The sequence below is a fragment of the Ammospiza nelsoni genome, chromosome Z (genome assembly GCF_027579445.1).
Source record: "Ammospiza nelsoni isolate bAmmNel1 chromosome Z, bAmmNel1.pri, whole genome shotgun sequence".
Lineage (NCBI taxonomy): Eukaryota > Metazoa > Chordata > Aves > Passeriformes > Passerellidae > Ammospiza > Ammospiza nelsoni.
The window spans coordinates 32014267-32086355 of NC_080669.1; the positions used below are offsets into that span (position 1 = coordinate 32014267).

Consider the following 72089-nt stretch of genomic DNA (forward strand, 5'->3'; position numbering starts at 1 on the left):
TAGCCAAACGCTAACATTATTCTATTTCGCCCACATACTGCTGGAAGCCAGAAAATGAGGCAGCTGCCAGCTGCTGCTGTAAGTTTGCCAGGTTGGCACTACAGAACTTGCAGCCTGCCATCAGCTCCAACCAGCTCACAGGTAGCAACAGGCACATAATTCACATTTATGTCTCAAGAACAAATTGAGCTCAGCAGTTGTGAGGCTTTCAGCAAAATTCCCATACAGTCTTTTGTTTATTTGCTGAACTAGGAAAACACTTGTAGAAAGAGCATCAATTTAGGATGAAATGTGTACGCATTTCAGGATGAAAATCTCTTATTAAAGCTGAAAAATCACTAAGTGGGATGACCTCCCTTTTTACCAAATAAAATTTATATGTATGTTTCTCTTCTGCTTTTAGTCTAGCCAGGTGTTTTGGGCTGTCAAGATTACATGGGATTTAGTACCCTTGAGACAGCCATATTTCCAAATTGAGCAATTTACTTGGAGCACCTAGAGATTCCAGCTTTTTTTTTATTATTCTTACCAAAAAATGTTTGAATAACAAATAAACAAAGCCATTTCCCCACTATTGCTGATGCACGTGGCTCACCTGGTATTTGCATTTCTGACATGATTCTATTGTTGTGCCTCTTCTGGGCAGGATATTTTCAAAAATTAGACAACAGGAAGCAATCTAGCGAGGTTTCTCCCAAGATCTCAAAGACTGGAACACAGCTTTTTAATGACTTTGAAACGAGAATTTCTAGATATCAATCATGCTGACAGTTCTTTCTGCCAGAGAGTTTTAATAGTCCATAAGGTTCCAATTTGTCTTTTTTTTTTATCCTTCTTTAAAAAACAAACTTTGTCATTTTGGAAATAGTTGTGGGTAGTACTGAAAAACATTTCCAAGAGAACATCTTACCTAAGAAAACCAACCAAAAATGTGAACAGAAGGAGAAATCATTTCAGTCTTTAGTTCCTTAATAGCACATTTTGGAAAGCAAAAAAGCATAAGCCCAAAACTGCTGTCACTACCGAAAGGGGTAAGAAACAGCTGAACAGCATATTTTGAGACAGAATTTTCTGCACATTTTTACAGCCATGGGCCAAGCTCTGAGCAGACACAGTCAACCAGAGCCTTCATTCCTATAAATCAGTGCAGCTGCAGACAAATCACCAGAACTGTCCCATGGCACACAAGAAGAGGTCTGGAGCCTCAGTATTTCATAAACATGTATTTCAAGTGTGAGATTATTGTGTGCTCTGAAATCTGAAGGACAGGGAGGAGTATTTGGGGGAAAGACAGAAGGAAGGAGTGATTGTAAAATAGAATAGCAACATCTTCCAAATTCTCAGATTCAACTGTCTTTCATTCAGATTAAACTTCCACCTCTTGAGTCTGTCCCATGCAACTGCAGTGAAGGTTAACTCTTGATGCTCCTTCCTTAGAAACCTTCTGGGGCCACCTGACTACCTCTGCATGATGAATTACAGCTAGCTGTTCCCTACAGCACTGTAGTAACAGCAACATAAATCTGCTGACTTTCAAAGAGCCACTTCAGCTTTACACAGCCCTATGGTGGTAGGGAGGGAGAGATTCAATGAGTGATTTATTTTATTTAAATTCACCCTTTTCTGCACTGAAACAGTGCTCCAGGATAAAGCATCTTCAAACATCATCAAGTTTTTCTTCATGCATCTCTTCTCTTCATGAAGAGATGCACAGGACATGGAGGTTGGAAGCAGGGGGGAAACAAAAGAAACGTCCTCCAAAAGGAAATATCCCCAGACAGGTGCACACAGACCTAAACTTGAGGACTGTGCTTCTCTCCTGCACACTGCAGCCAGCAGCTGAAGAAGCACAGTGGCCTTCCAGATTTGCTCCCAGCAATTTAAAAATAAAGGTGAAACCTAGCAACTTTATTTATTCTTTTAAGTGCCGAAAACTTTCTTCCTTTAGCAAAATCAGTTCTTAAGCCATTTTTACATTTTCATTTAGATATTGATCTATCCTATTCTCAAGACCTTGGAAAGATTTCTCTTGGCTTGACTAAGAGTTAGATCATGCCTTTAAAAATGCATCAGTGAGAAAAAATTCAGGGGAAAAGAAAGCAGAGACAGACAGGAAGTAATTTCACATTTTGTTGAGTTTTGAATTTAAGAAAAAAAAATTATCTTCAAGAGCAGACAGCTTTCCAGCAGATTCCCTTTTCAAAGAAGGCTTGGCACAAGCTTGGAGAAGGGAGCACAGGGGGAGGGCAATCACAATACTGATGCCAAAGGCCCTACATAAGGTGGTGCTGCATTTCAAAATCCTTCTCCAGATGATAGGACACCAAAGAACACTCCTGTATTCCTTGTTTGGGCAGCTATTGGTAAAAACAGCATATATTGTGACTGGACAGTCATTCACAGAGTTATGGAATCACAGAACCATCTAGACTGGAAAATACCCTTAAGATCATTGAGTCCTACTGTAAACCTAACACTGCCAAGTGCGCACTAAACCATATCCCCAAGTGCCATATCTACAGGTTTTAAATACCTGCAGAGATGGCGAATCAATCACTTCCCTGTTCCAATGCTCAATCACCCTTTCGGTGAAGAAATTTTCCCTAATATCTGATATAAACCTCCATTGGCACAACTTGAAGCTGTGAATATAGATATATATAATTTCAATTCTCAGTGACAACTAAAAACTGGTAATGATAAAGGGCTGGAAGATGGTGTTCACCTGTCTACACTATTCCTACACCACTCATGCTTAGTAGGGCACATTTTCCATTGATAACAAATCAAGAGAAGTTTGAGGAGGACTTGCTTTCTTTTCCACTACAAGCAAAACATATGACTTTGTGTGCCTTTAATCCCACACCTTAGAGCAATGGGATACTCTGGAGCAAGTTAGCTGCTTGAGCTTCTCATTTTCTGGACAGTGGTGTAAAGGCAGCATGAGCTTTTAGATGGATGTGAATACCACATGCAGCCTTGACAAAAGAAACAGGACAAGCAGTCATATGGACACCAGACTCAGAGAAGCTATAGTAATTCATAGTTTACAAAGCTATTTCCATTTACAGGATGAACAAAAGGCCTGAGTGTCTTTGTGTGATTTACTGGTTAAATAATACCTGTAAAGTACCTGTTTGCTAGAGTAAGTAGCCAGTGTGATCCTCAAAAACCAGAAGTGCCCTAGTTCTAAAAATCTGAAAACTAACCACATTTACACTATTTTTAGTACAAGAAATGCCATTGTGTCTAAATCCACTTAACTACCTAAGTAATATTCTTGAACTTGAAAATCTAATTCATTTTACACTTAAATAGGTAGATGCAGTGAAAAATTCAGATATAGAAGCAGACATGGCATTTGTAGCTAATTAAGGAAAACTGGATTGAGCCCAGATGTGGATTATGCAAAGTGATTACTGGTGTTCTTTAGAAGCTGATAATTTTGAAAGCATTTCCTTGTGTTTGTTCACTTTTTCCAGTAAACCAAGACAAAAAAGATTCTGAAGGGAGGAAAATAGGTTTCTACAAAGTAAAACTGTCAGTGGCAATTATTTCCATCATTTCAAATTGACATGTATGGTAGTTAACGATTGGGTCACAGCCATTCTTTCAATCAAAACTTGTTGTTTAGCTGTAATCCAAAGTAAGAACTGCATATAGCTTTCAAAAACGGAGTAACATTAAATGTGGAAGTCCACACAATAATTACCACTGGAAATGTCTGTGAAATAGTAATATTTCTTTTGTGTTGAGAAAAAACAGGCAAGATAATAAGCACTAATTGTTAATGCTTAGAATGTACTATGTTTAATTCCAAAAGTATTGAGTGAAGATGTTTGTCAAGTAAGAGGCCAGTCAACCTGAGGAAAAGAGACAGAAACAGAATTCCTAAAAGAAAGAGTGCCAGTGCTGTGCCAGGACCTTTGATACAGCATTAAGAAATACAAAAAATGTGTTGCACAAATAAGCAGCAAAATACTTGTAAATCTCCTTTTGAAAGAGAATTTATTATAATATTTTCTCATGGCTCATCAAATTTCCATAAGAATATTGGGGTGGAAACTGCAAAAAAAAAATTTTAAATAATTTGGAAATCAATTCATGCTGATTTTTCCCATGTGCTTCATTTTACAAAGCTGAGAAGTGGTTTGGCAGTATCCATAGTAGCTTCTGCTTTCTTTCTTTTTCTCCCTGTTTTTAAGGTCTACTGATCTTATTGTTAAATACTAGCAATTTGGCATAAATGAGCCTTAGAATTGAGTAAAAAAGTTTCCAAAGATAAAAACTACCATTCTGCAATGCAATCATTACAAATTAACATGATTTTTAAAACATTCTCGGTTTTTGCAATCATTGGTTGAATTACTATCCTCTATTTGTTGTAGTTATGTTGACAAATATTGCGGCATAAGTATGAAATATACTTTGATTACAAAATAGATGGAATTTTCCATTTCCATTCTGCCATGGTGAACTAAATTGGACTCTCTTATATTTTCTGCTTCTGTTCCTAAAGACATGTAAGATGATTATTGTCCTATAAACAGAAGGAGTTTTAATGCTGCTCAATTTTCTCAGGCTACTGTCCCTAGTAGCAGAAAATAATTTGCAATTCTCATTCCCACCAGTCACCTCCATCCTGTTAAAGCCCCAGGACACCCGTGCAGCACTTTGCTCACATTGTATCTGAGACTCTGATAAAGGATGGCATAACCAGATGTGCACCTGGTTCATGCCATGTATAGAACCAACCCCATGGGCCTGGGCAGCGTGAAGACAAGCAAGACAAGGGAGCAGACTTCCATGAGCCAGTAGATGCTCCTTCACTTCCCACTGCAGTGGGAAAAGCAGCCTCTGAGTTTGCAGCCAAGCAAACAGGTTAGAAGCAGATGCAGACAGTCTGTGAGTGCAGTGCAGCAAAAACTCACTAGTAGTCTCAATATCCCAAAGCTCAACTGCTGTCTTCTTCTTGGAGGAACTACAGAAAAAGATAGTTTTAAAGAAAACAAGTCTGTTTGGGGAGTGTTTCCCACAAGTTCTTTCTGAACAAGAGAAGAGCATCATGACAAAAACCACAAAGGCACTTGTTTGCCCCTTAGGGAAGTGATGAAAACCCAGTCATCTGGGGGATTTTCAGCTAGTTCTGGACAAGATGAATGTAAGGGCAACTGGGCCTTGGGGAAGCAGGTTGGTGGATGACAGTGCCTACTTCCTTTGGTATTCTTATTAAGAGCAACAACCACAGGCATGAATTATGAAAAATTGCACACTGTGGACATTTGTTAAGATTCAGAGCAGAGCTATAGTGTATTAAAAGACTTGTTAGGGAAAGGGACCTTATCATGTTATATAAAGCCAAAACACAGACATCTGGGGAAAAAAAAAAAAAGTAGTGACAGAGTCATAAATAATTATCTCACACAGGACTGACCTGTGCTTAATCAAAGTGAGTGTGGATGGAAGAACTGGAGCTTTAACGAGCCATATTTCATTTGTGAGCATAACTATTGTCCTCACAGTGCTGGATTCACAGAACTGCACATATAAATTACCATTAGGGAAAACAGGAAAACTATACTCTATACTCATTAGTCTGATATAGAGCTCTTTCCTAATTCACAGACATATGCTGTTTTTCCATGTACTCATAAACCATCTGCTCTGTTCTTTGCTTACATTTTGGCTTCAGCACAAAACAGCTTTTATTTTCACAGTTAAATATTCCCATACAGAGCAATATATGTGGGAGAATGGTAGCTGTGTAGAATATCTGTTTATGAGATCAAGAAATAAACTTGTCTGTATAGATAATATTGCATTTTAATAATATTATTAAAACATTGACTATAACTTTCCTAGCCTATTTTCACTTCTCGCAGGGACAGAAACTTTTAAAGTGATAGCAGGAGAGAAAGCTAAAGGTAAGGTTTTAACATTATTTCACATGATTTAAAAGTCTTACAGTTTCAATAATTTACAGTAGTATTAGTATCAGATAAAGACATTTCTAGGAATGCACAAGAAAAAATTTTGCCCTGATATCTATCCTTGCAATACCAGAATTTAGTTCATAACTTTTACCTTGATAACATCTTAGAGACTGAGGCTGCAGCGTCAACTACTGACTCATTCCTATACAGAGCTCTTTAAAAAGTGCACAGTTTCATCATAGGTGCCAAGTATTTCTTCACAGTCTTTCATTTGCTTAGTCAGAGAGATTTCTGTAACTAAAATAAAGATGTGTTTTTGATGTGGATGCAGTGATATCCACATAAATCCTACAAATTGCAGTGTAGTGATGAACACAGTCTCAAAGTATTCAGGGTCCCTTAATCTTTATTCTGGGAGTACATGAGAAGGCACAGCAAAGTGTCCTTTGAGGGGTGTGCACGATATCTCCAGGATCTCCTGCCCTAGATGTGAGCCACATGACTTTCTCACAACCATTCCTGACTACAGTTCACTACCTCAGGAGACCCACCTATACTGTGTTTGTTTCCTCAGCCCCAAAGCCCCTGACAGTGCCCTTGCCCCACTCCCCCAGCTGAGACCTCACGTCCCCTCCACTTAAGTCCCATCCACAGCAAGTCTCCCTTGAAGCATCAGTGAGATCAGGCCTCAAGACTTCTACCGAGAACTTGCCAAATGCCAAATTTCAGATGGTTTCAACTCAAAACCAGGAATCTGACCAGATTTTCTTGAAAACAGGCCCAGTTTCATTTAAAACGTGTTACAGACTTCAACAAACAGAGTCTGGGTTTTTACTTTCTTGTGAAACTTGAAACCACATGTGTTCTGCATGGTTTAGGTTTTTGTTGTGAATATCTTACACAGCTCTATGGGAATAGCCTTTTCTTGTGGGCTTTTAGCATTTCCTATCCCAGCCAGAACCATAAAAAGCAAAGGCTGGAAAATATGAAAACTTCAATTATGTGGAAAAAAGGGGACTTAACTTTTTAAACCTCAGACAGTGTTTGTGTTCATTTAGAGTGGAGAGTGAAGTTTTGAATTAATTCATGTTTTATTTTAGCTGTTAGCCTTAATTAGGTACATTCAGGGGAAATCACTTCCCCTCTAATATAAAATCATGGAGCCTGTGACACATGGAAATTATAAACACTTTGAGTGACTTGGGAGATGGGTGTTGGTTTTGTAGCAGCCAAAGAGCAAATATTTATAGTACATTATGCTTCACTTCTAAATTATTATCCTCCCCTTTGGAATAATCAATTTGCCAAAGACAGATTTCTACTAATGTTAGTGCCCTCTTCATCCATTTTGTTGCAGACAATTATTTTTCCCACATTTATATATTGAAATTTCTTGCCCTAGTTCTCTGCAGAGTAAAATGAAAACTGAGGAAATTCTTAATTTGTCATCTCTTTTGTCCCTGATTCACACCATGGCTTCTGACAAGCTCTTCCACTTCTGTGAGTCTGTCTTTCTTTTTTCACAATAAAAACACAAATATTTAATTTCTCAACAGAGATAATAATTAATTCATCTCCATAATAGGATCTTAAAATAAAAATTTATATGTAATGTTAATTAGTAGTATCATAATTACTTATTCCAAAAGCCCAAAGAAGCTGTTACTTTACAGATTACTTAAATTAATGCTAAAATATCCCCATCTTTGGTCTCACAGGGTTCACTTATGGGAAGTTGTATACAAGAAAAGTAATACTATGACATAAAGGAGAAGAAATAATTACATATGCCATTTTTATTCCCCTGATATAACTTCTGCAGAGCATGATGAGCTATTAGGCTTTGCAATAAAAGTGCAGCAACCTGGCTTGGCGCTTACAATAGCTAAAACCATCTGCGTACGTGTAAAACCTTTGCTGGCAGGTTTCCATGTGCGGTTCATGCATTCCTTCGCCTATGCAATTTGAAGCTGTCAAAAACTAATTAAATAATTATGTGGTTGTTACTGCAGCTGTGTGTATTCTTCATTACGTTATAAGGCTGTGGTTTGAGGCACTCTCCTGCTCTAGGTTTCAAAATATTAGTAATGGAAGGTGTGTTGTCACTGCATGTTCAGCTGCTGCCAGAAAAAGCAGAGGGAAGGGAACAGCCTTTCATGTCAGTCTATCATTACACTTCATACTGTATGTTCCCTTCATACAGCACAGAGGTGAAAATACAAATTGACTTCTTGCAGCCCCTTCTTGTTGGTCAGAATTTGGCATGGCCTGTCCTGAGTAGAGGACAGAGAAAAGCCTTTGCAGTTCTACCACAGGGGGTGGGTGCATATCTGTAGCCTGTAGGTTGTTCTGTAGTGCCCCTCAGCCTGGCAAGGTGATCTGGAGGCTGACAGCAGAAGGAGAAGAGAGAGGTTGTGGAGAAGAGCACTTCATCACCTCCTTGGCCAAGAAGGACATTGCTGTCAGTTATGCTCTTGACTCACTCCCGGACCCCAAGGAAAACATTCCATTGGCCCAACTGCCCTAACAGTAAATCATGGATAACTTTGTATTACCTCCTCCAAGAACACAGCAGAGCTTGTTAATGACAGTGATTCAGCTTGATCTAAGACTGAGATTGCTACCTAGATGCAACATGGTATAACAATATTCTGCCATTGTCAATGATGCTAGATTACCACATCACCACTCAATAGCACTAAATTTTTAGTTGAAGAATAAAGAGCTGTCACTGCAATAAAATAATCACCAGTCATTCCCCCACCTTCTGTCAGAAATTATTCTTGTACACATGGCTACTATTTACATTGAAAAGAATAGGGTATATGAGTACTGAGAGCCAGCCCTGCCTCATGTCTCCTGCTCACAGGGAGAAAGAGGACGGTAGCAGTCCCAGTGAAGAAGGGATCAAATCTCTTCACAGAGGAAGACATTTCTCAAGACTGCTTGATGAGTCCACTGTGGCAGCTAAATCCAGGTAACACTGCTCTTTCCAGACGAAACCAGCCCATATCAAAGATGTTTTCCACTGCTACAAAAGATATGCCCTGTTTGCACATGCACTGTATAATTTACATTCATCTTTTGGAGGAACAGTGGGTTACTGCAGCAGCAAAGCTGCAGCAGTAAAATATGATAAATTGGAGACATTCTGCAGCAAAGTAGGATGCCTCAAATTTATCATATTTTTGGAGCTACTTTACTTTTGGTAAGTTTTTCCTCTAATTTATGGAAAGGTCTCATCATCTGCAGTTGTTTGCTTGGCTGAATGTTCAAAATACTAATAATGTTCAAAATACTAATAAAGGGAAAATCCAGATGCTAATTTTCTTAGTATTATACCTGCAGTATAATACATGAGTGAAGATCCCTTCCTTCTAACGTCTTCAGACAATTTATTACTATCAGTGCAGATGCTACATTGCCTTCCCCAGTGCACTTGGCAGCCATGACAAGGTGGCTTAAAATCATCTGTTATCTCTAGCAGCCTTTTTTCTACAGCCTTTCTCATACTTTCCTTCAGAAAGCTTATAGGTGAGTCATAGTAAAATTCCTGAAAGCTAAAATTAAAAGAAAATAAGCTACTTTTTCTGAAAACCAAGCTGGAAGCTAATGACCCTTCCAGTTTTCAAGGGATACCAGGCAGCAATGCATGTCTTTGGGTCCCTCTTGTGGTCTGGCAGCAACTAGCTGCCATCATCAGCATGATCCCAAACACACAGACACACAGAGACACCATGATCCCAAACACACAGCACACATGCTCCCAGAAACATGGCCAGATCCAGCACAGATAAAGAAAGTGAAAAGGTGCCAGTAATCTGTGATCCATGCCCGTTCGTTATCATTACCAAAACTATTGAAATTCCAGGGAAATATATGTACTACAGAGCTACTCCCTTTTTTGTTGAAGCCTTCTTGATTAATAAATAATAATTATTATTTATGAAACTATTGTAGATTACAACACAACATGCATAAAGGGTATCAGGATATGACTGTGTTTCAGATAACTTCCAGATGTACATCCAAGATAGTATATTTGAGATTTTGAATAGATGTACACTCCAGATTTTGTGCATTCAAGATCTGTACATGGTATATTTCTATACTCAAGATTTTGTAGGCACTCTTCATCTGAAGCATAGCCTTTGGGATTACTACAAAGAAAAGTCTGTTTGGGGCAATATAAATTTAGTTTTGGGGGCATCTTTTCAATTATTAAAACATGAAAAATAAACTTACCCACTTTTCGGAGCTCCAGTATGTTGGTAGGATAACAACATCAAAACCAGCTTCAACATCTAGGCTATAGCTTGAAATCACAAACTTGGGAAAGACAAGAGAAAGATGGAGTGAGAAAATTTTCTTTAAAATGGGTGGCCCTGGCCAAAGCAGCAACCCCATTTTGGTACCTGGCTCTATCCAAGCACTAAGAGGCAACCAAGCACCAAGAAAGGCAAATAACATCAAGTCCTGGGGATAAGATGCTCCAAAGGAGCTTCAGTAGCATTGGCTCCTCCCTTCACTGCTCTTGCTACTACTACAGTTACTCAGAAGGCATAAAAGGGTCACAGAGACATAAAGCAGCATCTGGGCAAAGAAACCAGTGCAACATCTGAAGTCATAAAGCACAGCAAAATGTAGGATCAAAGGAAAGTGTGCTTATGAAGGAGGCTAATCCCAGACAAAAGGCTGCTTGTTGCACCCTTGTTTTCTTCATCATCCAGCTGCCTGCTCTGGCCATACCAATGTTCAACCTTGCTAACTAACGGGAAATGTGACAACTTCACATCCTCTTTACTGCCCAAATCCCCACCACCTCAGGGCCTCAGAGGTCTCCCACACCCCCCAGATATAAGTGCACAGTTTTGCCCATATTCCTAAAAAAAAAATAAATATATGATATGCCACTCTTCCCTCCTTGACTCTGAACAGCTCCCCAGAACTGCCAGACACTCCTCTGAGCCTCCTTCTCCTAACTCCCACTGACCCCTCCCAAATTTCTTCACCTACCTGCACCATCATACCCACCATCAGGTCTAACACTACCACAAAACCACACTTGTCTGCCCACAAAGAGTTATCTTGCTTTCATCCCCAGGGAAGTAAAATTCAATTTTGCCTATGCCACACAGAAGCCTTTAACTACTCAGCGTTTATTTGTAATGTTGGCTCACTGTTACTTGCCGCAAAGGAAACTTTAAAGAAAAAAACTATTTTCTCCAGACTTAGGGCAAATGTACTAGTACATATATCAAACATCCATCAGTGTAGTGTGGAACAACTTGCATCTCCAATTTTGCCAACCAAACTCCCTACACACTTTCTTGGGAACTATAAATAGCAATATACATCAATATGCTCAGACAAAACCTCATTGTTTCTTTGCCAATAATCCTCTAATCCACATATCTAGTGACCCAACATTAGAAAGACAATCTTAAAGCTTTTGGCTTAAGACTGTCCACTTTCCCAGATTCCCCATTTCAGAAATATTTACATCTTCTTACATTCCTCATGTACTCAAGGGGCTTTTTAAACTTGCCTAAATACAAATATCCTGATGCATGTGAAAAGATAATACAATATATTTCTAACACTGGACAGTCTGTAACATTGGACAATGCATATTTTGAAAGGAATAAAAACAAAAAAGCAGAATTAGTCTTTTATGCATTATTGTTGTCCTGCTTCCTTTTAGAGGAAAGGCAGACCTTTCTCACATAAAGATAATGTGCCTCCACTGCTTGGAAAACCACACCATAATAATGCTAACAATTCCTGAAATGCCAGAATTATGTGGTCAAGGCTGACTGGAACTAAACCTGAATTTCCTTATGTCCACTGCCCTCTTAAGAATACATATGCTTGGAAGAGGAAACTAGTCCAAAAATGTTACCTTATTTCTCTTTATTCGTTGACATACTGCTTGTCAAGAGAGTGGATCTCATAAGTGAAGTGAAGACTGGCAAACACCTTGGCCACAGACACCACAAAGTGATTGAGTTTAAAATCTCTGTTGACAGGATGAAGAGTGCCAGCAAACCCTTGTGGGATCTCAGCACCTCAGGATGGAGGTGCGGAGTGGCCGAGAACACCCTTGGGGGGCTCGGGAGTCCTGGAATGTTGCCAGAAGTGTCTGGTGGCTGGACTTTGATCCGACACAGGAGACGACACCTGTATGAGGACTGGGAAGGTTTCACTGGGTGTATGGTGAAGGGATAAGTTAATTAGAGTGTAAGACACAGGGTTTAGGATTTTGGTACAGGGGGGTCTAAAGAAGTAAGATGGAGGAATTGGGGCGTGTCCTCTTCTTCTTCTTCTTCTTCTTGGCCTCCATCTTCTGTGGTGATGGTGGCACTTTGGGATTGGTTATTACTAAAAGTGCACCGGTTAATAAGGGTAGAAGGTATTGGGGAAAAATGATAAATATTGTGTACGTAACTTCGGGTATAAAGATAAGTGACCGCCCCGGGGGCTTGCAGTGTGTGCCCATGGCTGGCTTGCTGTGCAGACCTCTGTCGGGCTGAAAGAAAATCTTTTAGATAAACAATTAATAAACACCGAGACCGAGACAAGATCAGAAGTCTCTCCTCGTCCTTTGAAGCGCCGGGCTCTTCAAGGCCATCCCTGGGCCTTTCCAGGCCACCTAGACAGCACAGAAAACTTACAAACCCTCAACTCTGGACATGAGGAGAACAGACTTCAGGCTGCTCAGGCAATTAGTAATCAGGTCCCAGGGGAAAATGTTTTTGAAGTGTTGACATTCATCAGTACTGGCCACTTAAACATTGCCTCTTTTAAGAGCCATTCCCAACAGTCACCGGTCAAGCTGGAGAGGCAGAAAACCAGCTTGGCTAAACAAGAACATTCTCTTGGAAATAAGGCAAAAAAGGAAGGTGTATGCCCAGTGGAAGCAAGGTCAAGTGACATAGGAAGAACAGAGAGGTGCTGCTTGCCACTGCAGGGAGAAAATTCATGTGGCCAAAACTCAGCTGGAGTTGCAGCTGCCAAAACTGTGGGGAACAGTAGAAAGAGTTTTTTTCAAACACATTAGTGGCAATAGGCAGTATAAAATAGCATCAGCCCATTGCAGGATGAGGATGGTCACCTCACAAACAGGGGCATGGACAATGCAGGGGTATGTAATGCACTCTTTGCCTCCTGTCTTCAACACAGATGGACTGTTCTGGCTAAGGTTTCTCAGGGAATTTCTTCCCATTTGTTGCCAGAGAAATGGTGACACACTACTGAAATGATTCTGTGGAGGGAAGGAATGGGGGTTTGGCAGTTCTCTGCTGGGGGTAGGCAGTCTTTGCCAGCTTGGTGAGGAGACGGTTGTGGTTCTGGGTGCTTGACTGTTCCTGCTCAGGGGCTCGGTGCTGCTGCAGCATTCTCCTTGCTGCCTGTCCGTGAGCCCGCTGCTTACAGGAGCTGCTGGCTGACTGGGACCTGCCATTCCTAGGAGGTGCTCACCATCAGTGTGAGTGTTTCAGGGGAAGATTGGGCCCGCCCCTTCCTCTCTCTGTCCAAAGAGAGGGTCCCTGCTGTTCGTTGACTGGAATGTCAGCAGCTGCCTTTGCTAGGATACTCACAGTGTACACATGGAAATTACTCTTACTGCTTTGTTGTTGTTGCTTGCTCTGTCTTCTTACATACATATATATTTTCTAGTAAAGAACTATTGTTCCTTTTCCCATATTTTTATCTCAAAGCTCCATAATTTTGAAATTATAATAATAATTTGGAGGGAGGGGATCATCTTTCCATTCGAAGAAGGTTCCTGCCTTCCTTGGCAGACACCTGTCTTTTAAATCAAGACATAGACAAGGAGGGTCTCAGTGACCTGAGATGGAGGACCATAACTGCAGGAATGATGAACTCCCAGTCAACCCTGAAATTGTGCAGGATGTCCTGCTCCAGTTGTATCCCTACAAATCTATGGGGCCTGTTGAAATTCATTCAAGAGTCCTCAAAGAGCTGGCTCATGCAATTACAAAATCACTCTGGATGATTTTTGAGTGGTCTTGGGAAACCAGAGAAGTCCCAAATGATCGCAAGCTGGAGAACACTGACATGATTTTCAGGAAGGGCAAAGAGGACCCAGGAAACAACGGGCCTGTCAGTCTCACTCCAGTGCCTGGTAAAGTTATGGAGAAGCTTATTCTGGGGCTACTGAAAAACACCTGAAAGACAACGCAGTTATCAGTCACAGCCAGCACAGCTCATGAGAGGGAAGTCCTGCTAATCAACCTGGTTTCCTTTCATGACTGGGTAACCCACCCAGCTGACCAAGGGAAGACAGTGAAGTTTTTGATACTGTCTCTCACAGGATCCCTCTGGACCTACTGTGCAGCCTCAGCTGGATAAACACATCATGGCGTGGATGAGCAGCTGGGTCACGGGTCAGGCACAAAGGGTGACAGTGAATGGGGTGACATCAGACTGGGGACCTGTCACTACTGGGGTTCCACAGGGCCCCATCCTCAGCCCTCTGCTCTTCAACATCTTCATAAATGACCTGGACACGGAACTGGAAGGGATACTGTGCAAGTTTGCAGATGATACAAAACTGGGAGGAGCTGTTGACTCCTCCAGGGCAGGGAGAGGCCCTGCAGAGAGATCTCCACAAACTGGGGGTCTGGGCAATCACCAGCCATATCAAGCTCAGCAGAGGAAAGTGCTGGATTCTGCATCTGGGATGGGGCAGCCCTGGATGTATGGACAGACTGGGAATGAGGTGCTGTAAGCAGTGCCATGGAAAGGGACCTGGGGGTCCTGGCAAGTTGAACGTGGGTCAGCAGTGCCCTGGCAGCCAGGAGGGACAACCCTGTCCTGGGGTGCATCAGGCACAGCATCACAGCTGGGCAAGGGAGGGGATTGTCCTGCCCTGCTCTGAGCTGGGGCAGCCTCACCTCCAGTGCTGGGAAGAGTTCTGGGCAACAGCAAACTATTAGAGAGTAGTATCCAAACATGGTGAAAGGCCTTGAAAGGTAGCCAAGGCCACTTGATCTGTTCAGCCTGGAGGAGACTGAGGACAGACCTCACTGCAGTTACAACTTCCTCAGGAAGGAAGGAGGAGGGGCAGGATCTGATCTCTCTTCTGTGTTGATCAGTGACAGGACCAATGAGAGTGGCCTGAAACTGTATCTGGGGAGGTTTAGGTTGGATATTAGAAAAAAAGTTCTTCACCCAGAATGAAGGGTGGTTGGGTGCTGGAACAGGATCCCCAGGGAAGTGGTCAGAGCACTAGCCTGATGGAGTTCAAGAAGCATTCAGAAAATGTAATCAGGCACATGGTGTGACTTGGGGATGGTGCTGTGCAGGGCCAGTAGCTGGACTTGATGATTCTTGTGGGACTCTTCCAATTCAGCTTATTCTGTAATTCTGTGGACTTGTGACCTCCAAAACAGGCTTTCTTCAATTTTCTTAGCTATGTCCTCTTGCCCAATCTGAAGTCTTTTTGGGGAAGAGTTGGGGGACTTTGCATATTTACATTAGATTTTCAGGCATCCAACAGCCTCAGCAGAAAGCAGTGCTGGTTCACACCAGACACTACTGAAAATCCTCCACATTCCACTCGGGCACAAGAACAGCATCCATCCTCCAGGAGGTCTGCAGCAAAAATCCCATCTTTCCTTGTTTATCCAGATTGGCCAGAGACAGAAGCTACAGCTGTAGGGGCACAGGGAGTGTGCTGTCCCACCACAGAGGCTGAGCGCAACAGGTCTTCTGTGATCCCACAGGCACCACTTCCAACACAGCTCTGTTCATATGTACCTGCACTGTGCAGCTACACAACATACTAAAGATACTGTCCAGAACCGAGTAATTTTCTGGGTCTTGTCCTACTGTGTAACTGTTATTGTCAGTGCTTCAAAAGAGACTTTTGGAGGTAAAACATGGGAAACTTTTCCCCAGAAAAAACAATATTACAAAGTCATATTCTCTCTCATCTGCATGTGGCTTTTCACTTTTAACAACTCATATTACAAAATCACAACTATAACTAGTTTACCTTAAAACTTAAACAAACATTTTCAGTTTAAATACATAAAGATAACACATGGGTCCAAAGATAACACATAGGCAGCCTGATTTTAGAGAAACTAAGGACCATCACTGAATCCCAGAAGTACTGAATTGAAGGAAGATCAATATTTCTGAGTACACAGAGTGCACAACTTGGAGTTTTACTGCCCAGTTGTTACAGGCAAGCAACTTGAGAAAATCTTGGTGTAAAAGGGACTTTGGCCCATGCTGTTTGCCTAATTATGGCTGTTTTATATTTTTAAAGTCAATAGAAACATATCTGTTCTAAAGAACTGAGTATCTGACTCCTCATGTTTACACATTCATATATATACACATATATGTAAGTACATGTACTTAGGCTATATTTACTGAAAGCATTTAATTCTTTTTACAAAGCAATGCTTCCTATAAACAGTAAATTAGAGAAACCAATACTATCTATACAACAAGAAATTTGCACAATAAGCAATTTGTCATGTTCTGTACCTAAAATTTATTATAATATGCAAAAAATCCATTAACCTGGGAACTAAAAAATATGTGGAGGTCGTAAAACTATCCACTTAATAAAAGACTTACAATGTTTTTAGCTAACTGAGGAACTGGGATTTTGGTTAATGGAAAGGATTATTACTTAATATTTTCCGTTACGTCAGCAACCTTGTCAAAATCCCCTGGTTGCTCTGAGAGTAAGAGACATCTGTTTTACAGGGTGAGCACATATCCTGGAATGTCTGCCATCAGGCAGCATCACAAACAGGATTCATTATACCTTCACATGTTGAGCATGGTTTACACTTCACAGTGGCATGGAAAAATCCCATAGTTAACTTATTCCAGTAGAAGCTTTGTTGTAGACACAGTCTTACAAAGTCCCCCTGCCAGCATCCTTTAACTTATATGGTGAAAAACTGCAGGCTGTATCAGCATGCAAACCATTTTGCCTTTTTCACTGCACCACATGTTTGACATGTAACTTCCATCAGGAGGATTTGCCTGTGTAGCTGTCTCTCTTGCTCTAGCCTGAAGGTTGTGATCAGTGGTGCAGTCCAGTTGAAGGTTATTTTCTGGTGGCGAGCCCCATGGTTTCATACTGGAGCCCCTACTGTTTGATATTGTCATGAATGGTACACAGTGTGCCTTCACCAAGTCTGCAGACAGTACAAAACTGTGAGGAAAGGCCAATATGCCAGAAGGTCCTGGACAGCCCTAGAGAAAGTGAGTCACAGGAACCTCATGAAGTTCAACAAACAAAGTGCAAAGTCTTAACCCTGGGGAGAAACAACATCAGGGGCAGGTAAATGCTGGGTTCTAAACTGGCTGAAAACCATCTCTGCAGAGAAGTGACTGGTGGTCTTATGCACACCAAATTTACTACAAACCAAACATTTGAAGAAAAACATGTCAGAAGCTTCTGGAAAGGAAATTACAGGCAGGCTGAGGGATGTGATCCTTTCCCTCTACTCAGGCTTCATGAGTTAAATAGACGTTTGGCCCAGTTCTGGGCTCCTCAAATCAAAAAGAAGCATGGTCAGATTGAAGCCAGTCCTACAGAGGGACATAGAGATGATGAAGGGACTTCAGCATCTTTCATACAGGAAGAGGGTGAGAGAGCTGGCCTCTTCATCTGTGGAAGACTCAAGGGTATTTCAACAGTGTACACATGTACACAATGTGATAGTGCAGAGATGACAGAGCCAGGCTCTACTCAGTGATGTCCCCGAGAGGACAAGGACATGAGGACAAATCAAAATACTGATTTCCATCTGAAAGTATTTTTTACTGTGAAGACAGTTAAAGTCTGACAGGACTGCCCAGAGAGGCCACAGCATCTCAATTCTTTGAAATACTCAGAATCCAAGTGGATGTGTTCCTCTGTAACTTGTTCCAGGTTACTCTGCTTGACAGAGATTTATAGACTAGGGAATCTCAAGATGTCCCCTCCAAATTCAGCCCTTCTGCAATTCTGCGACAGTAGTATTGACAAACCTTTGAAACTACACTGAAGTTTACAGATCCATGTTACTGACCAGACATGTATTCTAACTCTATCTATATGAACAGAAGGTGTTACCCTTTCAATTTATGAGACTTTTTCATCAGGACTTTTATTTCTCAAATTCTTAATTTTATAACAGATATAGGCATGTTTTCTTTCTGAGGGAAGTGACTCACTTCTGAGGAAAAATCAGATATAGAGGTCTTCTAGAGCTTTTTAAGAACATGATAGTAAGCTAAATATGTTTCATCTGCCTCTCATACAGTCTCTGTACTTCAGAGTAAAGAAATTATTCAGGTGAAATCATTAGAATAAGAAACTCTTTCACAGAATGGTAAACTATTCTAATATATTCTGTTAGATGCTACTGACACAGAGGTCTTGGAAGTGGTACATGCTAGCTGTAATCTAGTGATCCAGAGGAATGGCAGAAATCTCAGCCTGGGAGGGCAGGCAAAGCAGAGATTGCACAGAAATTGTGGCAAAAGGCTCTACTTACTGGACCAGTCTGAAGCTTGTGCTCCCATTTCCCCCTGACCATGTACTGTCCTTATCCAGACCAGCTAAGTTTGTAACTATGTTTTATTATTTTAACCATGTTTTACTGTACTTTTATTTCACTGCAAAAGCATGTCTTTACATCACATATTCATGGGTGGTTTGAGCTGTAATTTTTCAGCAATGTTTTTGAATCTGCTGCCATCTAGTGAGCAGATAATCAATTTGAAATGTGTGGGCTTTGCGGACAGCAGTGGTTTTAACTTCAAGAACATGCAGGATTTTGTTCTGCTCTCCCTTCATATTAAGGTGTAGCTTGACCAAACTGATCTCCTTCTATGAAGAGGTGATGCACTTAGGATGAGGGAAGAGCTGTGGCTATCTATGCGCCTTACTAAAGACTTTAACACCATTTCCCAAGGAATTCTAGCTGATGTCTTCGGTAAGTATACTGTTCATTGCATTAAAAACTGGCTGGGCCCATAGGGTGTTTGTGACTAGAGTCATATCCAGCTGGCATCCTGTCACTACTGGGCTCCCAAAGCTCAGGGTCAGGGTCAGTCCCATTTAATGTCTTTGTCAATTATTTGGATGAGGAGATTAGGTGCACCCTCAGTCATTTCCCAGATGACACCAAGCTGGTTAGGACAGCTGACCTGCTGAACGGCTGGAAGGCTCTACAGAAGGATGTGGACAGGCTGGATCATGGGCTGAGGTAAACTGTATGAGGCTCAAATAATGTAAACTACCAGGTCCTGCCCTTGGGTCACAACAACCCTATTCACTGCTACAGGCTTGGGGCAGAAAGGCTGGAAAGCTGCCTGGTGGAAAAGAATCTGGGGCTCCTGGTCAACAGCTGGCTAAAACACAGGCCAGCCCACACCCAGGTGGCCAAGAAGGCCAATGGCAACACGGCTTGCATCAGAAATGTTGTGGCCAACAAGGCCAAGGCAGTGATTGTCCCTCTGTACTGACACTGGTGGTGCTGCACCTCGAGTACTGTGTTCACTTTTGGGCCCCTCACTGCAAGAAAGATATTGAGGTGCTGGAACTTTCCAGAGAAGGTCAAAGGAGCTGGTGAAGGGTCCTAGCACAAATCCTATGAGGACTTGAGCAGCTGAGGGAACTGGAGGTCTTTAGTCTGGAGAAAAGGAGGGTCAGAGTACATCTTATGGCTCTCTACAGCTGTCTGAAAGGCGTATGCAGCCAGATAAAGGTTGGTCTCCTTTCCCAGGTAACAATAGGATAAGACAAGAGGAAATGGACTCAAGTTGCACCAGGAGAGGTTTAGATTGGACAGCAGGAAAAATTGCTTCACTGAAAGGGCAGTCAAGCATTGGAATGGGCTGCCCAGGGAAGTGGTGGAGTGACCATCCCCAGAAGTATCTAAAACACATGTAGATGGGACATTATTTAGTCGTGAGCACGGTGGTATGGGTTAACAATTAGACTTGATGATCTGAAAGGTCTTTACAAAATACAAGGATTCTAAGACTCGTTTCTCATTAAAGGGAGAAGGTACCAGTCTACTCACACCACCACACACAGTGTGCAACCCTGTAGTTCTTCCTGCATGATAAATAGAGAGAACATGTGGAAGTGGGACACTAAACCTACTTGGAGACTAGGGGTACTGGAAGGAAAAGCAACAGCCAGAAAGCATTCACCCAGAACAATTACTGTATCTCTGTCTGTTGAGCCAAGTAGAAGGGTTGATTGTACTTTTGACCTTGATTAAGGGACTTCCATTTTGCAGTTCCAAAAATCAAGCAATAAAGACCCCAACCAGGAATAGAGGGGCCTTGTCTTCAGCCAGGCAGAGGACTGGTTTTACTGGACTGTATGCATTCGATGGCCTGTAACATCAGCCCCACAGGAGTCTAAAGATCTATTGGACACTGGTGCACAGTATACACCAAAACCACCAGTTACAAAGAGGCAGAATCTGTCTCTGCATCTGGAGTAATGCAAGTATCCTGAGAGCTGTCCATGTTGGAGGCTGAGGTAACCCTATCTTACAAGCAGCAATTGCGACCAGCCCAGAGATCCATGCGTCCTTGCCATAGAATACCTCAGGAGAGAGTATTTCAAGTACCCAAAAAGGTACCAGTGAGCTTTTGGTATAGCTGCCATGAGTACAGAGAGGATTAAACAGCTGTCTAGTTTGCCTGGTCATTCAGATGATCTTTCCATTGTGGGGTTGCTGTAGGTAAGAGAACAGCAAGTGTTAGGACAATGCATCAGCTGCATACTGAACCAACAGAGACTCTGCGGTTCCCATACGTAACCCAATCCAGTGACTGGAGAGTCAACGAATCATCAGTAAGACTCATTCACCTTTTAATAAGTCCCTCTAAGTTAGAGCAAAAATGTAACAGAAAGTAGAGGCTAACAGTGGACTGCCACGTCTTGAATGATGCCACACTGCCACTGTATCAGACATACTAGAATTCCAATGGGAACTGGGGGCAAAGGCAGCCAAATGGTATGCAAACACTGATATCACTAATCCCTTTTTCTTGATCCTTTTGACAGCAGAGTGCAGGCCATAGTTTGTTTTCATATGGAGGGTTATCCAATACATTTGGAATCAACTGCTCCAAGGGTAGATACACAGGCCTACCAGTTGACGCAGAGAGATCCAGCCTGGACTCAAACAAAGTGAGACTCCTGAAGACTTGCAATATATTAGTGACATTATTATGTGGCGCAACACAGACAAGGAAAAGTATGAGAAGGGGAGAACATTATTGCCAATTCTCTTGAAAGTGGGTTTTGCCATGAAACAAGGTACGGTCAATGTACTTGCACAGAAAATCCAGTTTGCAGGAATGAAATGGCAAGATAGGCATAATCATGTCTCAGTGGATGTGATCAATAAAATAACAGCTATGTTTTCACCAACTAACAAAAAAGAAACACAAGCTCATGGGTGTTGGAGGTTTCTGGAGAATGCATATTCTAGGTTACAGTCTGATTGCAAGCCCTCTCTATCACATGACCCATAAGAAAAACAACTTTGAATGGGGTCCTGAGCAGCAGTAAGCCTTTGAACAAATCCAGTAGGAGACAGTTCATGCATTAGCACTTGGGCCAGTCTGAAGAGGACAAGATGTTAAAAATGTGCTTTATACTTCAGCCATGGTTAATGGCCGTACGTGGAGGCTCTGGCAGAAAACTCTCAGAGGGACTCAAAGTTGACCCCTAGGGTTTTGAAGCCAGGGATATAGAGGATGTGAAAGCCATTGCACTCCAGCTGAAAAAGAAATACTAGCAGTCTGTAAAGCAATTTTAGCCACCAGTTGCTAATGAAGCACAGTTCCTTCTGTGCAATTTTGATTGCCCATGCTCTTCTGAATGTTCAAAAGGAGACTTTCCTCTACATGCAACTGATGTGACATGACTAAGTGGGTCACACTGATAATCCAATGAGTTCACATGGGAAGCCTTAACCAGCCAGGAATCCTGGAAGTGATCATGGAGTGCACAGAGGGACAAAATTTTGGAGAGTCACTAGAGGAGGTGGCCCATGCTTAAGAGACCCCACTGTGTAAGAAGTTATCAGAAAATGAACCAATATGCCTTGTTTACAGACAGATCCTGTCATGTTATAGGAAAATATTAAAGGTAGAAAGCTGCTGTGCTATATATTAAGTTGAAGAAACTGCTGATGGACAAGGTAAACTGAGTCAGTCTGCAGAAGATAAAGCACTCCAGATGGCTTTAGACACTGCTGAAAGAGAAAAATGACCAGTATTTTATCTCTGGATTGTGGCAAATGCCCCAGGGGTGGCTATAGCAATGAAAGCAGAGCAGGTGGCAGAGCAGAATTAAACCCATCTGGGCTGTTGAATTTCAGTGAGTTATTGCTGCTCATGTGGTGAACCTGGTTGTAAAAGCACATCACATAAGGGTTTACGTAGCAAAGAGTCTGCCACTGAAGAATATCAAAACAATGAGCAGGCGGACCAAGCTGCTAAAATGAAAGTGACTCAGATGTATCTGGACTGCGAATATAAGGGTGAACTACGACATATATCTGATATGATATATCAAAACATGTACAAAGAGAAGAAACATACAAATGGGCCAGGATCAAGGCATGGATTTGATCACAGATGCCATTGCAGAGGCTACCCATGAATGCAAAGAATGTGCCACAATTAAACAAGCCAGGAGCTAAACCTGTTTGATATTGAAGATATCATGAACTAGCCATGGAAAGCACCATCTGCTTACAGTGATGGAAGTGACTATTGAATGGTTAGAAACATACCCTGTGATCCATGCCACTGCCGGGATTATTGTTTTGGGCCTTAAAGAGCAACTTTGGTGGTAACTGAAATAATTCAATCAGAAAACAGGACTTATTCCAGAAGTAAACTTGTAGCCTGGTCAAGGGGCATGACATCAACCAGGTGATCACACTCCCACTTATGCACCAGCCTCCAGGAAAACTGAATGGCTGTTAAAAACTACAGTGAGAGTAACAGGTGCTGGGACATTGGGCTGGTATGAAAGTAAACCAGTGAGAGAAATTAAGACCACCCAATTACCTTAACAGACGTTTCAGGTCAAGGTTACAATTTCATAGAAAGATTACAATAATGCAATAATACACATTAGAACTGGCTTAGATCCTTAAAGTCAGACTACAGCCCGGAATCCTGTCGGCCTGTGGTCACAGTCCTAATCAAGTGGTGACTGAAGTCCTGTTGAAGTGATGGTTGCAATCAAAAGTGGTGGTCCTCCTCTGGATCTACCCAGGGGTCGTGGGGGTCCCCAAACACCAGAATTATACATAGTCAGGTTCAGATGGGAATGCTCTGTACCTCCCCCAGGGCAGGCAGTTTCACAATGGAATGATGTAATACTGCGAGTCATTGCAGCTGCCTGTTCTGCTAGTGCCATTGAGTCCATTATGGGCCATTGGCAAACATGACCCCTTCTGGATCGGTGGGACTGTGCTGGTGTTTCCCCAGAAGGAGTCAGTACTGCAGAGTCGTTTGTGAAGAAAAAGAAACACTCCCCTTCTTAGAGGGTTTGGCTCTTCTCCCTTATCTCATTTAACACCCAGCTTGTAGCCTGAGGTGTCAGCTGGGCAACTGCTGGGCATCTACTGCAAACCCATCATTAACAGTTTGTCAGAAATGGTGTAGAGGGCACACCCCAGTGCTAAACTGGAATTCTTCTCCAGTAATCAGGACATACATTCAAGCATTGTGAAATACTTTTAGCAGAAGCCACTTGGCTAGTTAACATTAGAGCATCTGCCACTTGACCGGCTGAATCAAGGTCTCTGTGCACTGTAGAAGAATAAAGATCCAACCAGTACATATGAGAAACTGACTAAAAGAAACAGTTATTCCTTCTTCAGGAAAGGGTAAGTACATATGAGAAACTGACTAAAAGAAACAGTTATTCCTTCTTCAGGAAACGGTAAATCTATTCATGGGATGGTTTTCGTTGGACTTGGTAAATGCAGTAAGATGGGCAAGTGCAATGTGCACCTCAAGGTGATTTAATCCTGAGTGAAAATAATTCACTATTTGAGTTGTAAGATGGCAGTGTTACTCAACACTGTATATCACAACTGCTATGGCTGCAACCTATTGAAGATATTATAGCAAAAACCTCTTGCTGCTAGCAAAGCTAGAGACAAGAGCAGGAATTCATTGTCTTGTTAAAATTTACAGCCTAGTCCAAAGGGACCTGGAGAATGGATGGATGTACTTTTAAATGATTGTAAAACGTGACTTGAGCTGGTTGTTACAGAAAGCCCTACAGCAGAAACTACTCCAAGGATGATGAAAGAATGAATACAATGAAGGATGAACATCATAAGAAGCAGTTGACAGGAAAAGATGTGTGGTAATGTCTTTGCAAACAATTTGATGGCTGAGGATATGGTTGTTATGTCTTTGAAATGGGTCTCAATGTTTCTACCAACCTCAAGCAGCGGGTTTGTTACATAACCTAGACAGATTGACTCTTGAATTTTAGGATAATAGATAAATGGGTCCACACCAAGTGTACTGCAGAACCTAGAAAACTTAAAATTTTGAATTTCGGAGGAAAATCACAGGTTCGAGGGGGGGAATATGTGGTAAGTGGTTCAGGAAACCTGTGCCTTTGTAGTTCTTCAGCCAATGGGGATAGAAAGAGGGCAACAAGCAGTTGGGAATCTAGGACAAAGGAGGCTTCATCCTCTAAAACCTCTAGAGAGAAACCTGATGGGGGTATGCCCCAGTGGGCCCTTTCCCTTTATAAAATAAAGTTGCAGGACTCGTCTCTCTCCTTTGCGAACACTGGCTTTCCAGGGTGTGATTTTCCACACACAGTGTGAGTGCAGCAGTGACCTGACCAGAGCTGCCTTCAGTGCCAAATGACTCCAGGCAACACACTACTTCTCCCATCCTGAGTGACCACCATAACAGATGGAGCACAAAGTCAAACAACAAATAAACACAGTGAGCATTTTGCTGATAATTATGGACATTTCACAAACATTTTAAGGGGAAGCAGGTATTTGATAAGGTGGGATCTTAACATGACATGAATTATATGGAATAACTAGTGGAGAATGTTCTAGTTTGGGCTGGGAAGAGCTAGATTTCTTCATGGTAGCTGGTATGTGAACAATGTTTTGGATGTATGTTGGGAAAAGTTTTGGTAATACAGAGTTTTAGTTACTTTTAGTTACTGCTGAGTAACACTTAGCATCAAGGCCTTTTCTGCTTCTCATACTACTCCACCAGCAAGTAATCTGGAGACGCACAAGAAAAAGGACACTGTATTTGGCCAAGTTCTTTTGGGGTGTAAATGGCTATATCCACTGTCTTCCAGAAAAATCTCATCATAAAGTATCAGACAGGTTTTCTGATTTATCTGCACGTGACACAGTCTATCACCGATAAAGACAAAAAACAACGTTGTCTTCATCAGTCTATCACTGATAAAAACAAAGAGCAACACCTCCAACATTCCTTCTAGCAGCTTGGTAGCTTTTTAACATGGAGAGTGTTCCAACACCAAAATGCTGAGGCGACAAGGCAAGTATGGGGCGAGGCTCCAAGAGCTGTCTGAGTCACAGTCAAAACAGGAGTCTACCTCTGCTTCCTACCAACTCTGTGCCTGGGCAATCCCATCCACATTAGCACAAGTATGGCAAAACTGTAATCCCAAACAGGCCCAGTTTGTCTCACAGTCACATAAAAATGCAATCCTTTATTCCTTGGTGAACAAGCTTTCATAAAGGAAAACAGTATCTTTTCCATAACAGCAAAATGAAACAAAACCTATTTAAAGGATATATAAAATATTTGCTTTCTCAAATTGTAGAACAAAATGTCTGCAGTAGATTCAAGACCAGTACTCAAAAAATTCCAGAGACTACATTTCTTAAAAAAAATAAAATTGTGATGCCCAATTCTGTGTTTGTTCTTTAAGCTCAGTCTTATAATTTATATGCATCTGGCTAGTCTTACTTTATTTAGTGAGTTGCACTCTTTACTATTTCTTTATTTCTCTCTCTTATTTAATTACTGATTAATTCAGAAAGAGCTGCTAGTTATCTTTCTTGTTTCAGTATATTTGTATTCCATATGCTAAGTTTACTTTTTTAAACAAAAACTGACTAATTGCATCTTCATGATACCTATTTAGGAAAAAAATCTCAGTGGATCAAAATTTAGCCTTTCCAAAAAAGCAGCATATGTGTTTAGGACACATGACACTTTTAGCCCATTACCTCTTATTTTTGTCTGACCATAGAAAATGCTAGTATTTGAGTATACAATAATCCATCTAATTGAAATTTAAACATTAATCACTGACTTTTATAAAAATCATAGGTATTTTAGCTTCATAAAAATCACAGAAACTTTAGACAGTCTTGCATGGCTGCATTAGGCAGAAGCTTTAATCAGATTGTTTGACCCACCATAGCCACTATGACATAAGCTGAGCCTGACATATACTGAGCTATGAAACAGGCTGAGCCTGCAGCCACTCAACAATTTTATGGAAGAAGGAGGCAAGACAGGGTTCAGAAACATGTCATGTTTTGGTATCCCAGCCACACCTGCTTACAGCAATTGTTTTGGTAAGATATGCTATCCTTCCATGCCAGGCCCTTTCCAGAAATACAAATGCAAAAGCATGGTAGAAGAAGATCCTTCTCAACAAGCCAGTAAATTAGGCAGTAAATTAAACTTGTTTTCTGGGAGATAATTGCAATGTACATTATTCACCTCTTCAATGACCAAGAAGATCAATGGCTTCCTAGCCTCTATCAGCAATGGTGTGGCAAGCAGGACCAGGGCAGTGATTGTCCCCCTGTACTCCACACTGGTGAGGCCGCTCCTCAAATCTTGTGCTCATATTTGAGCTCCTCACTGCAAGGGCATTGCAGTGCTGGAGCCTGTCCAGAGAAGGGCCATGTAGCCGTGCAGGCCTGAGGCAGCAGGGTCTGGAGTCCTTCAGCACTCCAGGCTGAGAGAGCCTGGTGTTTAGCCTGGAGTAGGCTCAGGGGAGACCTCTTTGCAGTCTACAGCTGCCTGAAGGGAGCGTGCAGCCAGGTGGGGGTCGGCCTCTTTTCACATCATAAGGTGCCAGAACAAGAGGGCAGAGCCTCGAGCTGAGGTAGGGGAGGCTCAAGCTGTACACCAGAAGTAATTTCTTCACAGAAAGGGTGATTACAGCGGCAACGGCCTGCGCAAGGACCTGGTGGAGTCACCTTGACAGAGGTTTAAGGAAACACGCAACACGTCGGCGCTGGGCCTCGGACGACCTCCAGACCCGCCGGGCCGGCTGCACCGCCGGGCCCGGCCCTGTCCCGCCCCACCCCGCCCCGCCGGGCGCGGAGGGCGGGCCCGCGCTGCCGGAAGCCTCGCGCGAATCGGGCGCGCCGGGGGAGCAGCGCTGCTTCCGTCGCGCCACAATGGCGAGCTCCGGGCGGCAGGCGGCCCGGCGGTAGCGGGCGGTGAGTGCCCTTCTCTTGGCGGCTGGCGGCGGGCCGAGGCCTTTCCCGGCGGCGGCCTGTGCCCCTCGCTCGCCCCTTTTCCTCCCTCTCTCCCTCCGTACATCTCTGGGTCCTCTCGTGCCTGGCCCTGCCGCCGCCCTTCTGCTCGCGGGCTGTGTCCGGCCGAGGCGGCAGGTTTGGGTTATGCTGCGCCGCAGTCCCTCCACCGGCGTCGGGGCTCGACAGGAGGGGGCTGGGGACTCTTGTTAACCTGTGGGAGGCGAAGGAGGAGCGAGCCGGGAGCTGGAGCGTGGCGGCAAGGGAGCCCTGGCCCGCCTGCCGTAGTGGGTTCCCTGCGCCGGTATCCCAACACCTGCGCCCGGGTCCCGCCGGCAGCCTGGGCGGCGCTGCCCGGTGCTGCAGGCCCCGCTGGCAGCCGTGTCCTGCCCGTCTGCGACGCCGCTGGCCCCCAGGGCAGCCCCCTGCCCACACCAGGCTCGCAGCTCCAGTCGTGGTCGGGAGCTGGAGGCGAACGTAAACTTTGACTTTTCTGTTTCCTTCCCGTGCAGGGACCTGTCGCCATCCAGCCTAGCGGCAGGGTGTGGGCGTTGCTGCTGGGGATGACTCTAAAACAGGCTGGGTTTAGGTCACTCAGGTTTGAAATTCAGGTTTGACAGCGTTTCTTGCCTGAAATGGGAAGCAAGTACACTTCGTGCATTTGAAACTTTTCTTTGCGCTCTTAGCTGGAACAGCTGCATTTCCAGAGATGGACATAACTGGGTAAAATACTGTTCTTTAGGACAGGAATCCTGTTCGTTTTGTTGCTTGTGTGGGACCAAAAAACTACCTTCATTTTAAGAGGGTCATAAACACTAAAAGCCTCGGATCTGTAAAATGCAGACACGGAGATTCTTAAGAGTGCCTTTGTGGCATGTAGAACTTTAAAAAAATTAAAATGTGAAAAATCATGTACCCTACTCCCATATTAATGGCAACAGAAGGACATTTCTATCTGTCCTAAAGACCCTAGGTCCTGGAAAAGTCATAGGCCGTCTCTGCATTTTACAAGCCCCCCTAAGGTGTTAAGACATACTGAGAGAAGAGACCTAGCTGAGTTTTGGAGTGTCTTTTCTTGCCTTGGTTTAATCCAGGGCTTAGATTGTTGAGATTTCCATAGCAGTTAATACACAGTGTTCATTCATTGATTGATTTTAAAATACAGCTTTTAACTTTTTGATTTCTAGGTAGGAATCAATGAATTGAACAGCAATAACCATGGGAGATGCTGCAAAACCTTGCTTTGCCAAACAAAATAAGGAACAGGAAATTTTGCATCCAGAAGAATTAAAAGAAAGACCCTTACAGATAGACTACCAAGTTATGGATGAATATGGAAGTGGCTGTAGCAATAAAATAGATACCAGCCTGCAAAAGAAAAAGGGAACTCCAGGTCATTATGGAAGCAGTCCCAGGCGAGGGCCACGAAGTGTTTTGAGTAGCCCAAATTCGCTTAAAAACACAGCTTACTGTCAAGGGTCAAAGTTAAATGATATCCAAAGAGACCACATGAAGTGGGGATCTGATGATCACCATGGTACTTCTGACACCTGGAGAGAGTACTGTTCTGCTGCCAGGATTCCTGGGCATGGCAGGACAAGAAAGGACTCTTTTCACGAGGTTGAAGGTTCTGGACACAGAAATGTAAGACGACAACTTCAGGAAGATTTAATGAGCAAAGATGTGCCAGACATGCAGAAAGGAAGTTCTGGTAATCACATGTTTCTTTGTTTTGCATAGCTATCCAGTAAAGTAGCTTACTACATGTGTTACTGAAAAGTAAACTTTCAAGATTCACTATTAAAGCAAAAAAGTAGTTTTCTTCTGTCATGTATTGCAAACTATTGACTGCTCTGTACTTTTAGCACTTCAGACAAATTATTACAGCAAATAATATAGAACTTGTTTTATAGATTGTGTTGTCTTTACAGTTTAGCCTGTGAGTGATAGGAGTAAGTAGATTGCAGCATCTGTGTAATGTCCCTGTTTATTGTTTTTCCCATACAATCTGATGAATCTGTCAAGGCTGGTGAGAGATCTTTCAATTAAGCTGATAACAGGGTCAAATTTTTGGAGCTACCGATGAGGTCTTTAACAATGTGTTGGAAGATTGAAAGCAATGACGTGTCAGTATTGTGAGAACTCAATACAGCAATAACATGAGTCTAGTTCTTCATATATATTTAACTTCCCTGTGAGCAGTTGGTATTAATACTCAGAGTACAAACCCAAAGCATTGAAATGTAAGGAACGACAGCCTAAGGGAGGGTGAAGTGATTGATACAATAGTATTTTCATTGAATGCAAGTAAAGCAGAAAAAGGAAGCTTAAAAGAATATAGAGAATATAACTTGTGTGTGATGCTGCTAGCATGGAATGCCAGTTGACAAGAAACCTGTCTTATTTTATTTAAGAGTGGGAGCCAAAGACAATAGTGATCAGACCCTCTGCTGAAAAGAAGAGCTCTGGTTGGTTGACACTAGGAAGTCCAGCAATTAAATGTCCTTTCCTGTGATACTAGCTGTCACTAAAAAGAAACTGCGAACAGGTGTGCCCAGTGTCTCATTGTTAGAAGTAAGCTTCACACAGCTCAACCTCACTTCTCTCATGAGGAGAGAGCAGGATGTTTTCACAAATTTTTTCTTCTGTTAAAGTTTTCTTTAGTTTCTTCTTTTACTGGATGTAATGGACTTTTTTCTGTGAAACTTCAGGAACTCACTGAAATAGATTTTTGGAACCACTGGCAATTATACTTGAAAACTTAAGAGAAGTGAGCTACTGATTACAGGGATGGGCATGTGTCTCTTAAAAGAGGAATTAAAATAATAGGTGTGCAGTTTAAATCTTGGGGTGTCAGTTTTGGAACAAATAATATACTGTAAGCATTTGAAAGGTAACAAAGATAAGAGGTAATAAGTATGCATTTTTTACTAGAGGTATGCCAAGCCCTAATTTATTTATTTAAAATAAACATCAGTCCCCTGTGGACATGGGAAAGGCAGTTGGTAGGTATTGCTTGTACTAGTACTGTACTACTTTGGATACTCTTATGTGACCGTTCTGTAAGTAAACTAGTGGAAAGTTATCTGGATTAAATTAATGTAAGAGACTTGCAGAGCTAATTAGGTAACTATACCCAGAAACTACTAAAGATTTTGTCAGTTAAAGAAAGTAGTGAATGAACATCTAGTGAGTGAGGATTCTATTCCATTCAGTGTTTGTTATACTACTGCAATGATGAATGAAGACAGAGACCTATTAATTGTGTGCTCTGAAAATTGAATATGCTGTGGAGCTGGTAGGAATGGAATGCAGGACAGCAGGAAGGTTAATTAAAATAACTTTGCACAGTTGGAGAAATGACCTACATATAGGATGAAATACAAAGGATATGTAAATGCCATTGTTTCAGGATTATTAGCTGTGCAAATAAAGGAGGAAAAGTTACCATAAAGTATTTTTTTTTTTTGGACAAGGATCTGAAATGATAGTGAATCAGAAGATGATAATGAGTAGTCATTATCATGGGGTTGTGAGGCATGAAAAAAGGCTCACAGTCTGAAGTACCCCTTTTTCTGAGTAGTCCTCCATCTAGTTTTGGCACCCCACTTGTATGAATAAAATGGAAGCTGTGCAAAGAAAAGCAAGAAGGTTGTCAAGATATGTAGGAAACAGAAGCTATTCAAACTGTAAAGAATGCCCAATATTTCTCAAAATGAAGAGGGTAGGGAGGCATAGTAGCAATCGTCTGTGTAGGAAGCTGTAAAAAGCTGATTAGTAAACTATATTGTTTCTTTCCAGTAGATGGGACACAAAGCAATGGGCCTAAAATTGAGCAAGAAAGATTCAGATAAGGAATAAAGGTCAAGTTTCTAAAGGTAAAGCTAGGGAGGTTCTGGAGAGGTTGTCTGGACAGCTCATGGAAAAGATACTTGAAGGCCTTTAAGAACAGGTTAGCTGAGCATTGCTCAGATTTGACAGAGTTTGTTTCATCCTGCTGTGAAGCACAGGCATAGCATAGCTCACCTCTTGAGGTCCCTTCAGAAGTTCTGTGTCAAGTAGCAAAATTACTAAAAATGTTTCTTCTAGCATTTACTTGAAATATTTTGTGCAGTTTTCCTTTTCATTGCCTTCATGTCTTTTGTTTATTGTAGCTCATAAGGAAGTTTACAAAATCTCTGAGACACTGGTCTTTAGTACTTTATTTAATCATTAGCCTGTAATTAGATTGTCACTGTTGTACCTACCAAATATTAGAAGTATTTATTTAGTTTGTAAATTTTTTTAAGTAATTTGTTGGCTAGTGAAACAATTGATAAGTAGGTAGTTGTCACTTGCTTTTCTGTGAAAACATTGATATACCTCCAGGTTCTATCCACACTGATTAGTTACAAAATGCAGTGAAACAGATGTGGCACATCTTAGGAATTTGAGCAGAAATGTTGATGCAGAAATGTAGGATGTGGTGAAGGTTCAGACTTCTATTTCTGCTCCCTGGAGATTCCTTCTACACCCTATTAGGACTAAATTCTCTTTATTGCTGCTTAGCTTGTGCTGCAGCTGAAAGAAAGAAATTATATTACCATCTTTGCCCTGATACTGTTTACACCACTAATACATGCATGCTGCATAGTGAACTGAATCAAATAACTGGTCACAAATACACAACTCTGTTGCTAGCGTTTGCCAATCAGAGACAAAAATTGTGGTCATGAGAAAGAAATTTTTTAAGGTATTTGGAAGAGGAATTTATCTGTTTGGTTTTTCTTTTCTTTTTTTAATTACTACAAATTAAACCCTCAAGCTATGATAAAAGTTTGGGAAAAAGGGAGCTTTAGAAATCCCAGGCATTGGGACGTCCTGTATAGCTGTACAAGTGAAAGGCAAGGTGTGAAAATCTGATGTGTATATTTATTCCTGAGATGATTTTTACAGGGGCCAATAGCAGCTTCTACTTCAAAAATTTGCTTAAAAGTAGAAGTGGTATTTAGCTTAATTTGTTCCAGACCTTTTGCTGTAAACACAACAAGCTTTTAAGCTTTATTATTGTGATAATGATGACAGTTTTGCATGTTTCTTAAAGCAATGTGCACATACTTCGCAAGTCCATTCTTTAGTCTCTTTAGCCAGCAGTGGTGCTTACTTTTTTCCACTTGTTCATTTAATATTGTGAAGGTAGTACTGTTCCATATACTGGTTTAGCTGAAAGACAAATTACATTATCAGTGGTAATAATTCTTTGTTAATAAATTGTCATATATGAGCTAAACCACAACAGTGCCATACCAGAGTGCTGCTAGGTCTTACAAATCATTCAGATTGGACTACACTTTTTAATTCTGTCATACTTGTAGTCTAGCTTATTTGACTGCCAAAACCTAGCCAGGCATCCCAAAATCTTTGGACATACTCTGTATTTTCCATGTAATGACATACAGGTGTATCTATTGCATTTAGTTCTATTCCCTTTTTTGGCCAGTTTTAGCAGAGGTGTCTAAATAAGGGAATTTTCTTCAGTGGAACAAATAAATTAATTTATTTGTCGTTTGGGACAAAGGTCCTGTAGATTGTGATACTAATATACACTTATCATTATCCAACTTGCACAGGACAAATTGTGAAACCAAACCAGGTAGGTGAATTGTGCTTTCTTTGACTCTCAAGTTAGGAATTAAGAAAAAAAAAAAAAATTAAATGCTGTGTGGCAGTTTGCAGTTATTTGACGTGTTTGCTCTCATAATTCTCTATAAGAAATGAAGAAGCTTAGAAAACCAAGAAGACTGAGAAGAACTAGAAAAGATGAGTGCGATCACAATGAAATGGAAGATCGAGTCATAGATGAATCTGTGCTGTCAGCAAAAGAACTTCTGGGACTGCAGCAAGCTGAAGAACGCTTGAAGCGAGACTACATTTATAGACTGAAGAAGGTGCTGCTCTCTTTACTTGGACAGATAGACCTCTCCTATTTTTTTGTACTTTTGTGTATTCTAGATGGTACACTTTGAGCAATATCTGTGGTTGTAGCTAGAAAGTTTAGCTACAGAATTTAAGTAACGATATTGCTGTTAATGAGTGGTAGAAAGAGGAGGGTTTTTCTTTTGGGTTTTTGTGCTAAAACATTGGTAACAGTTCAAACTCAAAAAAATGACTGCTCCTTTAGTTCTTGAAATGACATCAGATCTTAATTAAATTGCTGGACTAGTTGTTTCTTCAATTAATATATTCTTCCATGGGCATTTAGTATTTTCTCCTCTAAAAGATAAGATGTTGGGTGTGATTGACATGATATAATTCTTCTGACATTACATTTGATGTGCAAACTTTTTGATGGCAAATAACAAGTGAAGAAAGCTAAAGTGAGTGAGTATATGTTTCAGAGTTAATCCATTGAACTTAGCAAGAGTACTGAATGAAGTGAAAATAATACTTTTATATATATTTTAAGGGTGTTTTTTTACTGTCTTTATTTTAGCAACCTCGAAGCTACCCATCAGCAAAATATACCTGCAAGTTGTGTGACGTTCTGATTGAGTCAGTGGCTTTTGCTCATAAGCATATTAAAGAAAAAAGACACAAGAAAAGCTTAAAGGTGAGTTTAGAACAAGAAAAAAGTATAAACTATAGTTTAATGAAACCTTCCTTGTGCCATTAAAAATTGTGAAACTGCACTACTTTTAAAACCATTCCACATTCAGTTTTTACCTTGTTTCAATCTTTTTAAAATCTATTGTATAGTGATACTAATGAAAATAATAAGCTTGAGACCTGGACTTCGCAATGAGCAGTAGGAATAAGCAAATATAGTTGGTATGGAAGAATTAGAAGTTATAACCTATATGTGAGAATTAATATTTCAGTTCAGAAATACTGCAAAAATGAAGCACCTGTGGAATATTACAGATTTATTTATATGTAAAGGAAATAGGTTTGTTTTGAGCATAAGCTTCAAAATAACTTCCAGCATAACATCAATTTTACCTTTTTTTTTAACATCTTCTACTTTTTTGCTTGAAGTGGACAAAATATGTCTTATGCAGATTTTCTGTTTCTTCCTCTTGAGCTCCTGCCTTTTCACACTTCATAGGTGATGAAAGAATTGGTGATTTTTTTTTTAAATGTGCTAAGTACATGTATATATATCTCTGAATGTTACTGAAGTCTCCTGGAGTATCAGATTCTTTATTGCTTCCAATTATCTACATTACCTGGAAAATTCGTGGTGGTAGTATTACATGGGATGAGTTGTTGGCATTCATTTTAGTATGTAAAGCAACTCATGAAACTCATTAAAACATTGGTCTTATCTTGAAAGGAAAAGCAAGAAGAAGAACTGCTGACTGCTCTTCCTCCTCCAACGCCTTCCCAGATACAAGCTATCGGTGTTGCTATTGAAAATGTTGTGCAGGAGTTTGGCTTAAGTAATGAAGATCTAGAAGAAAGGCTTAACATTAAAACAATTATGGAAAACTTGCTGCGTCAAAAATTGCCAGGTATTATTTGCAATATGCCAACTTATTAAAAACAAAATAACAACAAAAACTGAACAGAAGGGAAATCGACCAAAAAAAAAATCCCCAACAGCTTATGAAATGAAAACTGAATTAAAAACCCTGACTCTCTAAATTCTAAAACAGCATGTTTAGTTACTAGTCAGTTGAACAACTTGATGTAGCAATATAAATCTGTTCCAGAATTAAATTACAATGGTCTTCATGGCCCAAACAGGCCTGTAGTAAAAAGCGAAGACAAAAAGGATGTGGGAAGGATTTGACCTTCATGATAAGCCTTTACCAACAACAGCACTGGAGGCAGGATTTAGTAACAGTTCAGGGCTGCTGAAGACCTTTTTTCTTTTCCTGTGCTTACCAAAACCAGGCGTAGGTTTAAGATCTATTAGCAGTGCTGTAAGTAGCTACAGACTTAGAGTTAGGCATAGTGTAAATGAAGTATAATTCTTTTTGTTGCAGAGTGTTCATTAAGATTGTATGGCTCCTCCTATAGCAGATTTGGCTTCAAAACTTCAGACTTAAACATAGATACCCAGTTTCCTGCCAATGTAAGTAAGGCCGTTTTATTAAGTATGTGTTAGTGGTTTTGAATGTGTTTTTTTGGTGTTTTGCATCTTCATGTAGACTATATTGTAAATATATTTTTATAGTGTGGTAGTAACACTTTTTATAAAAGCCCCTTGGGTAAGATAGAGGCAGTCTGGTCTTAAAATAACATTCTTCATAGAGCAGTAGTCATCAGGCAGTGTAATACATCTTTGTGTTTTGTTGAAACTTCTTCTGAAAACACCTAAAACATCTGTACTCTAGCAGTCCTCTGAGACAGATGATTATTTGTATTTTCTAACAGCTGGAAAAAATAACACTTCTGTGATCTTGTTTCAGTACTGCTCCTGGTTTTGTATTGATATATTCACATATGCACATTTTGACTGCTAGATCATATCTGAGCCATGAAACCTCATGGTTATTTGTATGTGGAGTAATTTAATGTTTTTATTTGTCATGTTAATTTTTTTTATGTGTCTTTGTGCTTGAACATTGAAAAGGAATTAAGGACATGATTCCATACTTAAACTTACTCCTTCTGTAGTTGATTTGGCAGTCACATTGTTAGAATTTAACATTTCCTTTAGGAAACCAAGAATGACCTAAGTTCATAAAGTGCATAGAATTCTAAAAAGCCATAATTCCAGTCTTTAACATGATGTAAGTCCACTGTGTCAGAATTCAGTCATATTTAGGCACACTGAAACAATAATTCTGTTGGTAGGGGTTTTCTTACCATAACCAAGTCTTTGATAGAGGTAAAAATAACTTCAGGAACAATTTCCTTCAAAGCAAGCAGAGCTCCTGTTCCTTTTGATACAACTTAATAATAGTGAAGTACACGTAGAGGTGGTTTTAAATTTGAGCTGTAGAAAATCACTTTCTTGACAGGTGGTTGATACAAAACCAGCTTTATTCCTTTCATTGACAGATGACTCAACCAGATGTTCTCTTACTTGTGCAAGAAAGTCTCCAGAACAGTGGTAAGAAAAAATTGCCTTCTCAATTTCATTAAACTATTCCTGTTCAGTATTGTTGAATTTCACCTCTGCTGAACAGGTATATCACATGCTATCCGTTTTTTAGAAAGATATGAGACTGACTAATACTGCAGAAAAGAATACATTATGAAAACTACTTTTGGTTTGACATTCAGTATTACAAGGGCTGAAGTCCTCTTATTTTTGATGATGTGAGACATTTCTAGGGAGGCTTTCTTCTACATTATGAGTGAAGATGTCATTACACATGAGGTAGACTCTGCTGCCCACGTGCTCTATTAGCCATGCCTAGTACAGAAAGCAGCCAAAGTTCTTTAACATACGTAACAGAAACCCAGTAATGTACTTTCACATTGTGGTCTCTCTTCCTGTAATTACCTGCACGTGTCTGTCAGTGCACATGATGGCCTTGATGACATACAGGCACAAGGGTTTTTTTCCGATAGCTTTGCGCATTAATACAAGGAAGTAAAGTTTAAGATCCTTTAAGAAACTGCATTAACTCAAACCAATTCAAGCATATGCAGACAAGAAAAAAATGAAATGTTGGGCAGGGGGAAAGAAAACTCTATTATTTTTAAATGCAGATTGCAAAAAGTAGCTTCACTGTTTTCTTGCCTTGCTTTAGGCCCACAGTTGGGGAACCACACCATATGATTCAAAATATGTCTCTTTACTGATCCAGATTTTTGCAGTGGCATCCCCACCATCATTGTATGTGCATTTTATTATCTGGACCATTAAGGTCTTTGACAATGGGGTTATTTTAAAATTTCATTCGAGGAAGAAGACCCAGATCTCATAAGAAATTAGGATCACTGTTATGTCACAAAAGCAACTAATATTTGCATTAACATGTTGTGCAGAGTCTTCTCTCTGAGTGAGAAGATACAAGAATAGAGTATTAAGTGTTTGACGTACCTCAGTTGCAAAAGCAAGATAATTTTCAGTGAAATTAGGTGTCCAGTTGGCTAAGTAATACCACAAAAATATTGTCATTTCAGAATTTTTGAGTAAAATATCTAAAATTGTTTGACAGTTTCCTCCCCTCCTGGCCCAGTGAAACCGTAGTTTATCAAAAAATAAGTCTAGTTTGGATCAAATCAGCATCACTAAGAGAAGGGACTAGGGGGGCTGACAGCTGAATGATATAAAGAATAAGGAAAAAAAGAGAAAAAGCATAGCAAAAGGATATCATGTAGGAAAGCCCATTCTATATTTACATAAAAGATTGTCAGATAACCAGGGGAAAAAGTTACTTTCCATATAGAAGTGATGTAACACTGGGGTTTTTTTCATTTTTCACTCTAATATTGTTCCATAGTTGTTGTAGGTCTCTCTGCATGCCTCAATTACTGAAGCCACCGCTTAACCAAAATATACCTCCTTAATTTTACCTACTGTATATATACGAATTTTGTTAAGTATTTTCCTAACAGTCTTTCACGTATAGACCATATTCTTCTTATCCCATGTACTTTATTTTTCTCAATATTAGTCATTATATTAGAAGCTGAAATTCTGCCTGTACTCCTCTAGTTTCATCCAGTTCAACGTATTTTTTATCACATCATGCTTAATGTGGCTTCTTCTTTTTCTTTTTCCCATTTAGAATCTTTTACGGAAGTTGATGCAGATTTCCATGCTAGAGTACCAGTGGTGGTGTGCAGAGAAAAGCAAAGGTCTCGGTTGTCACTTTGTGTGTTCTAATAGTATATAGCAATGTAAATTATGTTACCACCTGATAAATGACTTTTCTGTACTAAATTATTACAGTTCCATGGATCTTGAAACACAAACTAACACTCATGGGCAAGTCATTCCTAGCCTAGAATAAGAGGGTAAGGGTTGTTCTGTCCTCAGCTGTGTATTTCCCAACCCCTTCAACCATTATGGCTTCCAGCATGTACCCTTACCCTTCCATTTGGGATTATTGCTTAAGCAGAAACTTTCCTTTCTTATAGGTAGAGTAGATACCATATTAAATTATAGATTTCTGTAAGGATAGGAACAGTTTGCTTAGCTTCGCTTGTATTTTGAGAAAAGTGAAAAATATTTTATTTTGCCCATTTGATGAATGTCAATTAAGATTCATGAAACATTCTGTAAACAGCTACTAATAAAAATATTACCAGTTATTTGGTGCTACCTTGACTTTTCAGTGTTTAAAAATATTTTATGTTGTGTGAAAACAGCATAGAAACTGTTTGATGGTGGGAGTGGTGTGGGAAGACATTTTTGTTTCATGAAGGAAATGAATACTGTAACTTTTTCAATTCAGTAAATTAATATTAGAAAAATACATAAATTTGAATTGTATCTTAAAACACTTGTACAGAAAATTATAATAATATATTCTTAACCTAATTATAAATCTAATTAGTATTGCATGCTGCTTTTCATGCAGAGATGCTGTCTTTGAGAGGCTGTCAAGTCTTTCCCTACAGCCTTCTGCTACACTGTTCTGTGAGGTGTTTTCTGACCTATGGGTGTTACAAAACCTTAAAGATCTTTCATTTCTTTTTGGATTTTAGTGGCCTTATTTGTAAAGTGAGTGCAGGGAATGAGAATGCTTGTCTGACAACAAACCATTTGGCTACACTTGGAAAGCTGGAACCTACTATCGTACCTTTAGTGATTGCCTTCAGGTACTGGGCAAAGGTGAGAGTCATTTGTACTCCCTTATCTGTGAATAAATAGTGAATTAACTTTGATATTGTGCCTGTAGTTATGGTTTAGAAAATGATTGTTGAAACAGCCCTTGGAAAACAGTTAAAATAAGGACATAAGTTTTAATAAATCAATAATAGTATAATTTATAAAATCTACATTTTTGTGTGATAGTGTTCTAGTAAATTTCAAAAATGGAATTTTAAGCTTCATTCAGTGGAATACAGACTGTAAGTATACTGCTCCATTACCAGACTAGTCAGAGGAATGTATATGAGATGGAATTGCTAGTTTCTCATAATCTTAATCCATCATGAAAAAAAAGAAAAACTGTTTGTCTCTATTGTAGATGAAAACAACCTTGGGAATTAACATAACTTTTGAAATTTATGTGTCTGCAATTAAAATATCAAAAATTGAAATACTACTGTATCTATGCAGAAGGAGCTATCATTTTTTGCAAATGTGGTCTATGTTGTCTGTTTTGCCAGTCTGTGTCCTATGGGTCTTGCACCGAAAATGTTATGGTAGCATGGTGTACCATAACTGCAGTAAATATGCAGGCCTTGAGAAAAAAATTGCATTGGTAAGAGCTCAGAGATATCTGAGTTTCTGTAGTATTCAATTTGACTTCTGAACAGTAATTAAAACAATATTTTTCATAGTATCACTTGAAGCTTTAATGTCTGTACAATTTGTTTTTACAGTTATGCTGTATTGATCGTCCTGAAGAGGGAGGCTTGTCACCCTATGTGTTCGCTTTAATGGTTATTTTCTTTCTACAACAGAGGAAAGAGCCCTTTCTGCCAGTCTATTTGGGATCATGGGTATGTGTATTAATACACTGAATAGTATAAATGGGAGGATCAGTTGCCTGTGGTGGTATATTATCTGTCAGTTCTATGCTCCTCTGAGCAAGCCATAAGCAAGCCATTTCTGCAGGTTTTAAGAGTGTGAATTCATGTGTGAATTCATCCTCTTTCAATGGCTACACTTAACATTATTATGCCTGACTGTAAGTTTGCATTTCACAATCCTAGTCACTGGATTAAGTGCTCTGTTGCCCCTTCTGTGAATAAGGGGAGGTGGGCATTGAATAATGCATTTTACAACAATTTACTTCCTCATTTTTTTCAGCCTTTCCTCCAGACTGTTGAGAACTCAATCTACATACCTACATCCCAAAACAACATCTTGGAATTTGCCATCTAATTCTCCAAAAATTAGCCCATGGTTGGGGAACACACTGGTGCACTGATACCATCAGAAGGGATCACATTAGGAGTTTACAGCATATATTTCTTTGGTTTAGAAACCAAAATGCATCTTGATGTCAGGAGTTGTATTATGGATGCCAATAATGAATCCAATTCTGGATTATGGATTGACATCCGTAATACAACTCCAATAATTCAATTCTAATAATTGAATTCCAATTCAATTATATTCATTGCACCCATTTTTATACTTACAGTCTCTTGTTATGTTCAGCACACATGTTCCATTTCCTGTAACTAATTACAAGAACCTTTCAGTTGGCAATTATATCTACTACGTTCCTGACTCATTCAAAAGCACGTGCACTTTCTGAACTGGATGAGAAAAATGTCCTGTTGTATATGGCCATATAATTATAAGATACATATTTATGCTTGTCTAATGTGCAAAGAAATGGTTACATGACACAGAATTTTCTGGCCAATCAGTTCCAGTGTTTGGTCACCCACACAGTACATGGCCACAAGTTCTTCCTCATACTCAGGTGGAACATCTTGCATCAGTTTCTGCCCCTGCCTCTTGTCCTGCTCAGAACCACCTGGATCCATCCTCTTGACACCCTTCCTTCCCTCAGATATTGATGAGGTTCTCTCTCAGTTACCTCTTCTCAAGACTGAACAAGCCCAGTTTCCTCAGCCTTTCCTAAGTGAGGGGCTCCAGTCGTTTAATTATCTTTATAGCCCTTTGCTAGACCCACTTCAGGAGCTCCATGTCCCTCTTGCCCTGAGGAGCCCAGAACTGGACACAGCTCCAGTTGTGCCTCACCAGGGCTGAGTAGAAGGACAGGATCACCCCCCTCACCCTGCTGGCAATGCTTTTCCTAATGCATCCCAAGACACCATTGCCCTTCCTGGCCACCAGGACACACTGCTGGCTCATGGACAGCTTGCTGTCTACCTGGACCTTCAGGTCCTTCTCCTCAGAGCTGCTTTCCAGTAATTCAGCTCCCAGCCTGTGCTGATTCCTGGGGTTATTCCTCCCAAGGTGCAGGATCCTGCTTTTGCTTTGGTTGGATTTCAGACAGTTCTTTGCCCATCTCTCCATCCTGTCAAGGCTGCACTCTGGGGTATTGGCCGCTGCTCCCAGCTTTGTGTGATCATGACCTGCTGAGGAGGCCTCTGTCTCTTTGTTTCAGTCACTGCTGAACAAATTAAACAACACAGCCCAGTGTTGACCTTTGTAGGACGCCCCTAATGACAAGCCCGTGTTTAGACCCCATGCCACTGATTACAACCCTCTGGGATCTGCCATTCATCCAGTTTTCAGTCCACCTCACTGTCTGTATTTCCTGAGTTGTGGACACCAGCACACTCTTCCAAGAACACTGAGCTCTTGGGAGTTTTTTTGTAGAGAAGTATGAGGACAAGAGAGGAAAAGGTTGGGGCATATTCTAGATGTGGAGCAGCTGTTTTTAAACTTCGGTCTACTGCAGTGTGGGGACTAAAATTTAAAGTTCACATGATGTTTAGCTCTGTGTTTCTTTTTTTGTTTCCTCTAGATTGGAGGATTCTCATTAAACAAATTAACTAATTTTCATCTGAGAGAAGTCAAGAATGATGCTGTGGTTTGGGAGCATAACTCCACTGATGAATCTGATTTGCCACAAGAAACTTCCCCTAGAAGGGGCAAGGTCTGAACTTCTAAATTTGTTTCTGTAGTAGTCTAGCAGACACTGCTGTTCTCAGAAAAGAACAACCCTCTATTTCAGTTTTGTGCTTATGTTTCAAAACCATTAGCTGAATTAAGAGATTGAGAATCTGCTTGCTTCAAGGTCTGTTGTGCTGAGCTCTTGGTGCTAAAGAGCTGGCAGGAAAATAGATATAATTTCAAACTCTTTGATAAGACCTTGAATTTTAATCTATTCGGGAGAATCTAGTTTACAGAGTTGGAGCAGTTTTATCTTGGAATTAGATTAAGCATATGAAAAATATTTTGTCTTTGCTTTGAACTGTTCTTACAAATTATTCCTCTTATAATAACTTTGTAAGAAACAGTATCACAATTATTGCATGTTGTGAGAGTTAAAAATTCAGCCTAGACTTGGCTGAAAAATAGGCTGTATAATCCATTCTGTCCTGTGACATGAGATACGCTTCTTTCTTTGAAATCTATGAATTATGGCATAAACACTTAAAGAAGCAATTTTTATTAATCACTGATGCTACTCTTTACCATTGCTGCACTCTTCCATTTTGAAGCTTTATACTGTGTCTTCCAATTCTTTAATTGCAGTTTTTATTGCAATTGCAGGAGTCAAGAACCAATGATAAATTCTGCCACAGTAGATTGCAGATGACATAAAGGAAGCGTAGCAGTGAAACAGTTAAACACCTGTGTACTAAATATTATTTAAAGTTTTCTTCTGTAATTGACAGGTTCCCTTAGTGTTTGATGTAGGTCAGCAGTGTTCAGCACCTATTGGTCAGCTGTGGCTTGAACTGCTTCGTTTCTATGCTTTGGAGTTCAATATGGCTGATTTGGTTATTAGCATTCGACTCAAGGAACCAGTGTCTCGTGAATTAAAGGACTGGCCTAAAAAGCGCATTGCTGTGGAAGGTATATAAATATCTCTCAACAAATTTCAAAGAATTGTAACTTAATTTTTATAAGGTGCTGACTTGGTTGTTAATGTTGAGTGTTACAACTTAGAAATTTTTAATATTGGACTGGTTAGAATATTTTTTTAAAACATCTATTTGATATTTCTATTGAGTATTATTTTAAACATTATCAGAACTAATTAAGTGAACTAAAAGATTGTTTTCAGCACAATTTGTAGATCTTGTGTCTCTACTGTCTCTACACAATGTTTAAGAGTTACTAGCAATTCAGTCTGTGTAAGAATGTAAGTGTATTCTTCTTTTAAGAAATTAACTCTTTCACTGGTGGCTCACTTCTTCTTTTTACTAGACCCATTTTCAGTCAAAAGGAATGTGGCAAGAACTTTGAACAGCCAGCTAGTGTATGCGTATGTTCTTCACTGTCTGAGAGCAACTTACAAGTATTTTGCCTTGCCTCACAAAAAAAGTGCAAAATGGGGCAAAATACCCTCTTCAAATGCAGATGAAGAGAAATCTCAAATGCTGGACTATGGAAAAGATGCTATAAAGCATGAAGATTCTGACTTGCAAAACTTGGTTGGTAGAACAAACACAGCCATAATAGAAGATAGCATAACAGAGGATACACCTATTCCCAGGGAACATAAAATTGGTCCTTCAAAACTGTGTGATGGCTCAGAAAGTTTCACAGAAGAAGAATTGGCTGATGATATAAGTAATCTGGGAATTACCCATGAAGACTCAGACTGCATAATTGAGGAAGTTATTTCTGGAGATAATGAGGATTTTAAACCTAGTTGTGAAGAGACAGAGAGTGAAAATGAAGATGAAGAAGAGGAGGAAGAGGAAGAACATGAACAACAAAAAAGACAATGGCATACTATTTTGGCTGCTGAGCAGAGAATTGATGAAGACAGTGACAGTGGAGAACTCCCTGTTATGTTGAATGAGCATGAACTAGATACATGTAGGATTTCAGACTTTAAAGGTTTTCAACACACTGCACTTACAGAGAGTGATGAATTTGGCTTGGAGTGCAGTGGTATAACAGATGATAAGATCGACATTGATGAGTATAGTAGCACTGAAGGTACTGATGAGTTGGATGAATCCCCACAAAAATTCCTATGTTCAGCACAGAGTCAGATATCCCAAATGATTAACTCAGATTATGAAGAGGAAGAAGAGGAAGCACAAACTCTTCTAAACCAGAGAGAATGCAGTGCTACCATTAGAGCTGGAGCTGAACTAGATAACACATATACAGGAGATGATGATGCAGTGTCAGAAGATGATTTTTCCATCCCCAGTAAATATGAAAAAAAACAATTCAAAGAAAGTGTAGGTGGACCTCTGAGGAACAATTTGAGTCAAGAATATCATACTGAGAAGGGAAGCCATTCTGAAGAGACCACAGCAGTAGAGCAGTGCTTAGAATCTGAACTTTTTTATGAATTCAGTAAACAAGCATTTACAAAGGGCAAGGTAAGCAAGCTGTATCAGAGCATAAACATATTGCTTGTGTTCTGTTAGAAGTTATATGAAAGTGTTGCTCCAATTTATTAAAGTACCATAGTTTTTAAAACTAATCTTTCTTCTTGTTCATGCAGTCTCCTACAGTAGTATGTAGCTTGTGCAAACGGGAAGGTCATTTAAAGAATGATTGTCCAGAAGACTTCAAGAAAATTGAGCTTGACCCACTGCCACCACTGCCACCCAAGTTTTCAGTTATTCTAGATGAAGTTTGTGTCCAGTGTTACCGTAAGTTTTTTCCTTTGAATATTGTGCCATAGAAAAAGAATCTGAAAAAAAAAACGTAATGCCCACAGACTAGTAGTGTTATAAGGTGAGAGTTTATTTCCTACATTGCCTCCAACTCTTAGATACAATTCTACAATTTGGCTTAATGGTAATGGCTCTTAAAGAGCTGCTGAGTAGTTTTTATCTAGAGAACTAGAAAGTGTTTAGATTTTTCTTCCAACTGGTTGGTTGATTACTCATACAGGAAAATACATTTTCTGAAAATCTAATTTTGGGTGGAGTTTTTGACTGATGCTTTTGTATTTGTCTGATTTGAATTATGTTGACTGTTCCTTAACTTGTAGTTTTCATAAAAAAACACTTCAGTATTCTAGAAAAAATTGTGAAAAAATACAGTTTTGTAACATTTCTCCACTTTTGTTCTTTTCAGAGTGACCCAACTTTCCTCCTTTCTCTCTCGCCATTTCTGACCAGACAAAATGCATTATTTGTCTAATTAATGTTTTTCTTTGAGCAGGTATTTCTCTTCTACTTCATCCTTGCTTTCTTTCCTTCACATGTGAATTTTCTCTTTCCCTTCCCCTGCCCCACTGTAAACCCCTCTCTATTTTCACTTGAATCTTTGCTCTTCGTGAAAAGTAGTTGCCTAAATTGTTGTCTTTTTTTGTTCTTTTTTTAAAGATGATTTTGCTCCAAATATAGTAGAAGATCATGCTCGAGAGCATATAAGACAAAGCTTGGAAATGTTCATTAGACAGGATTTCCCAGGTAATTAGGCCATTTTATCTTTGTGTTTATATTTTTGATTGTTCATACTTGAGTGTTTTCCAAGAAAACATAATTTCAATACAACAAACATTTTAGTTTTGAATATTTAACCCATATTGTTGCTTAGCATTGGAATGCTTCATTACATTAATTTTTGTTCTAAGTCTTTTCAGGCTTTTTTAAATTTGAACTTCTTCATTTATTCATATATAGCACACATTACTAGGAAGGAACAACAGCAAGTTAAGGAAGAAACAATCCAAGCAGAAGTGGAATAGTTTTACATTTGTTATTTTAACTATTAATCAAACTTATTTTTGTAACTGCTCTTACAAATAACAAGGTTATTTTAGTACTTCCTACTGAAACTTACTGGCCTTGGAATATTTTAAAATATAGCCACAAGATCTGGCCTGTTCACAGAACCGAGGCATTTGATTTGTTTTTCCTTTGTTTTTTTCTGGAGTTCTTACCTGTAACACCTGAACTTCAGTTCATGGTCTTTTAAAATTCAAAAAAATTTTTTTTTGGCTGGAGCCAGGTATATCCCATCCCCTGAGAATCTCTGTACAAAACATTTTTCAGTCAGATGTCAGCTTGAACCTGCATGCTGATGATTTAATTACTGGAAAGCCTGACTTGTTTCTGGATTTGTCAGACTGCTTATTTAAATCAATAATAGTAGATATTCTTTTCTCATAAGCAATGTTAATCAGAAAGTTTTCATGTACTACAGAAATACAATGTTTTCTTGCCTGTATTAGAATACATGCAGTGGTTTGCAGCTACATACAATTTGAGATTCTGTGTTATATATAATTTGATAATTTTTGTTGATATATATGGCCGTAATATAACCCATGCCTTACAGGAACCAAGCTGGATTTGTTTGGCTCCTCAAAAAATGGCTTTGGCTTCAAACAAAGTGATCTTGATATCTGTATGACAATAGATGGTCTGGAAACTGCTGAGGTAGGTTCAGATTTTGGTTTGTGGTTATATAAATGCAGAATTTTCTTATATTGTGTATTTAGCATAACCAATTCATTATTTTATAAAGGTTTTAATATTAGAAGGAAATACTAAGGTACCACTGAGGCAGATTATTTTGGGGGTGTTTACTGTTGCCCTAGGGAGGAGTATAAGAATGAAGTAGCTAGTTTTCTCCCACATTCTGCATTTCTAGCTTTATTTGTGCAGATAAGTAACATTCTTGATTGCATGAACTACTGGAATGCAAAAAATGGAAGAGCATATCAGTCTCCTTTCATGCCGAATATCAGCTTTTGAAAAGTTTCCATTATTACATTATCAGCTGTTGATTTTACATATGCCATTTTGAAATGATTTCTTGTATTCGCATAATTCTGTATAACATGAAACATCTGATTATACAGCTTTAAGCTTAAGGGCACATAATAAAAGGTTGCCTGAAATACTTGCAGCAGATAGAGCTTTCAGCTTTTTTTCTTAATGTCTTAGGGACTCGATTGCATCAGAATCATTGAAGATTTAGCAAAAGTTCTCAAGAAACAGTCAGGTAATTTTCTGGAAAATTAAAATAAGTTATTATGGTTTCGTTACTTCATTTGCTGTAGTGGTAGGATTTTGGGGCACTGTGGGTGAAAATCATTAAGATACAAATAACATAAAAGAGTTTGTTAGTAAGAGTGAGGTTGAATATTGTGAACATTTGGATTTACTTTTGTTTGTATATATAGGTATTCAAGGTTATTATGTTATTGGACCACATCTGATCTGGACAGATAGTATGTTTTTAATTTACACGCATAAAAATAATGATTTAAGACTTGAGGCTTCAGTTTAATAATTATGTACTTGTCTGTGAAGTTGATAGTAAAAGATATTCTGATACAAGTCTGCAGTGTGAATCTTGTTTTTTTCTACAAGAAATCATGAATTTTATAGTGCTCATTTTGTTGTATCTCCAATGAGTTGAAATGAACTGTCATTTATGTCTTAAGCTTATTTTTCTATAAACAAATTCTACACTCTTATTTAGACTGCTATTTATTTTTTGAGGGGGCTAAACATAAATTTATATAAACTATGTTTATCAGATTGATGATATTTGATAAATTTCTGAAATCGGTGTTAAAATGTAACTGAAATACACAAATTTGGTGTCAACTAAGATTTTCTTTTGTAGCCTTTTGGCTACAGCTGGAAGTTAAGTGATACTGTGTAGGACTGTATTGTAGCCATTCAGTAATAAAACATTTCATCCTAGGTTTAAGAAATGTCTTGCCTATAACAACTGCTAAAGTCCCAATTGTCAAATTTTTCCATGTCAGAAGTGGTCTTGAAGTAGACATCAGTTTATATAATACTCTGGTAAGGTTACCTCCTTTTTTATTTTATGTTGTGTAACAAAAAACTGAGAATCTGTTTCTTGAGACTGAAGTGATTGTTTGATTGAGTTTCAAAAAGCAGCTGTTTCCAATTACCTGTTGCAGTTTGATGTTTCAAAGAAACCTTTTTGGTTTTGTTTGTTTGACTATGAGTGAGTCAGCTGCACAGTTGTCATTTCAGAGTTGTCCTTCCTGAGAAAATCTATTAGTAATAGTAAGAAACAGTGGTTTAAGTATTTTAAGTCTTTCTCAAATGAGAGTCAAAATAAACTAACTTAAGATTTTTTAGACGACTTAGCATCATGGCTCTTGCTTAGCCGTGAGAACTGAAAGAGTAATTTTGAACCCAGCTTGCCTGAACTGTAACATATTAGAAAGTAAAAAGAAAAACAAAACCAAACCACACACAAAACCAATCCATGTGTTCTTGGCCAAACTTTTTAAAAACAGAAACAGCAAAGGAAAGTTAAGCCGTAGAGACAATTTTTAGGCTTTCTGACAGTTTTTTTATGAGCTCAGAGGGAGTCTTGAGGAGGACAACCACTAAGTGTGAAAGTGTTCTCCTTGAAGTTATGCTTTCATATGTGTCCGTTGGTAACTCTCACACATCTGGACTGAAATCTCTGGGTTCAAGTAGTTACCTTCTACCAAATATTTTGAAACTGTAGTAGGAGATTAATGCTTCTTGTTTTGAAGTCTTATTCTGTGAATGCTACTTTGTACCACTTCCATACAGATCAAGGAAGTTGATAGGCTTTTAAAAGAATGGGTGATAACCTCATTGTTGAGTGCTTCCTTTCTCAATATATATTCCTACACAGGGCTTCACATATGTATTAGTTGATGACGCACCTTAGAGTTTTTCTTTTTCATGTTTTCAGCTTATTTTCTTCATAACTTCAGAGCTTCTTTATTTTCTACATGACTTCCTTATTTTTGTAGGCCTTGCATAATACCCGACTTCTGTCATCATACGCAGCTATTGATCCTAGAGTAAAATACCTGTGTTACACAATGAAAGTCTTTACAAAGGTATGTTTCAGGCATTCTAGAAGCAGTAATTCCTTCAGCAAGGGATGATCACCATGAAAGATACAAATCACGATTCTTTTTCTAGATATGTGACATTGGAGATGCATCTCGAGGTAGCCTGTCATCTTACGCATATACTCTTATGGTGCTTTATTTCCTTCAACAGAGAAATCCACCAGTCATCCCTGTTCTTCAAGAGGTACAGTATATTGTAAAGAAATTAGTAACTGGACATGGTATTGATCAGAAGAATGTCAGTGCTGAATGTGAAAGGCTCTTCTAATGAGTTTTAATACTACTCTTTCAGATCTACAAAGAACCAAAAAAGCCTGAAATTTTGGTTGATGGCTGGAATGTATATTTCTTTGATAAGCTAGAGGAGTTGGTGAGTAAATCATGCTAATTGGAAATGTTGTCTGTAGCTTGGCAAATGAGTAGAAATTCCTTTTTAAGACAGTCTTCCCTAATATAGAGTTTGAATATTGTGGTTTAACCCCAGCTGGCAATTAAGCACCACACAGCCACTCTCCCATTCCCCCAGACCCCTCCCTGGTGGGAAAGCTAATTAAAAGAGAAAAAAAGTAAAATTTATGGGTTGAAATAAAGACACGTTATTAATTGAAACAAAATAAAATAATAGTCCTCATAGTCTTAATTGTTACAATGATGTTAATAATAACAGTAGTAGTAGTAATAATGGTAGTAATTAAAAGAGATGGAGTGGACTAAAACCCAAGAGAAATCAGAGATCCCCAACACAAGTGCTCAGCAGCTGCTGACTGATGCCCAGCCCATCCCTCAGCAGCAGTAAGGACCTCCTGGCCACTCCCTCTGAGTTCATGTACATGGCATGGAACATCCCTTTGGCCACTTTGGGTCAGCTGCCCTGGTGGTGCTCCCTCCTGGCTTCTTGTGCTCCTGCTGGCTGGCAGAGCGTGGGAAACAGGAAAGTCCATGACATTAGGGTAAGTACTACTGAGCTGCAGATAAATATTAGTGTGTTATCAGTGTTATCAGCATTATTCTTATGCTAAATACACAACACAGACTATACCAGCTACTGAGAAAAAAATTAATTCTATCCAGAACAAATGCAGGAATGGAAGTGGAGTAGCTCCTGTTTTGAAAATCCTATTCCTGTGTCGTAAAGCTTTAGGAATATGGTCGGTCGTAATTCATCTCTGAAAAAAAACCCTCCAAAATCTGAAATAATAGATCACAAAATTATTTTAAGCTGTTAAGGATCATTAATTGTTCTTTGTCTCTTTGGATGAAGATAACTGCTACCACCTGTGTAGCTGGTCATATCTGGTTAATTCCCTTGAATAATTTTGTTTTATACAGACTCATAAAGTGAATTGATAAATTCTTTTCTTAAGAGGCAAAGCCTAGTGCCAAAAGTTCTATTAATTGTCCACTTTGGTTACTAATAGACTAAAAAATATACTGTTTAAAATCAATATTGGATTATGAATAAAAGTAATGAAAGGAAGTATTCTAGTGTAACTCCATTGTTTTTCTGTATAAAATAAATGTTGAAAATACATAAAGAAAATCATGAAAATGCTTAATGTAAGTACTGAATGTAACAATATTTTTGTCATTTTAGTCAGTTGTTTGGCCAGACTATGGGAAAAACACTGAATCTGCTGGGCAACTGTGGCTGGGACTTCTCCGATTCTACACAGAAGAATTTGATTTCAAAGAGCATGTCATCTGCATCAGGAGAAAAAATCTGCTTACAACTTTCAAGAAGCAGTGGACCTCCAAATATATTGTAATTGAAGGTAAAATCATATAAAATACAGGAATATACAGAACTTCTTTAACGTGAAAATTCTGCTTTTTTCACAAGGCTTATTTATTTTTCTATTACTAGATTATAAATTTTTTAATGCCCATGTTTTGAAAGCATCTCAAAATTGCCACTGAGTTTCAGTAGTGCTAAGCATTACTCTTAAGGGGTTTTTGGCTACTGAAAAGAAGTTGCAAACAAGCTTTTCATTATTAAGTAAATGGCAGAAAAATAGATTCAACAAAATCCTTTGGCAAAGAAATTAGGTGTAATTCAATTGAGATGTTCTCAAAAATACTAGGTTTAGCTGAGCCCATATTAACTTAAATGATTCAGCTCTGTATGATTACTGTTTATTATCGCTGCTTATTATCACTATGCTCTCTGACAGAGAAAATGCAGTTAGATATTTTAGAAATAATCTGTAACCTGTTTTCTGGCCCATTTCATTTTCATGCAAAGAATTTCTACTCTTTTGTCTGCACATTGAGGAATGCCTATCATGTTATTTTCTACAGATCCCTTTGATTTGAACCACAATCTTGGAGCTGGATTGTCAAGAAAAAGTATGTCTTCTGTTAACAATTTCAATTACAAAGTGAAGATCTTGTCTTCAATATTATTTTACATTCTAGTTTGATATTTAAATGATTATTTTCGTTTGGGTTTTTTTTCTTCCACAGTGACAAATTTTATAATGAAGGCTTTTATCAATGGCAGAAGGGTATTTGGTACCCCTATAAAAATATTTCCTAAAGAATACCCATCAAAAATGGTGAGTTACTTCTAAGAGGAGTATGTGTGAGCTCTTTGGCATATAACTTAGCGTTTGGAGGACTATGGCTACATCACTGTAAACTCTTTCTCTTAAATTTCCACACTACTCTAAATATCATGGGAGTTACCACTGAGTACTGTTTTGATGTTACTTGCATGTAAAATATTTTGGTATGCAGAATACTAGTCAAGTCAGTGTTTCATTGTACAGATTTATGTATTTTAATCCAAATGAAAACCACCTTAGCATTTCTTAAAACTGCAGTTTTATAACAGTGTGCAGACCTGGTGGTGAGTAGGCTGCCTGTCAAAGAGATCAGTGGCCAGTTAATTCATTAGATCTTTCAGGGTTCAGCTACAGACCCCAAGAGTATTCCTTTCTGTAACTCTTACTGCTGTTTTAACACTTTTGTATCCGTCTTGGTTTCCTGGTGTTTGGATTTTCATTTTAAATATATGATTTCTTCTACAGGAGTACTTTTTTGATCCTGAGGTTCTAACAGAAGGAGAATTGGCACCAAATGATAGATGCTGCAGAACTTGTGGTAAAATTGGCCATTTCATGAAAGATTGTCCCCTGAGACGACAGTGAGTATAGCATTGGCATCTGTGTGTAACTTTTTTCCTTAGGTTTGTTTGGGAAAGATTAGGATAGTAATGCTAAACAAAATGTGTACCTGCTGCAGATTATTTCATAACCTGAATTAAAATCTCTCAGTACCTCTTTTGGCAGTAGTGGATAATGTTGCTGCAGAACTGTTAAAGTATCAATACTGACTCTCCATTTTGTTATATAGGAAAGGAGCAGTCACAGAGAATCTAAATATTCCCTAGAGCTGAGTAACTGTGTGCTGTGAAAAGTACACATGTATTTTTATTTATTTAATATGATTCTGTATTTTTATTTATTTAATAGCTTCTACTACCTGAATTTTGCTGCTCCTAGCAAGGCATGAGTTTGTCAAATTCACAGAATCATGCAATTCCTATCAAAAGCAAGGCAAGAATGTCACAGCATTACTTTTCATAAGCACATATGTATAAGAACAATGTCCTGTTTTGCATCCAAGAGAATACTTCCTGTCCCTGAGTAGTCAAGTCCAATATTCAACTACTCTCTTCTGGCAACAGATGAATGGCTACGTGGCTTTTGCAGTTCTTCCTCTTATGAAATGCCTGAACCTAAAACTCATCCTTTAATTTTTATTTTAGTTTATTTTATTTATTTATTTTATTTTATTTTAGTTACTAGAAAGCTCTTTAAAGCCTTCATGTCTAAAAAACAGTGAAATCTTAAAAACCTGTATGCTCACTTTTAAGGTGGATGGAAAAATCTAACCATTGTTTAGAATCTATTTATGTTAAATGCTGTCATTAGAAATCATTTACACTTTCCTGTAACTAAGTTTAAAAAAAAAGCTACTAACATCATGTTGGTTGAAGTGGCTGTTCCACCACACATTAGAGACTTGTGAATTACATTGTTGATGCTGTTAATTTGGCAATTTACTCAGCTTTAGCAATTGCAAGCATAGCAGCTGATGATAGTTTGAAATTAAAGAATGCTGAAGGTGGTGTGAAAGTCTTCTCAGCATCCAAACTGCTGTCTTGGATCTATGGATTTTTAATCTTGCATTCTGAAGTGAAACACCAGTTCATTGCACATACTCAGCTACATTCTATACAACATTAGAGGAAAAGTAAATGGGATTGTGCATCTAAGAACAGAAATGCCCTGTGAGGTAAAACCACTGATACATTTGAATCCTCAGTTCAGCCATTTATTGTAAAAGGGAGTGCTGTCTATGAAAGGAAAACTAGTTGTTTTCTGTAGTCTCTTCTGATGCATTCCCTCAGCATCTGGAGTTGCTGTATAAGAGATGTTATACCTGCCTGCTCTGCCAATGCTCATTTGTGGATTGGACTTGTTTATGATTTTGTCCTTTTAGTTTTGGTTGGTTTTTTTTTTCCTGAGCCTGATTCTCTTGGTGTCCTTAGCAGTCTTCTATGGCAACTAGTTCTCTAAGTGCTCTGACTGATCTGTAAAACAGTGCTTTTCTGTATCTGTTTAAAGCTAATCTTAATAATCCAAGAACTTGCTGAGTATGCATTTAAATCCATTTGCCTGTGTCCCTAACAAAGATATTAAATAATATTGGTCACAATACAGACCCCTGAAGAACACCAGTCATCACTAGTGTTGACACAGACATCAAGAGATTGACCACAATGCTTGAAGTGAAACTATGCAGCCAATTACATATCCACTGAGTCGTCCACCTATCAAATCCATCTTTCCATTTTATAGACAAGGATTTTGTGTAAGACAGTGTCAAATGCTTTGCAGAAGTCCAGGTACATGTTATCAGTCACTTTCTTTACCCACCATTTCTGTAACCCTTATTTATAGAAAGCCACCAGATTTGTGAGGCATGATTTGCTCTTAGCAAAAGCATGTTGGCTGTCACCAATTGTGTCTCTGTTTTCCACGTGTCCTAGCATAGTTTACAGGAGGATCTGCTCCATGATCCTACCAGGCAGAGGTGAGAATGACCAACCTATAGCTCCCCAGGCCTTCCTTTTATGCCTCTTTTTAAGAAAAAAGATGCGCACCTTGAAGCTTGTGCCATTCTTTTGCCTTTCGTTCAGTTTTGTGAAGTATTTGCCAAGTTTCTGGCCATTAGCAATACATCCAGCTTGCCAAAGGAGCCTGGTATCACCCTGAGATTTGGAGATTTCACTCCTGTCTCCTTTTCTAGTCATGTATGACCTTGTTATATGAAACAAGTCTGATAGTGGTAGTGTTTCCTCACTACTAGACCTTCAGGTCACATAGAATGTTAGAAGCTTCTCTCAACTGAAGAGACATTTAGAGTAAGTATGCAGTTTCAGAAGGAAGGAACTGAGTTCTGGTTGAGTCATACAAATAGAAAAAACCCAGAACTGTAACCCTATGTTTTGTACTTCTTTAGCATTTTGCTTGGTGTTTCTTCTCTTCCATTGTATGCAACTGGAGCAGACAGATTTTCAGTTGTTTTTATATTTTTTGAGTTACCATTATTAGTATTTAGAACTGTATTATCATCTAATTGTAAATTTAAATTATTAAATACATGTAACATCATGAGTGATGAAGAGCAGCACTGTTTGGTGGAAGAGTCAAAGTATGGCAATTCACTTTATTGGTCCCACTGAAGAATTATTTTGTCTAAGGACAGCACATGCGTTTTCTGTTTGGTTTTTTTAATTGAGTCTGTGTGTGAATGTAAGAAATCTGAATTTTGCAGACTTTTCTGCTCCTGCAGACTAAGACGGCGTCGTGATTATGAAGGTACACAAAGGTATGGAGAAATCAAGGAGAAAGAAAGCAAAGACGACAAAGAAATGCAGAATAAACCAACAGAAAAGGAGAACTTAATCAAGGAGGGAAAGTTGCACCTATGTACACCTCAGAAGAGAAAACGAGCAAGGGTAATTGTGGAAACTGGGAGAGAGAAGACTCCCAGGCAATCAGCAGAGAAATGGAAGCGCCCGGAAGACAGAGACATAAGAGAAAAACGTTGTTTTATCTGTGGAAGAGAGGGTCATATTAAAAAGGAATGCCCACAATATAAAGGAGTTGCAGGTATGAAACTGATAAAGCTGAGTAGTTTAAATAGCACTTAAGGGGTTTTTTTGTATTTTTAACATGGTTGACTAACCGGTAAGGTTTTTGCATCATGTAAATGTGGGGGTTTTTTTAATGTAGTCACATTTAACTATTTTTCCTTCATCTTCACCTTCCTTTCAGAAATGTGCTGTATCCTGGGAGATTTGGCATGGTCTCTCTTAGCAGATAAGATAGTTGTAATAAAAAGGGTATGACTATCAAATATGTTGAAATGGCTTTCATTGTTATCACAATATATGAGTATGCCAACATTTCAAATTACTGGAAGCTTCTCTTCCAATTCATCGTAATTGCAACAGAAGCTAGTGTTACAGCTCTTCACATTACCTAAACCAGAATGATTCTATACAACCCTGAAGTCAATATGAAAAGTGTACAGATTTGCTCAGATTGAGTTTTGCAAATAAAATAAAATAATGTTTTTGATTCAGCAGTTGAAGGGATACAGAAGTTCGTCTTATAGATCCTGACTGACAGACCTGAATGAAACACTGCTAAGCAAAAGTATATAATCATCTAAGTCATCTTTCAAATATGATTGATCACTCATCATTTGTGTTGTGAAGGAATACCTTTCTAAGATAAAACTGAGACTTAAGAGAATAGGTGGTACTTGTATTAGCTTCTAAAGAAGCAGAGTGTCACTGTTTCCCTGTAGGTAAACCTGGGTGCACTTAAGTTCAGGCTGGAAAAAAATTGTTTTATAAATTAGTCATAACTTGACCTCTTAAACGAACAGATTGGAGTCTTTTATATAAACATATTTTTCAAACCAGCTTTTCTCTACTTCTAGAAATATCTTGTCTGCCTTAGATCAGGAAACTCTTCATAGTCAGATGCATTTAGTGGAAGAGAGCATAGGATTGTGTTAAAATACTGGAAGAGGGATGAAAATGGTGCAAGTATATTCAAAATTGTCAATATATTTAGAAGTATTCTTACTTTGATAGACTACTAGAAGTACTGGAGGGACAGAAGAGCTGATTAAAAATTGAAACCATGCTTCATTCAGCTTCTGACCTTTTGAAGGTTTATGTCAAGTCTAAATTTAACTTTTGAGTTTGTTCATCTTTGACCTTGTCTCACTAAACTTCTCTTCCAGCCATTCTGTTTGCTGTGATACTGAGTCTCTTAAGGTGGAGGGGAATATGCCTGTTTCATAGTCAATCATATTTAGCATTCATCACAGGAGAAATATTTTTAGGCTGTACAGTATATATGTCTAAAATAGTACATTCTGCAATAGGTGTTTTTATCTATGATTTGTATTTTGGGAATCAATATGTTTCAATTTGAAAGAATTGCTGTAGGTTGGGCTTTGTCTTTTATTGCTCGCTTAGTGCCTCAAGAATTCTTCCGAGTTGAATAAAGTACTACAAACAAATGGATTCACTCTTTGCATTGCTGCATTTTGTGAGACTATGGACACTTCGCTTACCACCTCACCTTCATTCATTCTAAGTTCCCCATCTTCTGCTGATTCTGGAGGAGGATATGAAGATTAATTTATTGTAGGTTCCTAGCTTAAATGTATGTCTCCACATTATGTGGGTTTTCCATGTTATAAAGTTGAGGAAAATAACAATGTCCCACAGTCTACATTTTCTGATTCTAGATAGAAAATATTTTGGTGGTTTTCTGTTTTATGATAAGTGTAATGGAAACTAGTTTCCAATTAGCAACTCCTTCTTATGATTTTTTCAGATGGCTCAAAGTCAGAAGTGTTGTGCGGGTCCCCTTCTTTACCCACTGCTGTCAAACATGCTGGTAGACTAAATCAGGTAAACACCAAGTGCCACTTTGGTTTCATCTTTTATGTTTTATATGTTTTAAAGCCTATATAAAGTAATTAAGAGAGGCTTTACCTAAGCTTTCAAGGAGAAACTTCTATGTTGTGAAATCAAATACTTCAGTTTTGTTGGTTTATTGATATGTGTATGTTTTTATAGGGAGTGCTTATGCATGAAGAAAAAAAGAAACAAAAAGGAAAAGTATTTTTGAGTCCCCAGTCAGGTTTGTATATCTTCATTTCAATTCAGAACCTATGTGTTAAGGCCTGGCCAGCAGAGTATGGGAGGGGATTCTGCCGCTCTGCTCTGCTGAGAGCCCACCTGGAACCTGCATCCAGCTCTGGGGTCCCAGCACAGGAAGGATATGGACCTGTTGGAGCCAGTTCAGAAGAGAGTCACCAAGATGATTAGAGGGATGGAGCACTTCTATGGAGAGGCTGAGAGGGTTGGGGTTGTTCAGCCTAGAGAAAAGCAGGCTTCAAGGAAAGGCTGTTGTGGCCTTTCAGTTATAAAAAGGGGCCTTTAAGAAAGGTGGGAAGAAACTTTTTAGCAGGGGACAGTAAGGGGTAATGTTTTAAAACAGAAAGAGGGTCAATTTACATTAGACTAAAGAAAAATGTTTTTTACAACAAGGATGGTGAAACACAGGAACAGATTGCTGAGAGAGGTGGTGAATGCTTCACCGCTGAAAACATCCAAGGTCAGGTTGCATGGGGCTCTGAGCAACTTGATGTAGTTGAAGACATCCCTGCCCACAGTGGGAGAGTTGGACTAAATGACCTTGAACCCAAATCGTTCTGTAATTGCATGATTCTTCATCAGTCGTCATAGAAACTCGAGCTAATTTGCTGAACACAGTGGCAGCTTGAACAGGCTGAAGCCACCTAATCTTTTAATCTGGAGAAGTGTACAAATTTTGAGTTTTGTATTTGAAGCAAAACTTGGGCATAACAATTCTCTGCCTTTATATCACTGACTCTGGTGGATTTATTTTGCAGCAGAGTATGGTGGAGTTGTATCAATCTCTCCTGTTTCAGCTTACATGGGGTAGATTCTCTGATGTTTCAGAGACAAAACTTGGAATGCTTTCCTGTGAGGATTTCTTGCAGTAACTGTGTAGAATTATACATGATAAACTAACTTAGAGATTATCAAACCACATCCTTGTTTGCTAAAATGCAAACAAGTTAAAAGTTACATTAAGTTACATTTAGAAGTAGCAGTGAGATTGTATTATAAAGGCCTTTATGTACTCTTTCTGAATCAGAAATGTTTTGCTTTAAATGCGTGATTAACAATGTAGCTTCCTCACTGCAATTTCACATACTTATTAGCAAGTACAATGAAGATTTTAAGAACGGCTGCTTTTGTTTTAATTACAATTTCTAGTACAACTCTGCAAACCTTCAACACCATGTGTATGTATTATATACACTAATCTCTCTGCAGTTGGAGGGGGACCTAATTAGTTTTCTAAAGTTTGTGAAGACTTGACTGCAATTAAGTACCTCAAATTAAATTATCAGTTTTGTTGGGAAGACACATTTTTTTGTCTTTGCTGGAAGGCGTTTTCAAATTTAGTTTGGGGATTTTGTAACCCAAAGTGGTTTGTCATTAGGTGTTTAGTTCAAGAAAATGCTAGTTATCAATTTTGTATCTGATTGTTTCCTACTGTCCTTTATCGGGTAATAATCTTAAGTTGAACTGTGTTTCCTTTCATTGTAGTTTGACTTGACAGTAATTTTCTCCTGTCTTTTTGTTTCAGTTCATTTATGTCTTTCTGGGGTTTTTGTGGGTTTTTTTGGGGTTTTTTGTTTGTTTTGTTTTTGTTTGGTTTTGTTTTTTAAAAACCAACAAATAATACCTTTAAAGCATTGTGCTTTTTTCCTCCCAATTTAGGCAGCCTTTCCAATAAATACATGACTCAGGGAAAAGCCTCACAGAAGAGGACCCAGCAAGAATCATGAGGGATATTAAGCACTGATAAATTGCAACACAGGCCCATCATTCACTTAAAAGAAATGTCTTTGGCTAAAGCCTCTGAATTCACAGGACAGCAGCATAGACAACCTTCAGCTTAAGTTCAATGAAATATGGGTGTTTTCTTTTAGATTGCTAGTACAAGCAACTGTGGATTTTAATACAGACCCCTACTCTTTATAATAGATTGTTTGAGCATTTTAATAGAAAGCCATGATGTTTTGTATTTGTTTACTAGGTAATGCATTTAGAAAAGAGCAAGTACTAAAAATGAACTATTTTCAGGGTTTTATTGTTCCACCTGACCATTTAAACTGCACTAAAACTATGTGCTAGCCAAATAAATTATATTTTCTTCAAAAATGAATCTTTTGAAGGAGCAAACGATATTTATTAATGTTGATTGTTTACTGAATCCTTGTGTAAGTGTTTGAGATGTTTGTAGACTGCTATATTCTTGTTTATTTCTCCAGAGAACTAAAAAGATAGACACTAGTCATCATATCTTAAACAATCTCTGGACAAGCAGTGCCACTAAGATTTTGTAAGGTTGTTTTCTGTTCTGTGATTTTATGGGAGTGTATTTGCTGCTGTGCTCGTGTTCAAGAAAGAAAGATTAGGTTACAGGTCAGTCCTGTTTTGTTGCTGCTAAGAATCTTTTTCAAGGCCTTGGGGATACAGACAAAAATGCTTTAATAAATATAGGTATTATATTTGGCAACTGAGGAAAAATATGTGTCCATTTTCATAGAATATGAAGAGGATTCTTGTACCAGTCAAGAATTTACATTCATTAGTAGTACGAACTTGAGTTTTACTTGAAATCCTTCCAGAGGTGGTAACGCACCATCTTACCTTGTTCAGAAGAGAAATAGTTATGTGTTAAAATTGAAACCACTGTTTAATTTATGAATCTGAAATAAATTTAAAAATAAAGTGAATAAAGTGAAAATCAGACTTAAGTTTCTCTTTATTTTCCTGAGGTTGTAGTTTTCAATATTCCTGACTGTAGAAATGTAGAATTAATGTTATTTACTATAATTATCAGGATTTAGAACCATCATGTTAAATTTTTTTTCCCTACCTATTTTTATGGAAGCTGAAAGCTAGAATTGCCAAAGGGCTCTTAGGGAACTACTATCCTAAGTCTTGTTCTGGTTTTCACCCATCTGAAGCCAGCTATCCATGAACTTCAGATGTGTTGCTTTCATAAATAATTTCTTCTGTGTTCTTTCCTAAACACATTTTCAAGCCTATTACCTTTGTGCTTTATTTAGTTTTAACAGAGTTACATCCAATTTTGCTGGTGGAATTGAAGTGTATAAACTTTTCTGAACCAGGTGCATACTCTGTCATTCTTAATGATATGGAGGGACAGGCAGTTGTTTATTTATGCTGCCTTTTTTATTGGAAAAAAGTGCTGTCATCATATTTCACAGGAATTTCAAATGCTTTCGGTGAAAAAAAAAGGCTTTTTTTTTCAAAAGCTGGAATATATTTTATGCTGTGAACAGTAGGTTATCAGTGCTGAGAAATTTAGAAATATGAAGGCTTTTCAGGTTTGCAAGACAGTTAACTGTCTTAAACAGGTAACTCAATGTCATTTAGCTGTTTAGCTATGAGATCACACACATACATTTTCTCTAATGTAATTGTTCTGGTGAGGTTTGTTTCCTAGCTATATTTAAAACTGCTTCCCCTTCTGTTAAAATTTTACTTAAAGCTTCCAGGGCTTGAAATAGCTGCTTAGAATGGGAGTTTTCTAGCATGGAAAGTTGTTGGCTTTTTCTTCCATACTGATAACTTAACAATATTTCTTGAAATCTAACTTGAAATAGTTAGATTTTAAAACTGATTTTTGCATTTATCCTGTCTGAGAGAAGGCAATTTTTCTAGCCCTTGTTCAGTGTTCCATGTGGACATATATTCAGCAGGCAAGGGACTAAGGATTGATGATTGGAGGCATCCTGAGGAAAGTTGTGCCTGCATGGTCGAGTGCAAATGATGAAGGAGGTATTAGCTGCATTTGTACATGAGGTTTCCCCCCTCAAGTGTACTGACTTCAGCTTTCAGCCCAGTAGAGCATTAAACCCCCCTTGCTCCTAAGTACGAGTAGTTTAGTTGAGATGCGTTCTCAAGGTGCATGAATTACATGTGAAAAGACACACTCTTTGTAACTAAAGAAAATACAACGTTTTTATACACCTGCTGTCTTTATATTTGAAGTAGTAGTACTGTGCCTCAGTAAAGAGCATAATTATTTATGTAAAAAACACCTAACACATCTGACTTACTACCAAGCTCTTCAGAACTACTCAGCCCAGAATCAGGGAAGTAAGTGAGGTGATGAGACTCAAATGTGTTTCTTGTGCTTGGACTTCATTAAGAGGGATTTAAAGTATCATCTAGCATATTTAAGGATGCTGGAATGTGGAAATGAAAAATGAGTACTTTTTTACCTTCTGGCATAGCCATCATTCAACTTAAAGTAATGGCATGAGTCTCCCTGTACCAAGGCTGTTGGGGTTTTTTCAGCGTGAAGTTGCTGTAGCCACCGGGAGTTGGGGAGTGGCAGCTCAGTTCATCCAGCAGCTTTCACGCTCTCTTCCCACACTGCCTCTGCACCAGGCAGGGATCAAGAAGGGCAGCTGGGCCCTTAGCACTGCATGGCCGTCCCCTCACTTGGCCCCAGACTGGCATGAACCCAGAGGAAAGGGCAGGATCCTGCTGAGCAGGAGGGCAAACACGATGCATCGTCTGTGAAGGTTCCCGGTCCTCTGCACTTTGCTCAGGGATTTGTCCAAACTGAATTACTCTACACATGCATTTTGCCCTCTGAGCCAAAGCTTCCTATTGAACAGCCATATGCATTATTTTAAAATGCTTGCCAGTGTGGCAGTCAATAAATATTCACATTCTGTGCCTGTATTTTGTAGGTGGGAAACTATGCCTCCATTGTTTTCTGGTGTGGGAAAATGTCTGGGGGTAAAAAGATAACGTTATGGAAATTGTAGAGGGAAATAGGATTGCTGCTCCCTGGATGGAATGTTGCCAGCACACCTGACTTCTCACTCACTGTACATGCTAAAGGTGGATGGAGTTGAGTACACTCTAGCCAGGCTCTTGCAGAGGCTTGAACTTAGTGGTCCTTCCTGGCTGATAAGCTGCACGGCAGCTGAAAACCAAGGGAGATAAAGGAAGGTGTCCTGTTGATGAATCAGCAGCTGTGGTGGAATCACTCTCCTTGGGCAGACACATTATGTATTCACTCCTCACAGGGTAAGCTATATGACTACAGCCACTCAAGCTCCATCTAAACATAAGCAAATAGTACAAAAGTGAATTCAGAAGGGTGAGAAGTTAGGAAAGACTCCATTGTAACTTCTGGAGTCAACTGACAGGCTCAACCTGTCTTTGCCCCTGTGGGGACAACTATGGGGTAAGAACAGTGTTCTGTGAATGGTAAATTATTGTCTTGAGCTGACTTTTGTTAGGGAATTAGAGGTTTTTAGTACAGTGCTTTGAATTAAAATATTGCTATGAATATATTTTCGTGGTCAGCTACCGTCACCAGCAATCCTTGAACCTTAAAATGTCAGAATTCTAGGTTGCATCCTAAGCAGCAGGACCAGGGAGGGGATTCTATCTCTCCTGCTTGCCTCTTGTGTGTGCATCCAGCTCTGGGGCCTCCAGCTTAAGAAGGATATGAAATTGTTCAAGTGTGTGGCCTTCACTGATAAGAGGACTGCAGCCACCTCCCTGATGAAGACAGGCTCAGAAGGTCGGGGCTGTTCAGCTTGAAGAGAAAGTTAACTGAAGACCTCATGGCAACCTTCCCATATCTGCAGGGGGCCTACAGGGAAGCTGGAGACTTCGTCAGGAACTGTAGGGACAGGACAAGAGGGTGATTCAAAGGAGGTATTAGAAGACATTTGTCACTGTGAGGCAGGTGAGGCACTGGTTATGGATTGCCTAGGGAAGTTCTGCATGAGGCCTTGACCAACCTAGTCTAGTGGACAGTGTCGCTGCCCACGGCAAAAGGGTTGGGACTAGATGATCTTTAAGCTCTATTCCAACCCCCTAGCACTCCAAATTAATAAAGATTGTTATTCCGTAACCTGTTAACTTGGACTTTCAACGGCGCTGACAGACTAATCAATCATTAAAGGCTTTCAGGAAAACCTCCCCTTTCCACGTGACACTGGACGGCTGTTTTGCCGCGGCCTCCGCCAGGGCGGCTGAAGGGCAGGGCGTCCCGGCTGTCTTTGCCGCTTATCTGGGCGCGCAGCCCCGCCGCCTGCGCTGCCCCGCCCTCGCGGAGCCGTGGCCGCAGCGGGACCGGGCGCCTCTCCGGGGGCGGAGCCGTCGCCGCCCGTCCCCGCCCGCGGCCCGTGCGCGGTGGCGTCACAGCGTGCGGGCGGCGCTGCCCTGGCCGAGGGCGCCGGGCCATGGCCTCGTCCGTGGTGCGCGCCACGGTGCGCGCCGTCAGCAAGCGCAGGATCCAGGCGACCCGCGCCGCCCTCACGCTGGTCAGTGCCGCGGTCGGGCAGCGGGCGGGACGCGGGCACCGCGGCACCTCGCGGGTGCGGGAGCTGCGCCACGGGCAGTGAAGCGGCCCCTGGCAACAGCGGGGCGGGCGCAAGGACGGGGACGGGTCGGCGTCGGTAGTCCCAGCGGGGCGGCTGCGGCGGGCGGGCTGCAGCGGGCTCCTCTTCCCCCTGGCGAGAGCTGAGAGGCGGGCGGTGGCTCCTGCTCCGCGGCGGTCCCGCTGAGAGCAGGCCCCGCGCTCCGCCGCTCCGTCTGCGGAGCCGCGGGGCCTGGTCGCATAGACACTCCAAAAAAAGTATTTGATGAAATTTTTTGGAAAAGGGTAATGCGTTACTTACGAGGCTGACGCGTAGGATCTTTCCAAGAAGGCTTTACATCCTGTTGTTAATAGTAAAGTGCGTGCATTCTGTACTAGCGGCCGTGCTGGAGCGGCCAAACTTGAAAACATGGTGTTTGGTCGTAGGTTGGACTCGGTGATCTCAGAGGTCTTTTCCAACCTCTGATTCTGAGAGCACTGCAGAGGAAAGTACAGCCATGTCTCCGCAGGAGCAGGGGGCAGATCGAGTGCACAGAGCTCATTCGTTTGTCAGAGCGCGTAATTCCTGCTCAGTAGTGGGTCTCTAACAACAAGAGTGGTAGTGGTAATTAGAAAGGATTTTCTGCTGCAAGTCTACTTGAAGTTTGCTTTGTGTGTTTAATTCGGCTCGTGGTAAGAACTTCACATTACTAATGCTTTTCTTAGTGTCTTAGAAACTTGTGGGAATGTAATGGAAATTTCGACGTTTGCATTTAGTTCTTGCATTTCTGCATCAACTAGATCTGCATGAATGGTGAATTTTAGCTGCTGATAAGTCAGAGGTCCCCTTAAGGTTGATGGGGAGAGAGATGTAGGCTATAAGCCCTCTATATCTAACTGATTTTTATCTGTAATGGATATGTGACAAAAGTTTTACAAGAAAGAGTTACTTGATTGAATTATGATAGTGATTTTGGAGGAAAAAGTTGCAAAGAAACAGCATGGACATTGACAGGCTTGAGAGGTGGAGAAACTTCATAAAGTTCAGTGAAGTGAAATGCAAGGCAATCCCAGGCACACCAACAGGTTAGGTGGAGAATGGATTGAGAGCAGCCATATCAAGAAGGACCTGGCTGTGATGGTTGATAAGAGGCTGGACATGACCCAGCAATGAGCACTTGTAATCCAGAGAGCCAGATGTGTCCTGGGCTGCATCCAGAGCAGCGTGGGCAGCAGGGGAGGGAGGGGATTCTGCCCCTCTGCTCTGCTCTGGGGAGAGCCCACCTGGAACCTGCATCCAGCTCTGGGCTCCCAGCACAGGAAGGACATGGAACAAGTCCACAGGAGGCCACAAAGGTGGTAAGAGGACTGCAGCCACCTCGTTTATGAAGACAGGTTGAGAAGGTTGGGGCTGTTCTCCTTGAAGAAGAGAGGGTTGTCTGGAGACCTCACAGCAACCTTCCAGTATCTGCAGGAGGCCTACAGGGAAGCTGGAGAGGGACTTCTCATCAGGAACTGCAGTGATAGGACAAGAGGGAGATTTAAATGAGGTATTAGGAAGAGCGAGGTGTGACACTGGAATGGGTTACCCAGGGAAGTTCTGGATGTGTTCAAGCCCAAGCCACTCTGATATTCTAACAGCCAAAACCCCCACTGTTAAGGATTAAGGATTGAATTTTTGAGGTATCTGTTTGCTGGCAGTGCGGGTGAGAAGAGGTTGTGTGCTCTGTGTCAATTAGGTTGAGGAGACATCTGTTTTACAGCAGTGTGTGTCTTACAGGCATCAGCTTTAATACATGCAAGCACTCATTGCAAATATACAAATAAGCAACAAAAAAAATCAAATTTATATGTATTCTTTTGTCTTTCAGACCCCTTCTGCTGTCCAGAAGATAAAAGAGCTTCTGAAAGATAAACCTGACCATGTAAGCGTAGATAGAGTCAGTCTGTAGGGTATGCTAAGGTATTAGTACAGCTCATGATTGCAAAGCATTTCTGGCTAACTTAGAAGTTTGAACTGAACACTGAGGTATTTGTTAGAGATGTTGACGTATTTTTTTTGTGAGGAATGCATAAACATATTTGTATATCCAGCTTTGTTTTGTTATAAAATGAAATGCAGGAAACAACTGACTGTAAAGACAGTTCACTGTACAGTTACTGTTGAGATTAATGAAGTTGGAAAAACTTTAAGCTTCAGATATTTTTGAGCTACATTTTAATGAAACCCTTTAGTATGACATAGTAATGATTTCTGATAGGGATAGAGCTCTTCTGCTATTATTTAAGTTCTTGTAGGAATTCTCATTGTGAAATATGCAGTAATAAAGTAATACTCATATGCATTGGAGAATATCTAATTCTTAGGAAACTTGCCAGACAGTGTGTTTTTTTAGGTAACCAGTGTTTCACCAAATTATGAGTTTGTCTTTTCTTCTTGAGGGGAAGACACATATAGGCTTCTTTTATAATCATTGTAAAAACAAGCATTAGGTTTTTTTTACAATAAGTATTGTTCCAAAAAGAATATTTCTTTTATTAACCAAGGCCATTGTTTGTTTTGCTTCCTGCATGTCTGTAACTAGACTTATTTGTTCTAATGTTTTAAACCATCCTAAGGAAGCCCTGGGCCTACGCTTTATATGGTCATTCGTTTCCTGGCTTTAAATGGTGTCTGTGTTTTCCAACCCGTTATTTGTAGCAGTTCCTGTAGAGGAAGGTATTTCTTCTGAAAGGATCAGATGCAGTTTGTCTTGAGAGCCCATTTAATGAAAAGTGTTACATTTTGATACATTTTTATCACAACATATTACATAGAGAGTGAAGTTTGGCTCTTCGGTTAGGAGGCACTGGTGCGTAGAAGGTGATGTGGATACTTCTTAAAGATCCTTGCACACAAATAGTTTTCTACTTTGTTAAAACTTCTTGATTTTCTCTTTACATGGATGCTCTTCTTGTCCGACTTGTTGAATGCTGTGAATGTTAGAAACGTTGGCTTTTAAGGCCAGTTAAACCAATACACATATACATACGTTGATTTAGGGAGGGGTTTGCTTCTTGGCAGTAGAGGTAATGAAAAATCAATGCATGTTTTTCAGAACTTTGGTTTAAAGTAAGTTTTCTGACGGTGTCAAAATAAGGCCAGTTACTAGATTATCACAGAGCAAGAGTTCTGTAATAATCTAGTAACTGCCCTTATTTTGGCCTCACAGCTTCATAATTATGTTACTGTCATATGACCTGAATTACCATCTGAGTAAACCGTAATTTGAAGTCACAAAATACCTGTCTTTGAAATTTGACTGTCTATTTGGGACTGTCTTTTTGGTTCGTATATGACTGCCTATGGTTCATTACTTCAAAAATTGAGCATACTGGAGGGCATGATCCACTCCAGCAAGGATCAGATGGGTTTTTTACCTTGGCAGTCAAATTTATAAAAGAAAAAAGAAAAAGTTACCTCTTATCTGTTCACAGTAATTCACTTTTGCATTTAGGCAGTAGAGAAAAATAAATGTCAGCACTTCATTGTTCTGCATACTTTTTACCTTGATGTTCTGAATAGGTTTTAAAAAGGAAGTCATGTATGTGGTGGTGTTTTTTGTTGTTTCTTTTTATTTAGGTAGGTGTGAAAGTAGGTGTTCGTACAAGGGGATGCAATGGACTTTCTTACACATTAGAATATACAAAATCGAAAGGAGACTCTGATGAAGAAGTCGTTCAAGATGGTGAGTTTCTGGTGCAGCAGCACAAGATTCTGTTGGGGAGGGCATAAAACCTGGTGATTTTGAGAGAGGAAATCTATATTGTCAAAGTTTTGTATCTTCCTGGATTTACAGACTTTAAGAAGGGTATGGAATGGGTTACTGTCTGCTATGCATGGGAATTGTGTACTCAAGCTGAGATTTGTTGCTGTGTTCTATAGCTTATTTCCCTCAGCATCATTTTTTATCCCCTGTCAAAAAGCAGATATTCGTGTGCACACATAAGTAACAGTTCCAGACTTCTGCCAGACTTCTATTGGTAGAAAGAAAATAGTGATTGAAGTGCCCCACATCAAGCCAGGGAAACCAAGTTGTACTAGTAGTCTTTATACTTAGCTTCCTCTTTTTTTATTCCTGGTCAAAAGTGAATTTCAAAGTGAATGATTGTTTTGCTGTATGTAATTTCTGGTTTTCTGTTCTTTTCAAGGGGTTAGAGTGTTTATTGAAAAGAAGGCACAGCTGACACTTCTAGGAACTGAAATGGACTATGTAGAAGACAAACTGTCCAGTGAATTTGTCTTCAATAATCCAAACATCAAAGGAACATGTGGCTGTGGAGAAAGCTTTAACATCTGACATCTCAGGATTATTCTTTGACTTTCAGCAGCCCAAAACACTTACTATTATGACTTTCAGATGCAAATGCATTTTCTTCAGGTTTGTAGGCTGCGTAAAGTGGGGATACTATTAAGAAAAATAAAGTTACATATTCGAAAATATAAGCTGTGTGTTAAATTCCACCCTGATGTAGTTACACTGTAATTTCTGATGAATTGGGATCTAAAAGGTAAGAATAGTGAGTGCTGCAGTAACGTCCCTGTACTTCCACTTGCCAAGGAAATAAAATTTCACTGTTCTTTTCCTCTGTCATTTTTTTTGTCAATCCTACTCGTACTTCCCCATTCAAAACCCATTTGAAAGAATACATTGTGTTCTGCTTTGATTTGGGGAAAACAAACAAACCAATGGACAAAAAATCGTAACCATTTCTGTGTGAGTATTTATAAAGATTTATATATACAAGCACACAGTCCATGCTTACCTTGTACTTTTCCACTGCTTTCATCTTTTTACAAGTGCATTTTCTGGTGGTTTATTTTCCCTTAAATTTGGAGAAATAAAAATGTTGTTCATGTATTAATATAGTGAATACGCTATGGTAGTGCCTGTTGTAGAAATGCTTGGAAGAGGGCTAGCCTAATTTTAATTATTTTCCTTTCTTTGTTGAAGGCATAGTCCCTGCTGTACTTGGTCATTTTCAAAGCATGAAGTATCTGCGTACTGGAGGGCTAAAAAGTGATACGCAGGCCTTGTTTTTCACATTTCAGTTTTTTATCTTGCTTCAATTAATTTGCAAAGGTGGTAAAACTGCTTCCACATTCTTATTCCCCATGTTCGCAGAATGTGCGGTGTTTGCACCAAAATCTGTGAAAACTTATTGAGAGACAAATCTCAGATTTCTCATTACTTTTTTTTTCTGTAATCATGCATGCTACTAATTTAGAGTTAGAGTTTGAACTCTTTTTCATAACTCTAAGTAGTAGATTTTTTTCACCAAAGCTTGTGGTCCCCTGTGTTTAACTCCTGTCTTGAATTTAACTTGGTAACAGGAGAAAAATAATTTTTAATGATGAAAAACCCTTAGTATTTCATATTACTTTTAAATTAATCTAGGCAGTAATTAAAATACTGTAAGAGGCCATTTTTTCTTTGGAATTTACTTAATCATAATTTTGGTTTTGTAAACAAGTGTCTTTCAAGCTTATACAATCTGCAGCAGTTCTTCACTGGTGCTGATACAGAAGTGTATAAGTCTCTCCAGACCTTCCCAACCTGGTATGAGAGAGAAACTGTTCCACCCTTTTATCTCCTCATTGTCCAGAGATGACATTGTGCAGCTCAGGTGCTCACATGTGCAGAATAGAAGGTAACATGTCTGCTTGAGCAACAGAGATGAACAGGTGAAAATAAAAAAGAGGGGACAGCAGGAGTCTTGTAGGTGTTGAGATGGGAATGATCTGAGAGCATTAAGGGTGCGTGTTGGAAATCCAGAGATCATCTTGATGTGGACAGTTGTACGCCACATATCTGCACCAACTGTGGTAGATGTGGTATTGCACCTACATTTTGGTTCTTCCCTCTACACCTTTTCCCAGAGCAAAGGGAAGAATAAAAATGAAAAAATAAAAAATTACGCTTCATCTGCTTTATGTAGTGCACAGGAACAGAAGATCAGAATTACTTACAGTCTAATAATAAATACTTGAGTTTTCGTTGAATATCACCTTTTGATATAAAGACACTATTTCCTTCAACAGTCAACTGTTGCACACAGTTACTCCATATACTGATTCAGGAATTAGTGGTAATACACTGGTGAAGTGCTTCTGTAGTGATGTAACTCTTTCACTCTTGCCAAACAAAAACATGGAGTTCATGTGACATAGTTGCATTACATCTAAAACTCCAAGCTAAGGGCATTTCTTCAGATTGCATTTCTCTGCTTCTTGCTAGAGATAAGACTTTGAATGTGGTAACACTGATGGTTGCTAAGAGTGCTGGTACTTACTCATTTAACTTGTTTTGGGGTGGAGAGCATTGGTTTGAGGTTTATTTTAGACCTGTGGCATGTATAGTAATCCTTTTTGTGTATTTGTGTATGCCTTGAATGAAAGTTTGCACTTTTGTACTCCCGTGAAGCAATCATCTTAAGTTGTCACCTCACTAAGACAACTAATGCACAATATGTTAAACTGCTAAAGTGCTATTTACAGTTGCATTCAAAGTGTATGGTTTTTTTGTTGATTGGTCCATTATAATTTTGTGCAACAATGTATGTAGAGTCCTCAATTACAATAAATATAGCCTGTTGGTAACCATGAAATATTCCTATCTTGAATGATTTTTTAAAGTAATAAAGCACTGGGGGAGAGAACATGCTTGTATGCTGGGGTTACAAAGTAGACACAATGCTACTGTTACCTGACTTAGTATTTCCCCAAAATATTAAACATTTCCAGATATTAACAGCATTGAAATGGCATAGAAATATATGGCAAAAAAATTAGTTAACTGTGTACACAAGATATTTATGCATCTGGGAGAGTGCACTGTTAATGCACAGCCTTCTATTAAAATTCATTACACACTATTCTCATGGTAAAAATTCTAGCAGACAAGATGAATATATCTTGAAGGCTTTCACATACCAAAAATGTTTATGGTATGATTCAATGTAGGATAATGATTTTGATTGAAGTAACTGCTGACACAAAAGGTTTTTGGAACTGGCTAGGCGTTTCCAGGATGAGAGTCAAAGGGTATTCTTCACTGTTGCACTTCAGTGCTGTATCATGGCACTCATATTCTATAGTGTGCTATGTCCATGACACATTTGGGGCTTTCTCTTAGATACAGTCTTTGCAGCCCTAAAGGTTCCTTTTGCTGTTAGATGAAGATTCTGAACAATAGAAGGTGAAGTAATGAATTCCGGAAAAATGTCAGAGGTCATTGATACAATTGCATATTCATGATTCTAGAGAGAGAGAGAGGAAATCCTTCATACAGTCAGGAGCCTTTCTGTTGGGAGTTCTCTAAGAACTTGTGAAAAACCACTTGCTTGCTCAACCAGATTGATATCCCTGTTCAACCAAGTTTTATAGCTCTTTTTGAAAGGCTCAGGAAGAATTTGTTTAGGAAAAAAATGAGTAGCTCAATATGCAAGTCAACTGGACATGAGGTGATGGAACAAAATTAAAAGGAGCTACAAAATAAAGATTCAGGGACTTACTTTTTTATGCAAAAGAAACTTTTTTTTTTTAACTTAATTCTAATATGCTCTATGTTGCTTCTATTGTTTTTGTTGATTTTTTTTAATAATTGTAATTATTATTAGCCCTGTTTCTTTAAATCAGCACCTTCATTGGTGGAAAAAATCTCCACCTATACCACTTTATGCTTAACACTGGCTGCCTGGCTGTTCATGACACAATTTTTTTATGATGCTAAAATTTTGCAGTTTCTTCTTGCAGAAGAATTCCATAGTTGTCTGATATGTCAGAATATGCACCTCAGTCTTCAACCCAAAATAACCCTCAAAAGAGTGCTTAAATTTTAAAATAAAATCATACTTTGAAATTACTTTTTCTGATGACCCATACAACTTTTTGTCTGTGAAGTAATCTGCCAGCCACTGAGCAGTTTGGGCTGCTGTGCACGTTACTGCCACTTTTAACACCTAAGAGATGTCCTGCTTCAATATGGTGAGGAAAATGTACATACTTAGTGCAATTCCGCATGCATTTGGGCTTGAACAGCATTTGAATAGCAAAATTTGTATGCAATGTCTGGCGTTTTTCTGAAAGAGAGGTACAGCAAGGGAAGGTTAACCACTCAGTTTTACCAGGGTCTTTATTCTCCCCTCTTATGCTCCCTTTCAGTGGGCTGTGCCTCAGCCTGTCCGTGCCTTAGCCAGCAGCTGTGCACCCCAAGCTTCTCACACGAGAACCCAGGGGCACCAGACCCTATCTGTTTAGGGAGAGGGTGGAATTCCAAGGGCTAGTCCATGGGAATAGATACCTACTGACACTGGGCGGCAGCAAGTTTCCAGTCCACACGTTTCAAAAGGCAAATCGCCTCTTTCCTCATGTCCGTGTTCCAAGTTTCCTATTAGATTTCCCAAATACCAGAGTACTTCTGCCTATACAGGTGGAAAGCATTGCTCAGCTCAGCTGTTTGTCTTTCTTGCATTTTGTTCTGTGCG

General features: G+C 39.5%; 2 protein-coding genes across 4 annotated transcripts; both read left to right on the forward strand.

The window, feature by feature from the left end:
- Positions 1–27426: 27426 nt before the first annotated feature.
- Positions 27427–59954, forward strand: TUT7 (terminal uridylyl transferase 7). Of its 3 annotated transcripts, none has more exons than XM_059492493.1 (29): positions 27427–27451; positions 28675–29198; positions 33239–33414; positions 33960–34076; positions 34800–34977; positions 35455–35543; positions 36476–36527; positions 38158–38227; positions 39080–39206; positions 39923–40042; positions 41992–42123; positions 42869–43049; positions 43404–44539; positions 44665–44815; positions 45497–45583; positions 46455–46555; positions 47066–47123; positions 47835–47938; positions 48898–48987; positions 49073–49186; positions 49295–49372; positions 50597–50774; positions 51301–51348; positions 51466–51557; positions 52032–52147; positions 54847–55184; positions 56934–57010; positions 57179–57242; positions 58919–59954. In XM_059492493.1, the coding sequence occupies exons 2-29, from the start codon at positions 28706–28708 to the stop codon at positions 58984–58986; spliced, it is 4635 nt and encodes a 1544-aa protein (XP_059348476.1). In that variant the 5' UTR covers positions 27427–27451; positions 28675–28705; the 3' UTR covers positions 58987–59954. The 3 variants fall into 3 exon arrangements, with proteins under 3 accessions (XP_059348476.1, XP_059348479.1, XP_059348478.1); XM_059492496.1 differs by having other exon boundaries at positions 54865–55184; XM_059492495.1 differs by lacking the exon at positions 27427–27451 and adding an exon at positions 28134–28210.
- Positions 59955–63345: 3391 nt separating this feature from the next.
- ISCA1 (iron-sulfur cluster assembly 1) lies at positions 63346–70211 on the forward strand. Its single transcript, XM_059491716.1, has 4 exons — positions 63346–63528; positions 65435–65488; positions 67186–67291; positions 67755–70211. Exons 1-4 carry the CDS (start codon positions 63448–63450, stop codon positions 67901–67903), a joined length of 390 nt encoding a protein of 129 aa, XP_059347699.1. The 5' UTR covers positions 63346–63447; the 3' UTR covers positions 67904–70211.
- The last annotated feature ends 1878 nt before the right edge of the window (positions 70212–72089 follow it).

Excerpts from the sequence above, each read along its gene's own strand:
- ISCA1 (XM_059491716.1), top strand. The coding sequence starts at position 63,448 with ATGGCCTCGTCCGTGGTGCGCGCCACGGTGCGCGCCGTCAGCAAGCGC. Across the intron at positions 65,489-67,185 it reads TGAAAGATAAACCTGACCAT|GTAGGTGTGAAAGTAGGTGT; the intron begins GTAAGCGTAGAT and ends CTTTTTATTTAG. Across the intron at positions 67,292-67,754 it reads TGAAGAAGTCGTTCAAGATG|GGGTTAGAGTGTTTATTGAA; the intron begins GTGAGTTTCTGG and ends GTTCTTTTCAAG.
- TUT7 (XM_059492493.1), top strand. The coding sequence starts at position 28,706 with ATGGGAGATGCTGCAAAACCTTGCTTTGCCAAACAAAATAAGGAACAG. Across the intron at positions 45,584-46,454 it reads CATTAGACAGGATTTCCCAG|GAACCAAGCTGGATTTGTTT; the intron begins GTAATTAGGCCA and ends CATGCCTTACAG. Across the intron at positions 49,187-49,294 it reads TCATCCCTGTTCTTCAAGAG|ATCTACAAAGAACCAAAAAA; the intron begins GTACAGTATATT and ends CTACTCTTTCAG.